The 72,089-nt window shown below is 40.1% G+C and overlaps 3 protein-coding genes and 1 pseudogene across 3 annotated transcripts; 1 reads left to right on the top strand and 3 right to left on the bottom strand.

Annotated features, from left to right (window-relative positions):
• Positions 1 to 17,221: 17,221 nt before the first annotated feature.
• LOC121810551 lies at positions 17,222 to 23,192 on the top strand. The gene is made up of 4 exons (XM_042211312.1): positions 17,222 to 17,669; positions 19,666 to 19,699; positions 22,226 to 22,552; positions 22,793 to 23,192. Exons 1-4 carry the CDS (start codon positions 17,222 to 17,224, stop codon positions 23,190 to 23,192), a joined length of 1,209 nt encoding a protein of 402 aa, XP_042067246.1.
• A 10,695-nt stretch (positions 23,193 to 33,887) lies between these two features.
• Positions 33,888 to 35,408, bottom strand: LOC121810550. Its single transcript, XM_042211311.1, has 2 exons — positions 34,684 to 35,408; positions 33,888 to 34,617 (listed from the first exon to the last, which is right to left on the bottom strand). The coding sequence occupies exons 1-2, from the start codon at positions 35,406 to 35,408 to the stop codon at positions 33,888 to 33,890; spliced, it is 1,455 nt and encodes a 484-aa protein (XP_042067245.1).
• A 2,667-nt stretch (positions 35,409 to 38,075) lies between these two features.
• LOC121811549 lies at positions 38,076 to 39,004 on the bottom strand. The gene is made up of 2 exons (XM_042212430.1): positions 38,664 to 39,004; positions 38,076 to 38,341 (listed from the first exon to the last, which is right to left on the bottom strand). The coding sequence occupies exons 1-2, from the start codon at positions 38,974 to 38,976 to the stop codon at positions 38,307 to 38,309; spliced, it is 348 nt and encodes a 115-aa protein (XP_042068364.1). The 5' UTR covers positions 38,977 to 39,004; the 3' UTR covers positions 38,076 to 38,306.
• Positions 39,005 to 39,436: 432 nt separating this feature from the next.
• On the bottom strand, positions 39,437 to 41,249 carry LOC121810548 (annotated as a pseudogene).
• Between the last annotated feature and the right edge of the window lie 30,840 nt (positions 41,250 to 72,089).

Here is a 72,089-nt window from a genome sequence, read left to right as displayed (position 1 = left end):
AAGTAGTGATGTGGGTGTAGTGGATGAGATTCCACTGCAACCACATGTTAAGGTTGCATACTGACCGGTAGGATAGGAATTTGGACCTCCACTGGCTAGCTTCTTTTAGTGTAATTTACATACGCTTGCTAAGTAGAATTCCAAATTTCCTAAGGGAAAATGTAAATATTGTAAATACGTGGTAGTTAATTTAATTTCTTTTCATGCAAGTTAAATTTTAAAATCCAAAATTATTTTTCGGTCCTTAAATTTAATTTGGAATACGTACTGACCACCAGAATGCCATTTTGGTGAAACTCTCAATTTTATTGAAGTGTCCTTTTTACTTTGTTACTAATCTGGGAAAATATAGGGGGAAATCATTGAGGGACGAAATTTGAATTGGGGTTGTTGCAGCTTTGCAAGCGGACAGCGACTGCGAGGGCGCGTGTGCAGAAGAGGACATGCGACGTTCAATCAGGAGGCAGCGCTCTCAACCGTCTCCCACACGAATCGCCGCCAACCTAGAAACCGCTCATAGCCGGTTACAAACCCTCAACTACCCATTCTACTCTCATATCCAAACCATTTTCCCCCTTAATCTCACAAACCCTCACCTGCAATTTCTCTCTTCCAAAAATTTTCGCCGTCATACACAGAAACCAACACCCATATTACCACCCAAAATCGTCGATTTAAGCCATGTGAAAAAAGAAATGGGCAAAGAAACAAACCGGTGAAAAAACCCCTTCAACCCGCAAGGAAGAAACCCTAGAATCGCATCCGCCACTAGGAGAGCGGCCGCCGAACCTGCAACCATAGGAGCCGATTCCTCAGGCTCCGGCGATGGTTTCTTTGGACGTAATGACGGAGTTCCTCAGACAGCAGGACCCGAATCGAGATTGGGCGGCCGAGTTGGCCGGTTTTAGCTGAATCGGAGGCAAACGGAGCATGACAGGAGAAGCCCCGGCAGTACCTGCAGCAAAATCAAATCTGCAACCCACAGTACAACCACCCACCTCCATTCCGACCTCCTCAACAACTCCTCCAGAACAAGAATCTCCCTCGGCGACCGCACCATCAGAACCCTCGGAACCCTCCCCGACTCAACAACAAAGCGACTCAATGGATGTTGACCCCATCTCCGCCTACTACGACTCTGACCCAGGGGAACGTGATGAGAGGAGAAGGAAAGAGCAGAAGAACCAGGAGGGAAGAGATGAAGCAGAAAGAACGCCGGTGGCGGAAATCGTTCCCCAAGAAATGGCGAGGGAATAAATAGATCTAAATGAAACGGCCAGAAAGCATGGCCTTATGACGGATGAGGAGTTCGAGGCGCTGTTGAAGGAGGTAACCCGTGAGGAAGACGAAGATGAATCGGAGGCAGCAAGAGAGGGTGGAGAAGCTAGTACAAGGAACAACCCAGAAGGCCGAGCCCATCAGCCAGAAGAAGAGGTGGAAGAGAGGCAAACCGGAGGACGAGTACCACAGTCGGTGACTCCCCAGCCAGACGCAGGGGAGAGTGATGCGCATATTGATCAGGAGGAGACAGTAGCAAGAACAGAGGTACCAGGATCAGTGGCACCTCCACTGTTGAAACTGAAAGCGGTGAAAAGGAAATTGGTGTTGAGGGACGATCCAAAGGCAGTACGACCAAAACCGAAGAGAGTATCGCAGAGATGCCTAGGAAAATGGGCATCCAGCAAGACGAAGGCTAACACAGCAGCAGATCCAGTTGAAGTTTTAAGTGAAGAAGACAGGACTACTCCTACAAAACTGGGGGATGAGTCCTTACCGGCTTCTAACCTGGAGGATGCTCAGAGGGAAACTGAAGTGGTCTCACCAACGCCGAGTGACCAGAGAGATGAGACTGAGCAGATGGCTGAGGGTCTGGATCTCGCATCTGAGTCAGTAGGTCACGTCGAGCCAAGAGATGATAGTACACATACCCGCGTGGAGACCCGCCCTACTGCCCAAGACAAGCCTTCAACACAAGCAGAGAAGAAACCGGAAGAAGATGAAGATAGAGATGAGGACAGGTACCAAGAGGAGAGAAAAAGGAAGGGGAAAGCCCCTGTTACAAGGAAACCAAGCCACAAGAAGCAACGCACAGTGAACATAGGCATCGTCATCACAGACCCAGCTCAGAGAACCCCACCGCACCGTCAGGAGACAAACGACAGCGACTATGCTGCTAGTGAAGAGTCGGACTCCGACAGTGATATCTCCCTGGAGGATGAGGAGTACAGAGAACAACAGCTTCCGCACAATCATCGGGAGCTAATACATCCTCCGGTAGTGAGACTGAAGTACCGACGCTGGACAGTGGAACTCACTAATGAGCTGGTGGAGGAGATGAAGTTGTTCGACTCCAAAAAGCTACAAGATGCTTTCGATAATATGGATGACGGGAGCAAGCAAGTTAAGTTTGGAAAGGTACTCCATTTCCCTTCCCTCGATGAGTTGGATGCCCGTGAACCTTTTCTATCTTATGTGCGTGCGTTAGGATTTGATTGGTTATTGGAGAATAGGGATCCGAATATCCCTATTAGGCTAGCGAAGGAGTTTTTCACTACGTTCAGATTTAGGGTCACCTCAGACTTGGACGAGGAGCCAATAAGTTTTAGGTTGTTTGGAGGAGAAATAAGCATGAGTTTGATTGAGTGGACAGTCCGGTTGGGGATGTGTAGCTTGGAGGAGGCCATAGGGCCAGAGTGGAGAAGCAGGGAACGGGGAATTCCCCGCAGGCACGTCGATTTTGAGCCACATGAGGCATGGGAAGAATTAACTCACCCGGCCGCTGGGCAGTTTTCATCCACTATCTCCCTCTCCATCCACTTCAACAACCCGATCTTACGCCTGGTACAGCTCTACTTGGATTTCAACCTACTGGGACAGTCGAATTCAGCCGTCCGAACATCGATGACAGAACTATACCTCCTTTGGTGCGCCGAGCGCGGGAGGAAAATACATCTGGGTTTCTAGACAGCTTATCAGTGTCATCTCATTGCCACCCATCCCGCGAGAAACCTCTCCTTCTGCCATATCTTGGGAGCATTCGTAAGGAACAACATCATTATCTCGGAAGATGAAGGCTTATCCCAGATCATGGTCGACCCTCCTGGTCTGTTTGATACACCATTCTTCGTCCGAACGAATACTGTTTACATGAGGCACGGAGTACCGCGTTTCTACGCTATGGGAGAAGAAGCTATCCCGGTTGGAAGAGTTGCAGCGAGCCAGGGAACACAAGCTCAGGCGCAGAGGCAAGAGAGATTAGAGAGAGCAGTGGCAGAGCTAGCGGAGGAAAATAGGCAGGCCAGAGCGGAGTTGACCCGCTTGACCAATGTAATGGAAAAAATTCTGAGGGAGTTAGCGCAAGGGAAGACAATCCGAGGAGCTGGACCGAGTGGCCACGGAGGCCAGACTGATGACCCAGAAGTAACCGAGACAGAAGCGGAAGCGACAGAGGAAAAAGGTACCGCGGAATCGGCAGAATCTGAGGGAAGTGAATCCGAATCTGAGAGAGAGGAGTCCGAAGAACCACCTGCACCAACCCCTGCCCCACGGAGGAGCAGGAGAAATATATGACCACCCCACTGACTAGTATGTTTTTCTTTTCTTTTAATTTCAGTTTATTTTATTATTTGTTATTTTTGTTGTTTTTAGGTAGAGTAAATTTGTGTAGCATGTGAGTGTAAACCCTATTCATAACACTTAGACTATTCAATAGTCTAAGTGTGAGAAGTACGGGGTTTACTTCTTTGACGCATGTGTTTGTGTTTATGTTGTTTTCTTTTCTTGTGCATGTTACCTCACACTTAGCCTACTGTGTAGCCTAAGTGTGAGGAGTTTATGTATATATGTGTTTGTTGTTATTGAGCTCTGTTTAGGTTTAAAACTCTCCCACTTAGTCTATTGCATAGTCTAAGTATGAGAAGTTTTTAGTATCAGCATGTGTCGTTTTTGTTTTGGCATGTCTGTGTGTCAGCCATACTAGCCATTACCTTTTCCACTTCACAGCCTTATCTGAGGGCAGACACTTGTGAAGTGGGAGGGGGATGCAATGGCCAGTATGACATATGTGTATATGTGTAGTTTGTGTTTAGTGTTTGTGTAGTGTTTTCTAGATCTAGTTTTTTTTACGTGTTGATTAGGCTTAAAACTCAACTATCTCGAGCTGACGGTGAGGGGAATTGAGGGAGATAGGACATGCTGGACAATGGAAACCACCCCCTTAGTAGCTCCTAGTCAGTACAGATGATGCAAGTATAAGGGAAAAGCCCATCCTTAGAGCCAAACACAAAAGCCCTCTTAAAATGTGAGTTAAAAGCCTAAAGTGGAACCACTTTCCACCAATTCAGAAAAGAAAAGAGTGGCTGCCACAAGATGCCTAGGGTAAAGTCACCGCGTGTAGCAAACACTGAAGGCAGTAGAACCCCCCCCCCCCCCCCCTAAAAAAACCCTTAGAACCCCCTTTCTAGCCGTATATACCCAGAGATAACCCACTAGCCACTGGGACTGTGTGTGTGCAAGGCATAAAGCAAGGAGGCGACTGGCCAGAAGGACATACAAGTAAGAAACCAACTGGAGAAAGAAAGTGACAGACAAGGAGAAAATCGACCAGGGAGCCATTCCAGATCCAAAAAAATAAGAAGGAATAATGGTGGCGAAGCCACAAAAAGAAAGGAGAAATAATGTGAAGAAAATGGTCGAAAACACTTGACCACAAAAAAATAAGAAGGAATAAGGGTGGCAAAGCCATAAGAAGCTACTAACCAGTTGGAAGTCAAAGTCAGAAATGTCGGCCGAAGGGAGCAACAACCAAGAGCCCCAAGTGCACACAGTTCCCCCGCATCGAAATAAAGTAGTAGTTTTTGAACCTTAGAGCCTTAGGGACAACCACCCCAGACACTACAAACCAATAGCCCCGTTACAAGCCTAAAAGACCTTCAGCAGCCGCACGTGAAATCTAAGTCCGAAGCATCTGTGGTTCTGCATTATGAGAGAATACAGTCCTAACATCCCTGGTGAAGAATAAGTGACTGAGCTAATCTAGTGTTTGGCCGAGAGTTTGGGTGATCTTGACGCGCGGATATACTGACTAGGAAGGAAAAGGGGGCGGTGGGGAGGGATGGTTGAAAATATAGGCCGATTAATGTGTTTAAGTGTTTCTTATGTCCGTTTGTATGTGTTTGTGTTGTTTTTGTGTTTTTCTTTGCGTCATGATTTAGAGTCTAGTTTAGGGTAGGGTCGGTCAGGGGAGTAACCAGGCTAGAATTCGACTTATTTCTTTTTATTTGTTCTTCACGCTTGAGGACAAGCATGTGGTAAGTGTGAGCAGTTTGATAAGTCGTATTCTAGGCCTTGGTTACTAGTTAGTATAACGTGCATAATTTGAATATATCTGCAAAACAGTTGCTAAAGTGTGCAGGGAAAGGGTTCCAGTCAGAAGGAAAGGTATCGGATAACTCAGAATGTTGCTATACTGACCAATATGCATGCCAAAAAGGCTCGAGATGGAGAAGAAGAATTGTTGGGAAGATCAGCCAAAAGTAAGGGCAAAAGGGTCATTTCGCAAAGAGAGTCTACCCTAAAAATCAAGGGCAGGCCTCCCTATAAAAGGAAGCCACTTGGAGAGAGAGAAGAGAGGGGATCATAGGGAATCATCATTAGGAATATACACTCTTAGTTAGAGTAGTTCTCTCTTGGCAGTTAGTTCCTTCAGTTTTGTCCTTCATATTCTCGTTCATCGCCACAGCCATGGTCACCTGCAGTTCACCAGTTCGCCTGAGTTCCGCATTATTTCGTTCCAGCCAACGTGTTTCGTAGTGTTAGCAGTTTCATCGCCCGGAGTGGCAAACAATCTTTATTTGCTTTCTTAGTTAATCTTTACGTGTTTCCTTACGTTGGACCTGTTGCACTTTCAATTTCCGTTTGCTTTTGAAGTATTTCGTTTAGATCCAAACACCTTTTATGCAATGATGTTGTCTTTGTGCATTGTTTTCTGTTTGACTCAGTTTCTTTCTACCTAGATAGTGTAGATCTAGTTGTTACTATAATTTCCAAGTGTTGCGAGCATGTTTTCATTTCCGCATTGATAAATCTGAGTTCATGAATTTAGATAGATGCTAGATTTTAGATCTGAAATGGTTAAGTTTGAAAGCCCAGTCTACGTGATTTCTGCCACCTTGCATGTTACCCAGTAAGTGTAATTTCAGTTTCGTTAGTTTCATCTTTTGATTTGGAGTTTAGATTGTAGATCTGTTTTGTGAAGTTTGAAATTCTCGTTCATGGAATCTAAGTTGTTTGATTTGTGTTCATAACTACCACTTATTCTCTGATATTCTGTTTTGTCTTTTACTTTTCTCTACTTTTTCTGCTGGTACCCTACAGATCTGTTAGCCTAGTCACCTAACTACCACTTATTCTCTGATATTCCGTTTAGCCTTTTATAGTAACCCGTACCCTCCAGATATTTTCTGAACATAATGTTCCCTCAATCTCACGTACACAGCTGCTTATCAATCATCTTTCACCCCTCCTAGTCAGTAAAGTACCACCTTAATTTCCAGTCTAGTTAGAATCTCAACCCCAAGCGTGGTAGCTACCCAACCTTTCTAGAATATCACCACAATTACCAAAGCGCATTCATCTCTGTGGGATTCGACCCTTACCTCCACTATACTAATCAGTAGAAGTGGGTTGAGGTAGGTTGTCGTGCCAACGACTCAGCTAGGTTGGGATATTATCCTGATCAGTTGGATGCACACCTGCATATAACACAATACCGAAAACATGCTCTTTCGGACTCGCATTAAAGATTCAAAATTCAGAATTCAAACATCTAAATTCAAAATCAAAATTCAATTTCTTCTTCGGAAACGACAACTGGGATTGACAGTGATGACTTCGTCTCGTCGATGGGCCGCCGTTGTCGCCGGAATTCCTGTAGAACCGCGACCTTTCCATATCCGACGAGTCCGGCGGGTTTTGGACCAAGTTGCGGAAGAAAATTAGGTTCTTGGTGGTGTGGGGGAGAAGAAATGAAACAGAGAGAATAAAAAATTTGATTTTGATTCATGTTTTTATTTAAGGGTTTTCTATTTTTCAAATATTTTCGAAATTTTAAAAAAAATAAAAAATTAGCTACATTAATAAAAAAATGGCTAATCTGGTCAACAAAACACTAATTAACTGTTGACCGTCGAAAATTGACGAAACCGTAAAAAAAGTACCGGATCGACACGAATTTCATTTGTTATGAACTTGTTTTTCTAAAAGTGAATGTTTTGGACCAAATTCGTATATAGGCCATATGCTTAGGACCAAAATTGACCTTTACTCAAGAAAATATTTCTTGTGTTTGAATACACTAGTGTGAAAAAATAAAGTAAATAAAATTCCACCCATACCCTCGAGTTATTCCCTTATTTCGACCTATGTCCTATGTAAATTGTAACCTTGTCATCTCCCATTTTTTTCATTATGTAATCCCTAAAAATTCAAATTTTAAAACAATATTCATTTCAAAAAATAGAATTTAGTATAATAACAAAAAATTAAAAGTTTTTGAAACTAAGCTAGTCTTAAAAGTTTTAGGGAGATAATATCATTTGTGATGATATGATTTGAATTATTAATGGTGAAATTAAATTACTAAAGATTGTATTTGACTTTTTAGATTAATAAGAAATATTCCCTCCGTTCCAGAGAAATAGTCCATTTGAGATCGGCCCGAGTTTTAATGTATAATTAGTAAATGAAGAAAGAATGAGAAAAAGTAATTGAAATTGTATAGTAGATTGTGGGGCCCGTAAATAATAAAGGGAAAAGAAGGAGAACAAGGTTTCCATAATTGGATATTGACTATTTCTATGAGACGGACGAAAAATGATATATGACATGTTTTTATGGGACGAAGTGAGTAGGAAATTAAATCTTAACCTATTTAATTTTGTTGGTAATGATAGGGTATGGATCGAAAATTATCCTAATATTGAATTCTTTAGAGCTGTAAGGAGAATAATGGTGGAATGGTGAAATTAATCTAAAGAGTTAATTAGTTCACTTAAATCAAAATAGAAGTTAATGTGAAAATTTGAACCCATTTCTCTCTGCCCTTGCTCATCCATCAATTTTTCTAACTCCTAAACCTTCTCCAATTTTTACAACCACACTCCGCCGCTGGGGAGCTTCGAGGCAACACAAATGGAAGAGGAAAAGGAAGAGAGAAGTTTGTATTTTTTGTAAATTGTCGTGAAAAAGTTTTCTGATGCAAAAAACAAGATATTTAAGTAAATTCATTGGTGTCTGACCTACGCAGATACATATCTTTGAAATTTGGAGAGACACGCTAACTACCAATTGCAGCGTTAAAGCAGCGGCCTAAGAGTGTACATAATAGGGAGCAGCTGCTGCGGAAAGGCGCCGAGTATTCGGCATGGACACGGCGGTGTGGGGAGGGACGCGGCGGAGGAAACTTTTTTTTTTCTTCGAATTTTATATATATATATATACTACATTTTAAAAATTTTCACTTCACACACATTTTATACTCTAATTTTCACTCTATATTTTTGTTGTGTCAATATGCAAGGTGGAGATGATGATACCCCACCGAGTAAGTGGTGGCGATATTTTTTTTAGTGTTTTTATAAAATTTTCGTTTTCTCCAATATATAATACAACGAAGATTTGGTTTTAATTTTTTTAAATTAAATTATGCGTTTTTTTTCTAATTATTATAGTCCGATAATTTTTATTCTAATTGAATTAAAATATACCAATAATTGATAAAATAATGTGATTTATGGTTGTGGACAAGTTTTTTTGTGGTTTTATACAAATTTTAGTGGCTTGGAAAAAAAATGTGGCTTGGCCTTGAAGTGGCCAAACTATTGTGGTGGCCAAAACTCGGGCTATGTTGAAAAGGTAAACTGCAAACCAAACACCTGAAATAATCATATAAGGAGGAGTATTTGGTCGTAACCCACAAACCAAACACATCCTTAGTATAGTGTTATCTAGGGATGTATATTTTGAAGTGGTTGTCCGCGATGAAAGTTGCCGAGATTTACCAATAATCCTTCGGGTGGAGGTTCTTTGGTTCAATTCAAGGGTTTTCCATATTCTACTTCTTCTCATTTATTGTTTTCCATATCTTGTTTTCACTTATTGGTTGGGTTGAAACCCATATGTTTTATATTAATTTTTGTTATTGCTTACAAGAACAAGTGTCGGGCTATCTACGCCATACAAAGATCCGTATCAGTCTCTCTCGGCTTCTTATGGCTTGGTGTAACGCCCCACTTTTTGAACCCTAACTTTCGAACCCTAAAGTACATGTATTTAATGCTTTTGATATTGCGAGGTCCGCGAATTAATTATCGAGTAAAATTGTTGAATACCTTTCGTGACCTAATTTTGAGTTGGAATTTTTACTGGGTCAACTGTGTTGAATATGTGACGTGGCTGCTCGAATAATTGAATACTGGGTTAAATTAAAGGTTTTTTGATAATCGATTAATTGTTATGAGAGCTAGAAATTATGAAATAAATTACATCGCGAATTTGAATAATTTCCTTTCCGTGAGGAATATTTATTGGACTCAATTCCATGTTGGATTCGATAAATTAAATAAATAGTATGAAAGTCCAGTCTGTGATAAATAAATTGTGTACTGCACAAATTAAAATAAAATACAATGGGCTATGAATTAAACTAAATTATTTAAAATAAAATATCTATGATTCCAATTTTAATTAAAGATTCTGCGCAGATTTTCTTCCTCCGTGAAAAGATATTCCTCTTCCGTAATCTGCAAATAGAATACCAAAAATAAATCTAATTCTAACTAAATCACGTTAAAAAAAAAGAGATGTAGAATTCGAAAATCTACTCCCTAATCCCACGTTGAAACCGCTCCCATCTATCCCACAAATCTCTCCAACTTCTCAACCAAATCTTCCTCCTCTAAATTCCTACTCCTCAATAATATTGCTGCCTTATTTTCGTTCCTCTCATCCCTGCAGCAAACAGAGGAATTCTTCAAAACTTCTACTCAAAGTAAACTAAGTCCTATCGATTTGTATCTAAACTTTCTCCTGCCCCAGAATCTAACATCAAGTTGTTGCTATTGGCAGTAATCAAAATTCTCCAGCTTCAAGAACCAATCTTTTCAGATCCTTGTTGTTGTGATTTCTCAATTCACGGAGGTAATTTCATACACAGATTTGAAACAAGAATTTTCGCATTCTGCATTCATATCGTATACGCCGCATCAATCTCCCAAACAAAGGACTAATCAATAACAATCGTTCAATAAAAACCAATCGAACCTTTCTGAGAATCAAAATCAAACTAAGAACGAAAAGAAACATACCTTGAATAAGAACCGACCTCTTCAGTTGAAATCGGGGCAGCGTGGTATCTGTTCGGTGTTGGTTCGGTGATGAATTGGACGACAGCGCTGTGGCGGCAGCGACACATCTTCACGGTGGCGACACCCTTCGCGCCAGAGGCAGCACCTCCCGGCAGCGACGGCAGCGTCGGGTGCAGCGGCTGGAGACGACTCACGGCGACGGCGCAGCGGCTGGAGATGACTCACGGCGACGGCGCAGCGGCTGGAGATGACTCACGGCGACGGCGCAGCGGCGCGGACGGCAGCAGCAGCTCCTCCCGGCGACAGCAGCCTCTCCCCGACGAGCAGTAGCAGCAGCGGCGTCCGGGGTCGTGAGGCAAACGGAAGGAGCCGACGGGAGATTTGGGAGAAATTCCAGCCGGCGAGAGGGAAGAGAAGAGAAGAGAAGAGAAGAGAGAGAGAGAGAGAGAGAGAGAGAGAGAGAGAGAGTCAGAAGTGGGTGGGGGGGAGTACACTTGATTTTGGGCTTTTGATATTGATTGGGATTGGACCTCATTAATTAGAATTGGATGTTTGGGCTCTATTTAAATGTTTGGACCTCTTTAATTTAAATGGTAGGATTTGGTTAGTTGGGCTCCAATTTAATTTGTTGTGGCTTCTTAATTTAATTGGAGACATAAAGTGGGGGAAATAATTAAGTTTTGGGGCTTTTAAATAAATCTTTGGGCCGATAATTAATAGTGATGAATTATTTAATTAATTCCAGAATATTTCAACGAATGAATAATTATATCCTAAGTCCGAATTAAATATAGTTCGAGGGGAAAATGCTTGCGATAATGTAATTACTTTTTTTTAAAATTTTGGGAATTTTATTTCGATATCGTTGAGAAAAATATGAGGAGCTAACGGAGGAATTCGGGGTGTAAGCGGCCGCCGAATAATCGAAATGCGAGATAAATAACTTCGATTAGGATGCATGCATTTTTACTTATTTAATTTGAAAAGTGTGTTGATTTATGTGCTATTTTAATTCTAAAGGTGATATCTCGCAAGGGAATCGTGAACGCAAAGGAAAGAAAATAGTTTCGGATTAAGCAATCGAGGTGGGCTTCCTTTTTAAATAAGGACAAAAGTCCTAAATGTTTATTTATGAGAATGAAAATGTGTTTATCATGCCGTGTTTTGCTTTAACGTGCCTATCTGATGTGGCTCTGGCCAGTATTGTTTAAATCGAATTCGAGTCCTCGTAGGGCCGCAAACCCTACTTGGATTAGTGTACACCTATGGTAGACTGTGTGCTAGCGTACGGGCTGGCCGGTCTAGTGGCTTGGTTTGTGGCCACATTCCAAGTCATGTATGAGCAGATATGGCTAACGTCTATGGGAAAATGACTGATCAGTCGATGTTTAAAAAGGAAATGATTTTGAGTGCCTCGGGCATTTCTAAAGCTAAACCCCGATGGGTACTTGTGAATGGCATGATAAATTACTGTTTATTGAAAATGTTTTCGGCATGAGCCACTGAGTATTTTTTTTATAATACTCAGCCCTGCATGTGTTTTCCCTATGTGCAGGTTGAGCGGCGACGAGGATGTGGTGGTGTTGAGCAAGTGAATTTAAGATATTAATCGTTGTCTTTGAACCTTGAGTGTCGTTGTGTCTTCACACATGACGTCACTCTTTCTCTTGGTCGTTTCCGCTGTGACGTTTCGTTTAATTATGTTTTATTTGGGCCGACAACTTTAATTGTTAGGATAATGGATGCTTTGAATTTCTTGTTGGGTAATATCAAACTCATGGTTATTTATTGGGATATTTATTGTTGGTCCAACTTGTGTTGAAACCCTAATTCTTTTCGTCTATTTATTAAATTCATTTAATCACTATCCCCCGTATTTATTAACCCTAAAGGGAGGTCGTGACAGTTTGGTATCAGAGCATCAGTTTCTTTCCGCTCTGGACCCAAGAGTCTTTTTGAGTCAAAAATCTATTCTTGTATTAATTGACTAAGGTATAAACATTGAAGGCTCAACACCACGACTCGTCATGCCCAACCGCGAAGAAATAGGTAAAAGTATTTTGGTGACTATGGGATTGGATTATTGAATATTGAAAGTTTCAATGGAAAATATTGATTTTGGTGATGGAAGTCAATACGTTAGTTTTGAAAAAAAAATTATGCATATATAAAAAAAATGTAGGATGATATATATAAGGATGTTATTATTTGATTGTCAAGCATGATTTTGCTAAGTACCATGAATACCGTCAAGCATGAGAAATTGTATATATTTAAATGAGGAAAATATGTGATTAAATGGTGAACTTTCACGAGTGTTGGAAGAATTTAACTCGTATCTTACCTAAGTGTGGTGGAATTCTATGTGGTTTTGAGAGTCATTAAACGCCGAGTACGAAATATTGATTTTGATAGATACTAAGATAGAGATACGAAATACAATGCCTATGACGATTAACTTCTTGCGTGTAACCATACGTACACATAGAATACGTAATATATAATTTCGCGACGAAAATAAATGTGGAAGTACGAAATACGAGGCAAGTAGCCTGTGGAAAATAAAAGTCGACATGTTGTGACATAATTAAATGTGAAATCAAACAGAATGAGTGAACCATCCACCTTGAGCACCCAAGTTTATTTTTGGCATGATGCAATCATCATACCCTTATCTTGTATACACATCTATATGTACCCATTCCATACTCTCAACATCATTCAGAGCCATATATCTTCTTTGTTCTTTCCTATCTTGAGCTGATGTTGAGATTTTCCTTCTATGTAGATGACTGGATCATATTTTGCCCAGATGCGTAATAGATACGCCAAAAATAGAAATTTCCCCGTGGAGAGATATAGGGATTATGAATGGGATGGAAGGACTGACCTCATGAGTTACGTCACTGAATTTTGGAATCTTTGGATGGACGCCTATGCGTTCGGGGGAGCCACCCACCATGCTGGAATCACAAAGCTTATTCACACTCTACCGCTCCTCTGGAGTCAGTGGGTAGCTCAAGCGGCAGAATCGTTTACGTGGTATAGCCTGCCCGAATACACACCGCGTGGGGACTTGCCCGGTCTTCTGGAAGTACTACTTCCGGCCTTAATAAGGGCAGCTGACGGACCACCACGTTCTCCACCACCACAGATTTATCCGCTGGAGCAAGCACATGCAAGGAAGTTTCGATCTGATAGTGAGCCACATGTTTCACGTGTGCCCCGAAGAACAAGGCTAGGAATGTGCACTTCGGCCCCTTTAAGAATAGAGAGAGAGGTCGAGAAAATAATCAAGATAGTTCCTTTCCCAGTTCGCATTGGAGTAGAAGGCGAGGAGAAAGAGGAGGAACCCCTCGAGGAAGAAGAGGAACCCCTCGAGGAGGAAGAGAACTCGCATATGGAGACTGATGGTAAGGCCGAGGAGGAGGAGGAGTGGGAGGAAGGAGAAATTCGGGATTGATAGTCATGGTTTAGTTTGTTTAATTTTAGTTTCCCTTTTGTTTTAATACCGTTTTTTTGCTAAGACTATTTATTGTTTTATCTCCACATTCTATTTTCCTACTTCGTTTGCTGTGATTGATGCTAAGACCTCTTGGAGGCAACATTTTGACGGCTATGGAAATTATATTTTTGCTACCTTGTTGGGCCATTGTCTTTTGACATCCTATTGTGCAATTGATCTTGCTATTCGATTTTGAAATCGTCCTTTATTATTTTGTTGTGCAAACACCTATTACTAACCATGGAACAATCGTCTTTCTCTATCCCATTATGCGACTACCTTGTGCCAACTTATTATGCAAATGTCTTTTGTTAATCCAGGGTACAATGGTCTTACTCTATCCATGTTTGTCTTGTTGTACAATTGTCCCTTGATCCCCACTTGTGACATATTACATGACCTTTTCAACTTTACAACATGACTATTGATCGATTTGAATAAGTGCGATAATAACCCGTTTGATTGGTAATAAAGCAGAATGCCGCCAAGACGTCGTGTAAGGAATGCGAACCGGGAGCCTACACCTCAGGCGACGGAAGTCGAGAGTGTGGCACAACCAACCCCACAACCTCCACCACCACCACCTCCACCTCAAGTGGACCGAGAAATTGTGAAGTTTTTTTTGAAACAGAAACCACCTGTCTTCGATAGAATGGGAGAGCCGGAAAAGGCTGAGAGTTGGATACGCGCATTTTTACAATTCTGATGTGCAACGATGCCGAGCGAATGGCTTGTGTGACCTATCAGTTGACTGGGTCAGCTGACTTCTGGTGGGATACCAAGATGAAGATCACGCCACGAGATCAAGTGAATGGAATGACCTGGGAGAATTTCAAGGAGGCGATATATAACAAGTACGTGCCAAAGAGCTATCAAAAGGCGAAGGCGGCTGAGTTTTACAACTTAACTCAAGGGCGCATGTCAGTGACTGAATATGATCGCGCACTCTGTGATATGACTCAGTATGCACCCCGAATAAGTTGACACGGATGAGAAACTGGCAGAAAAATTCCGTGAGGGTTTAAGGCATGAGATAAAGATGTCTTTGGCTAGTCGTGGAAGACTTACATATGCGGAGGCCTTTGCCCTCGCGCTAGATGTTGAGGCAGCTATGCCTAAGGAGAGGGTGACGGAGAACACTACACTGGCTTTAACTCCATCACATCATTCCCGGGAGAAGAGGAAGTGGGATGGGAACAGGACCCACTATGACAACAAGAGGTACCAACCTACTCAAAACCGACCACAGTATGGAGGTAGACAGAATTTCTCTAGCCAGAGGGGTGACTTCCGACCCGGACCACCCCAATGCAATGTGTGCTCCAAGTACCATTTCGGAGAGTGTAGGATGCAGAACACCACCAAGTGCTTCAACTGTGGTGGAAATGGTCACTTCTCTAGAGAGTGTCCGAGCAAGAACGCGGGGATGGGTTCAAGGCCGAACAACCAAGGATTTTGTCCGCAAACGAGGGCACCACCAGCACCACCAAGGACGAATCATGATCAACCTCCGCGACAACAACAACAACCTCACCGTCCGAGACTACCCTCCCAGGCTAGAGCATATGCGCTGAGTTATAGACAACCCAAGACTGAACAAGGGAATCACGAGAGTGGAAATTTGGCAGGTATGGGCGAACTCCTCGATACACCTATTATTGTGTTGTTTGATGCGGATGCATCGCATTCTTTCATATCAGAACTATGTGTGGACACTTTAAGTTTGCCTGCTTATAAATCTGAATATAAGATGATGGTGACCTCACCAGTGGGAGGGGTAATAGAGATTTCACGGACATGCTCGAACGTAGAAATTTCCATGGGAGAACTTAGGCTAGTCGCGCACAACTTACGAGTTATGGCCATGAAGGATGTCGATGTAATCTTAGGAATGGATTGGTTGGCTGCGAATTTTGCGACGATACGATGTAAGGAGAGGCAAATAACATTACAAGCCCCTGGAAAGGAACCAATCGTGTACCATGGGATCACGATGAACAGAAAAACATCTATCATCTCCGCACTTCAAGCCGTTACGATGTTGAGGAAAGGGCGTCCAGCCTATCTGGTCTATCTACAATGAGATGAGAAGGAAGAAAGGAAAGTGGAGGATGTCGCGGTGGTACGAGAATTTCCAGACGTCTTTCCTGAAGCTTTGCATGGCCCAACGCCAGATCGACAATTGGAGTTCACGATCGACCTAGAGCCAGGGTCGGCACCAGTGTCTAAGGCTCCATATCAAATGGCACCTAAAGATTTAGAGGAACTCAAGATACAACTTCAAGAGCTAATGGATTTAGGTTTCATTAGACTCAGTGTGTCACCGTGGGGCGCGCCTGTGCTTTTTGTGAAGAAGAAAGATGGATCGATGAGAATGTGCATCGATTATAGAGAATTGAACAAGATGACTCTCAAGAACAAATATCCACTGCCGAGAATAGATGACTTATTCGATCAACTTCGGGGAGCTGGCATGTTCTCAAAGATGGACTTAAGGTCCGGATACCATCAATTGAGGGTTCGAAGAGAGGACATACCGAAGACTGCTTTTCGCACAAGATATGGTCACTATGAGTTCGTGGTAATGCCATTTGGATTGACGAATGCACCTGCCGTATTCATGGATTTGATGAACCAAGTATTCCACCCATACTTGGATAAATTCGTTTTGGTATTCATAGATGATGTACTCGTTTACTCGAGGAATGAGAAGGAACACGAAGAGCACCTGCGAATTACCTTGTAGACATTGAGGAGTGAGAAATTGTACGCTAAATTCAGCAAGTGCGAATTTTAGCTTAAGGAAGTAAATTTCCTTGTTCACATCGTGACGGCAGATGGAATTCGAGTGGATCCTGCTAAGGTTGAGGCGGTACAACGGTGGAAAGCACCTACAACACCAAACGAGATGCGGAGTTTCCTAGGCTTGGCAGGATACTACCGAAGGTTTATTGAGGGGTTTTCCAAGATAGCGAGACCCATGACTCAACAACTCAAGAAAGGGGTGAAAGTCAATCGGACCCCCGAGTGTGAGGCAAGTTTTCAACTATTGAAGGAGAAGCTAACTAGTGCACCGATTCTAGCTGTGCCAGAGCCTGGAGTGAACTACGTAGTGCACACGGATGCTTCAAAGGTGGGACTTGGATGTGTATTGATGCAAAACAACAAGGTGATTGCTTATGCATCCCGACAATTGAAGCCACACGAGTTTAACTATCCAACCCACGACTTGGAGTTAGCAGCGGTAGTTCACGCCTTAAAGATTTAGAGACATCATCTCTACGGAGTTCGATGTGAGATCTTTACAGACCACAAAAGCCTGAAGTATTTCTTCGAGCAGAAAGATTTGAATATGCGGCAAAGAAGATGGCTCGAGTTGGTGAAAGACTATGATTTTGGCATCAATTATCACCCCGGCAAAGCAAATATAGTAGCGGATGCTTTGAGCCGGAAGGATCATTCCCAGCTGGCTACTTTTATCACCAAGGAAGAAAACCTGATTCGCGAGTTCAGTAAGATGTGTTTGGAAGTGGTAAGAGCACCTGAAACAGTGGAAGCACGAATCGCCACTTTAGCTGTTGAACCGGATCTGAGGTCGAGAATTATTGCAGCACAACGGATGGATGCAAAGTTGGAGGAGATTCGTGTAGAAGTGCGAACCGGTGAATCTGGGAATTTTAGTGAAGAAGGCGACAATGCCCTTACTTTTGAAGGAAGATTATGCATGCCGAATAGCGAGGAGCTCAAAAACGAGGTTATGAGTGAAGCGCATGAAACTCCATACACCGCCCACCCAGGAAGTACGAAAATGTATCAAGATTTGAAGAAATCCTTTTGGTGGAATGGTATGAAGAGGGACATAGCATCATTTGTCGAAAGATGCCTAGTCTGCCAGCAAGTGAAGATTTTACATCAACGACCGTATGGAAAGTTGCAACCACTAGAGACTCCTGAATGGAAATGGGAGCACATCGCCATGGATTTTGTGACGGGATTGCCAAGGACTCTGAGAGGGAACACCGCCATTTGGGTAATTATAGACCGACTCACTAAGAGCGCGCATTTCATTCCGATTCTTGTAAGCTATGGGTCCAACAAACTGGCTCAAATCTACATAAGGGAGATAGTTCGATTGCATGGAGTCCCAGTGACTATCACATCCGACCGTGACCCAAAATTCACCTCAAGATTTTGGATGAGTCTACAGAAAGAGCTTGGAACCAAATTGAATTTCAGTACAGCATTTCACCCGCAAACCGATGGACAATCCGAAAGAACGATCCAAACTCTCGAGGATATGTTGAGAGCCGTGGTACTCGACCGAGGAGGAAGTTGGGAGGCAGCACTACCACTGATCGAGTTCGCCTACAACAACAGTTTTCAGGCAACGATAAACATGGCATCGTACGAGTCATTATATGGAAGAAAGTGTAGATCGCCGCTCTACTGGGATGAAGTTGGCGAGAGAAGAATTCTCGGACCTGATGCAGTCAAAGAGATGGTGGGAATCGTTCGACAAATTCGTGAAAGGATAAAAGAAGCTCAAGACAGACAGAAATCATACGCGGATGTCCGACGAACCGATTTACAATTCCAAGCTGGCGATAAAGTTTTCTTGAAGGTATCTCCGTCAAAAGGGATAACACGATTTGGCGTCAAGGGCAAATTGAAGCCGCGATTTATTGGACCTTACGAAATTCTTGAAGGAGTGGGCCCCGTTGCATACCGATTGGCGCTACCACCAAACCTTGGAAATGTGCACAACGTTTTCCATGTGTCGCAATTACGGAAATACATGTTTGACCCAAAGCACGTGATCCGTTTTGAGGAAGTCGCGTTGAATCCAGACTTGAGCTATGAGGAGAGACCCAAATCCATTTTAGACCGAAAGATCCAGAATGAGAGGAATAAACCTGTTGCTTGTGTGAAAGTGCTACGGGAAAATCATGGGCATGAAGAAGCCACGTGAGAGAATGAGGATAAAATGATGGAATTGTACCCAGAACTCTTTACTTGAGGGTAGCAAATTTCGGGACGAAATTTCTGTTAAGGGTGGTAGGATGTAACGCCCCACTTTTTGAACCCTAACTTTCGAACCCTAAAGTACATGTATTTAATGCTTTTGATATTGCGAGGTCCGCGAATTGATTATCGAGTAAAATTGTTAAATGCCTTTCGTGACCTAATTTTGAGTTGGAATTTTTACTGGGTCAACAGTGTTGAATATGTGACGTGACTGCTCGAATAATTGAATACGGGGTTAAATTAAAGGTTTTTTGATAATCGATTAATTGTTATGAGAGCTAGAAATTATGAAATAAATTACATCGCGAATTTGAATAATTTCCTTTCCGTGAGGAATATTTATTGGACTCAATTCCAAGTTGGATTCGATAAATTAAATAAATAGTATGAAAGTCCAGTCCGTGATAAATAAATTGTGTACTGCACACATTAAAATAAAATACAATGGGCTATGAATTAAACTAAATTAATTAAAATAAAATATCTATGATTCCAATTTTAATTAAAGATTCTGCGCAGATTTTCTTCCTCCGTGAAAAGATATTCCTCTTCCGTATCTGCAAATAGAATACCAAAAATAAATCTAATTCTAACTAAATCACGTTAAAAAAAAAGAGATGTAGAATTCGAAAATCTACTCCCTAATCCCACGTTGAAACCGCCCCCATCTATCCCACAAATCTCTCCAACTTCTCAACCAAATCTTCCTCCTCTAAATTCCTACTCCTCTATAATATTGCTGCCTTATTTTCGTTCCTCTCATCCCTGCAGCAAACAGAGGAATTCTTCAAAACTTCTACTCAAGGTAAACTAAGTCCTATCGATTTGTATCTAAACTTTCTCCTGCCCCAGAATCTAACATCAAGTTGTTGCTATTGGCAGTTATAAAAATTCTCCAGCTTTAAGAACCAATCTTTTCAGATCCTTGCTGTTGTGATTTCTCAATTCACGGAGGTAATTTCATACACAGATTTGAAACAAGAATTTTTGCATTCTGCATTCATATCGTATACGCCGCATCAATCTCCCAAACAAAGGACTAATCAATAACAATCGTTCAATCAAAACCAACCGAACCTTTCTGAGAATCAAAATCAAACTAAGAACGAAAAGAAACATACCTTGAATAAGAACCGACCTCTTCAGTTGAAATCAGGGTTAATCAGGGCTGCGTGGTATCTGTTCGGGGTTGGTTCGGTGATGAACGGTGGATGAATTGGACGACAGCGCTGCGGCGGCAGCGACACATCTTCACGGTGCCGGCACCCTTCGCGCCAGAGGCAGCACCTCCCGGCAGCGACGGCAGCGTCGGGTGCAGCGGCTGGAGACGACTCACGGCGACGGCGCAGCGGCTGGAGACGACTCACGGCGACGGCGCAGCGGCGCGGACGGCAGCAGCAGCCTCTCCCCGACGAGCAGTAGCAGCAGCGGCGTCCGGCGTCGTGAGGCGAACGAAAGAAGCCGACGGGAGATTTGGGAGAAATTCCAGCCGGCGAGAGGGAAGAGAAGAGAAGAGAGAGAGAGAGATAGAGAGAGAGAGAGAGAAAGAGAGAGAGAGTCAGGCGTGGGTGGGGGGAGTACACTTGATTTTGGGCTTTTGATATTAATTGGGATTGGGCCTCATTAATTAGAATTGGATGTTTGGGCTCCATTTAATTGTTTGGGCCTCTTTAATTTAAATGGTAGGATTTGGTTAGTTGGGCTCCAATTTAATTTGTTGGGGCTTCTTAATTTAATTGGAGACATAAAGTGGGGGAAATAATTAAGTTTTGGGGCTTTTAAATAAATCTTTGGGCCGATAATTAATAGTGACGAATTATTTAATTAATTCCGGAATATTTCAACAAATGAATAATTATATCCTAAGTCCGAAATAAATATAGTTCGAGGGGAACTGCCCTGCATGTGTTTTCCCTATGTGCAGGTTGAGCGGCGACGAGGATGTGGTGGTGTTGAGCAAGTGAATTTAAGATATTAATCGTTGTCTTTGAACCTTGAGTGTCGTTGTGTCTTCACACATGACGTCACTCTTTCTCTTGGTCGTTTCCGCTGTGACGTTTCGTTTAATTATGTTTTATTTGGGCCGACAACTTTAATTGTTAGGATAATGCATGCTTTGAATTTTTTTTTGGGTTATATCAAACTCTTGGTTATTTATTGGGATATTTATTGTTGGTCCAACTTGTGTTGAAACCCTAATTCTTTTCGTCTATTTATTAAATTCATTTAATCACGATCGCCCGTATTTATTAACCCTAAAGGGCGGTCGTGACACTTGGTCTAGTGGTGTGTTAATTGTGGGACACTTGTTAGCAGTGTAGGGTTTATGGACTGTTTATATCGACCCCTCGACCGAGTTGTTTGTGAATGACTTTCCATTCAGTTTTAGTGGAACTCTCTGGATCATTTCTCGTTAAAAACATTTTGGTTGAGTATGTTGTTATGACTCTCATGTCTTGCTACACTACACGGTCGAGTACAATGTTCTAGCTCAATATTTTTATTTTTTTTCAATCTTTCATTTAATGTACTCCCTCCGTGCCTCTATAGTAGGAGGAGCATTTCTTTTCAGCACGGGATTTAAGAAAAATTATAATAAGTGAAATAAATAAATGAATAATAAAGTAGGAAAGGTAAAATGTTGAGAGATAAAAAGAAAGGTGGTTGTTTTTGTGTAAAAAAGAAAATGACTCAGCTATAATGGTACGACTCAACTATAGAGGGACGGATAGTATGTTTTAGACTTTGTAGCCATAAAATTTATCAAACACGTTGAGACAATCTATTGAAATAATGTTATGATTATTATTTTTTTTCAACTTTTCTTTTTTTGTATATTTAAGCATTTTTAGCTATAAAATTTATCAATTCAAATATTTTTAATTGAAAGCAATTAAAACTAGTTCTAAAAGCATGTAAATTTTGACGTGTCTAACCCCTAAAATTATAAAAACACAAGTTTATCGATGTTGCATAATTCAATTGTGAAGACATTTCCCTCCGAACTTACCATATGGTGTTTCTTAGTTATGTTGCGAAGCAGAAAAGTTAAAAAAAAAAATCCAATGTAGTAAAGCTCACATTTTGAATCACCTAGTGATCCTATACTTTTCATGTGCTAGCCATCAACCGAATACATCTTGTTTACTTTTGTCACATTTTGTAACATGTCCTCACAACTTCTAATTGGCAATTGCCATTAATTAATTCCTATAAAGACACATGCAATCCAAGCATTAAAGTAATCAGAAAGAATGCTACGGCTAAGATTAATCCACTACACACTCACCATATCTGCGATCATAGTCTTCATGTTTTTCATCGTTTCCAGCATCAAATACACCTCCAACCCCACCACCAAAATCCAAGCTTCTCCGCCACCCTTCACCCTCCTCATCGGCATCCTCACCCGCCCCGATAGCTACGACCGCCGCCACTTCCTCCGCCTCATCTACGCCACACAAACGCAGAGCACCGCCACATTCACAATCACAGTCAAGTTCGTCCTCTGCAACCTCACCAAGCCCGAACAGCGCGTCTTCGTCGCCCTCGAGATCATGCGCTTCGACGACATCATCATCCTCAACTGCCCCGAGAACATGAACGCCAGAAAAACCTACACCTACTTCTCCTCCCTCCCCAGGATCCTCCCGGCCAGGTACTGTTGAAAAGTAAAATGCGGAAAAAAAAAAAAAAAGCACTGAACAATTCTGAAGACGTACATTGTGATTGACTTGAATGAATTTCTTTTAATCGGCTTCAATTCTAACTATACATGAAAAATATATTCTAATTCTACTATTATCTTATTGATTTGATTTTCTATAATCATTAATTGATTTTCTCGATTACTCTTGCCATAACTTCATCTCTTGATTTCTTGTTCTCCAATTAATAGATTTTTCCATTCCCACAGGTACGACTATGTGATGAAGGCCGACGACGACGTCTACCTGCGCCTGGAGCAGCTGGCCACGTCGCTAAGCCCTCTCCCGAGGCAGGACTTGTACTACGGCTTCGTGATCCCTTGCCAGAGCATGAATCCGTTTGTTCACTACATGTCCGGGATGGGGTTTGTGCTGTCGTGGGACCTTGTTGAGTGGATAGGCGCCTCGTTGATCCCGTTGAACAAGCCGGCAATGCATGACTATCCACGTACTAATAGTAGATGCTCGCATGACCTTGTTCCGGACACCATCGCGGTTCATCGGCTTAAGAGATGGGAGCAGTGGCTGGATGTACTTACTTTCTTCAATGTCACTAACCAGGTTAAGCCATCTACGTTGTATACTTTGTGATTAGACTAAACCATTATTTTTGTTCATCGATGAACTCATTTGTTTGTTTTAAGAAAAAAAGGAGATGATCACTGTTTCATTTTCTATTGTTGGATTTACAGTTATCATTTGCATCAAAATCTAATGCAAATTCATCACAGAGCTGGTGTTGTTCGTCTTGATCTGATACAAATTTATAGGAGGAATGGTTCATTAGACTTGCACGGTAGTTTTAGTTGTCTTTTTACACCGCCGTGAGATATTGTTATAACAACTAGATATACTGGCTCAATCTTGGAGGGGTTTGAACTCTTTAAATTTGATTGCGCTGGTATCGAACTGACTCGAATTTAAAAACTAGATATACTGTTGGGTCAATCATTTTCACTTGTAGCTTAGATATATAGCTGGATTAGTTAGATTTAGCTCACGGTCGATGATCCACTCTGATACCATGATAGAAACACATATGGTTTCATCCTTAAATCAATTGGCGATAAGAGTGATCCATTAAACATATATAGTGGTTTCAGTATACTAATCCTAACCATTAAACTTATATAGTGGTTTCAGTATACTAATCCTAACCATTAAACTTATATAGTGGTTTCTAGATTAGTAGTTGGATGCCTAACTCGGTTGTGTTGCTTCGAGGTGGAGCTCTACACGACCGGGTAGAATTCTCTGGAGCATTCTCCTTTTAAATCCGTTTTCAAGTGTTAATCTAAACACATTTCAAACTCATCAAATTCTCAATTGTCATATACTCCCTCCGTCCCTGAAAATTTGTTACTTATTTTCTTTTTCGTCCTTCCCTAAAAACTTGTCACCTTGCACTTTTACCATTTTTGGTAGGGTACCTCATACTCCACTAACCTATTCACACTCACATTTTATTATAAAACTAATATATAAAAGTAGGACTCATATACCACTTATTTTTTCAACCCACTTTCTATTACATTTCTTAAAACCCGTGGCAGGTCAAATGGTGACAAATTATAAGGGACGGAGGGAGTAATTGCTTCAAAAAAAAAACAATTTTCATATAATTGGTTGGAAACTAAGGATGTGTAGGAAATGAGACCTTATGTCTCTATTTATCTTTGGGAAGAAATCAGACATCAAAAGGCCAGAAATCTTGTTAAATTTGTATTTTCGAGACATCGTCGACGGACCACCAAGTTGGTATGGAACCAACCCAGCGAACCACCGCCCTTGTTCTGGCGTCTCTGCCTCTCTCCAGCTGACCGTCGCAAAGGTCGAATGCAAAGTCGGCAGGCCACCGGTCTTGCTTGGGATATCATACATTACTTCGGCAGATTGATCGTCGGGTTGGTGTACAACGGACCACTGGCTTTGTTCAGCTCGCGACTCCAGCTTCCAATTCCGAACTTTATGTTCTTGACATCTTATTTTACCAATTATATATTGTCATCTCCAAAAATGGACTATTTCTATGAAGCGGATAGATTATTTGATATACTCCCCACCTATAAATAACATAAAAAAAATTGCCGATTTTTAATTTTTGTTTTAATCGCCGATTCTATTTGAGTACATGAATATTCCAGTAGAAGAATTGCAATGTAGTTAGATCCTATTTAGAATATGACACGTTATAATAGTACTAACAGTTTGTCTGATGCACGGTTCATTTTATTTTATTAATACTAATATAAATTACTATTAATTAAATAAAATCAAATAAGTTTACTATTAATTAAATAAAATCAAATAAGTTTTAAAATAAAGTAATAGAAATACTCATTGATTATGACTTAGTTTAATCTCTATTACAAATAGTGGCAGATCCAGAACTTTTAAATTGAAGGTGCAAATTTCATACCAAATAAATACACAATACATTGAAAATGAAATACTGTAATATTTAATACCCAATATATAAAAGATAAACAACTGATTGAATAAATAATGTCGACAATGGGACTCGAACTCATGTCAGTTGCTGAGTAAAGGAGCTTGTCTACCGCTAGACCATCCACGCATTTTGAAAAATTAGTCACAATAGAAACAACACTAGAAAACTTTCATCAACCCTAATCGCCCGTTGACTCCATTACTCAATGGATACACTCACTTTGATGCATACATATACTTGAATCTATCTATGGAAGAAACAAGCAACCTTCAATGAAGGAATTGGATAAAATCCTCAAAGAGGAAAACTCACTAGGGAGATAGCTTAATTCATCATCAATCAACTAAGTAGGAAAAATGAGAAGAATTGTTGTTTATCGATTAGGCCCAAATTCCAAGAAAGGCCCACAAAATCTTGCCTCTGCTTGAGCCACCCAGCCGGGTGGACTCGGCGGCCTCGAGTCACCCGTCCCAATGGAATCTCCCTGGATCGTCGACGCATTAGTTTTGTCACCCGTCGGGGTGGCTTTTGGTGGCCGAAAGTCACCTGTCCGGGTGGAACTCGCTGACTCCGCCATGCTTTCATTCTGTCACCCTTCCGGGTGGAACATTCTGCATTGCACGTCCTCCGATCGGGGCCTGTAAGATACTCACGTGATGCTCTCTCTAAGACGAAGACATTGGTAGCCATCCCAAAGAGTTTGAACATCATCTCGATAGGCTGATCACTGAATGAATCCAGATGTATGTGAAATCCTTGATGCACAGCTTTCATGATCGTACCATCCTCCCCTTCTTGGAAGAGATTTGTCCTCATATCCGAGCCTTCTCTCTTCCTCGTTTCCTTGGTCAGCCCTCGAGCTTTATTAGGTCTTTGGTTGTCTTCTTCCTCATCTTTGGACCGCAATAAATCCATGGCTCACGTCGAAGTGAAGACTCTTGACTTCTAGCACCCGTGCTCATATCATTCTCCCCTTCTTGGAAAGGATTTTCCCTCAAATCCGGATTCCGCACGCCTATAAAATAGAACGAGAGAAAATCAAATATCAAAGTAGGATGATAAAGATTAAGACAGTAACGACTTTAATAGAAGTTACGACACCAAGACGGTGGGCATGCTCTAACAAGCTCAAAACTAATACATAAGCTATGGGGAAACAAAAACCTAGGCATTCTTTAACATTTAAGTCCCAAATAAAACCATGTGATGCAAAGTCTTTGACAAAATGATAATAAAACATGCTAGCCCCATTGAGATTGTCATGCAATGAAAGCAAAGATCATGCCAAGATGCATATGCATCAAACCCTTGTCTTTGCTCCCAACCTTGCCCACATTACTTCTTCACAAAAGAATTGATATTCTCAATAGTTCTAGGGGGGAATAAGGGAGGAAACTCATAATAAAACACTTCAAGCTCATCAATGTATCATTCACGCCAACGCTCAAACAAATCCAAAGCATACAAACTAAATTGAGGAGAACACTCCCTCACAAAGTAATCCCAAACAAAATCATTTAATGCATCACTCTTGCCAAAAATATGAACTACAACCCACATCAAGCTTGCAAGAAGAATTATCATTCAACAAGCCAAGTTCATCACAATGGATTTCACTCACTTGCTTCAACAATTTCAAGAAGTGGTCAAAAGCATATGCACAATGTAACCATAAATCTTTATGATCAACATGTATAATAAGCACAAAACATCATGCTTATGTAACTTGTGTAAAGCCATTATAAGCATCATAAGATTTTTATCAAAATAGGCCTAACACAATTCCTCCAACAATTTAAAACAAGACTACAACTATGGGAACAATGCAATTTTATGCTAATAATCACAACACCATCCACAAGAGACATATGAATGGAAAAATCCTTCACAAAAAGGCCACATAACACTCCAATCCCATTAAAGGGTTTAACCACTATGCAATGAAAACATAGAACACACAAAATTCTAAAGCAATCAACAATTTTATTTCTCTTGGTCCTACTATTCCCATCGACATATTTATGAAACTCAAAATTACTAACAAATGAAAGCTTAGGCATATTAGCATGAAAGAAAGTCATTCCATCTTTCAAGTTAGAATCCACAAGAGAAATAATATGCTCATCAATGCTTGTATTTATCAAGAACGGATCAACTATGATGCGAAGATGGGCTTAGGCTTCACCCATTTAAGCTCTTAATGCCACATATCACACAAGTCACTAATGACAAATTTATCAAAATAAATGGCTTCTCTAATCCAATCATATCCAAGGGACCATCACAAGGAGACAAGGATAGTTGACTCAACTTTATTTTACCCATTTAATACCCGCATGTGTACGGGGTTATTGTAGCATTTAGCAAGCAAGAGTATATCGTATCCCACAGAGACAATTAAGTGTAAACCTAAGTACCACGAACAAATTTCAACTACTATCCAGACAATCAGGAAATTTTGGGTTTTGAAACTACCAACTACTAAAAGCATATAAATTCAGAGATTAAATTAAAACACTTAAACAAGAAAGCAATTAAGCAAGTTGTATAAGATGATGAAGAAATATGCAGAATTCCGGGATCCAATGCCCAACTCATAGTCTAACCCAATTGAAATAGATTTACTATTTAAAGTCTCCAGAATTGTTGAATCAATCACGATTGTAGATTAAACCCCCTCCCGAGGTGAGAAATCCGTAGATTAGGTGTAATAATTGAAGTCCCCTTCGAATTCTTAGACCTAACTCCTAGCAGTTTGATTAGATTAATGATCCCACTCTTTACTCTCCCGAGTTCTATTGAATTAAGGTGTGAATTATTCCTCTTTCAAGATTAAATATTTCATCTCCCGATTACTCTAAGAAACCCTAACACTCCCAATTGGTGATCAAGCAATTGATAGGAAAAAGTACAATAATAATTCAAACAATTGCAAGAGCAAGATAAACCGAAGTCAATTGGATTAAAACTATGAATCAATGCATCTTCACCAAGAATTCTACATGAATGGTGCTTAGCTACTCATGTTCATGGTAGAAAACAAACCAAAACTAAGAAAAACAATGGAATTCATGATACGAATTACAATTGGCGGAGGAATTGAAGCTTGAATCTTCAATAGTCTTCTAAGCGTTCTTCGGAGAGAGAGAGAGAATGTGTGTTTGGCGGTCAGTGTAGAATAGATTGAACCCTAGGTTTTTTCTCCTTTTAATCCCCATAAAAATTGCATTTTTGGCATAACAATACGCCAAAACAACGTACCCGGCCGGGTGGAATTATAAAGGGTAAAAATCACCCGGCTAGGTGATGATTTTCAACCAGTTTCTGACCTTCCAGCGCTCAATTTGCGACACACGGCCGGGTGGAATTATAGTGTAACATCCCAAACTTTTGTGACCCTTTTTTTATGTTATTGGAATTTTGGTTTTTTTAAAAAAACGTTTGATTTTATGTGATTAAGTGCTTTGCGTGAAATAAATTGTCGTGGTAATTGTGGAATGATGAGCTTGAGATTTTATCGTTTTTCCAATGTGGGGAAAAGATTAATAGGATCATGCATTTATCCTTTCTCGAGTCGATTCATTGAAATATTCGGCCCTTCCTAATTATTGAAATAGTACTTCTTTTTGTGGATTTAATTAATTATTTTGGGATACTTCTCCAAATTAAATCCAAACCAAATGACCCCTAAGTAGTACTACATGAAATTCGAACTCCATTTTATTTTCCTTGGGAGTGTTCGAAAATCTCCTATAGGAGAAAGAATTATTTTCATTTGATTTAATTGGTGCTTTATTGACTCCCTTCCTTTGATTTTAATCCAATTAAATCATGTTAAAATTTATTCCTTCACCCAAAATAGATAGAGAGTTGGGATATTTCCTTGGCTATTTAGCCTAGCAATTTTCGGCCCTCTCCAATAAAATTTGGAGAATATTTTATTTGTTTCCTAATTTGTGGAATCCCTATTTATTCAAATAAATTCCTTTGTCAATTTAATTGGGGATGTGAATATTTTTCTACTACTTCCCTTCCATGTCACACGCCCCATACTATTATTTTCCTTGTGGGAATTTAAATAATTGTTACCTATTTTATGGGAGCCTCTTTCCATAAAGAATTTACCAAAATTTAAATCCTATTCTATTTAATTGGGGATTTAAATAATTTCCTTGTGCAAAGTCCTTGAAATTTTCGGCCCCCACCACAATTGTTCCTACTTGGAGATTTAATTTATTTGTTTCCTTGTATTCATTATTTTTTATTTCCCAAATTGTGGATTTATTTCTCTCCAAGTAAATATCAAATAATCTCTTATTAAATTTCAGCCATAATTTTCGAAAATTAGGCTCTTTATAATTGTGGGATTTTTATTCATTATCCTATATTTTAATTCTCCACAATTTATTTATTTAATTCATTCATGGACTTAAACCTAGCAAATAAATACCAACTTATCAAACCCTAGCCCCCATTCCTTCAAAATTTCGCCCACCCCTCTCTCTCCCTCTCCCACACGGTTCTTCATCTCTCCCACTCTCCCATCTCCAAAAATCCTCCATCCAACCCTTGTTCTTGCAATCCGTTGAAGTTATCTTCGAGAACCTCCGACGAATCGCTCCATTCTACGTTTCTACCGATTCGTTTTGTCAAAGGAAGGTATATTCGCACACTTTTCCTCCTCCTTCTCTTTTGAACCATGTTTTGAGTCCTATATGCATGTAGAGAGTGTAGGTTTGATAGATCGCAAGTTTTAACGGGAGGGAAATTGTGTGTTCATAAGAACTTGTTTGATTTTTACGTTGTTGATTGGAATCATGTGTGTTGGATTGAATTAATTGGTGAATAATATGATTTTGTATGCAAATATGTGTATGAAGAACGAGTAAGCATGATTATGTGTTTTCGAGCATGAAAAATCGGTGGTTGTGTTGTGGAAGTTTTAAAACCCTAATCCCGAATTTGAACCAGAAATCTGTGATGCACGACCAGTGACTTATGATCTGTATTCGACCCATCAAACGAACGAATTTTGCTACGAAATTTTTACTGAGTAAACTTCAAGGTGTTTTCTGTGTCTCGTGTAAATTTCAGCCTGTTTTATAGAAAAATGAATTTTTAATAAATTTTTGAAGTTGACTGCACAAATCTGCCAGAAACGTGAGTTCTCGCCATGAATGTTTCGTTTTCTGTTTGACTGACCAAATGACCTCCGATTGATGTGATTCTTGAACTATATAAATATTTGAAGTGTCTTCTGAGTCGTGTTAAATTGTCAGCCTTTTTGGGCATTGGATGAATTTATGGTGAATTTTTCAAATGAACTGCGCAATACTATCGGAAATTGTATGCTACGACCAGAGAGTTCAATATGTGATATGTCTGACTAAATAACGTGATTTCGGTGTGAAAATTTTCATGTATGAACTTGAATGTGTATTCTGTATTTTGACCAAAATGTAGCTTCTTTTGAGGTCGGGTGAATTTATAGTGATTTTTACAAAACGGTCGCGCAGTTCTGCCAGTTTTCTGCCTTGTTAAAATATCTCTTATTTTCAAGTCTAAAAGTATTGTATGATGCATGTATGTCCAAGGAACGTGTCTAAATGATGTGATCACGTGTGATAAATCGAAATGTGTTACGATGTGTTCTCCCATCTTTGTGACGTATGTTGGGTCGGGGATTTGAGAAAAGCGACGAGAGAATCGATAGGACATGCATAGTAATATGTTGTTGGGGGAAACTAATTGTGTTGTCTTTGACGAGGGTGTTGTGTAGTCGTGAACTCGAGGATCGAGAGTTGCTAAGTGGGTTGTGAATTGCTAAGAGAACGAGGTGGGCTTTCTTTTCAAACCTCTTTATTTTTCCGAAAAATATTATGTGGAGATACAAGGGTGGTTTAACTGTTATGTCATGCCATGGACTGTTTTTGTTATAAGATTGTGTGCCTGACGCCTAGTTCGTATGAGTTTACTCCGTTAGGCTACATGGCTGTTTTGTGAAACGAATTCGGGTCCGAGTAGGGCCGTAAACCCTATCGGGCAGTGTACACTGGTGGGATCGTGAGCCGTCCTTGCAAGTCGGCCGGTCTCGTGGGCGAATAGTGTGGCCGCACTTTCGTCGCACTGTGGTTGTGATTGTTGGATTGATGTGAAAAGTGGGGAGATTATTTGACTGGCCAGCCTATGAAACTTTTTTTGTGTTCTCGTGATATTTTCTTTACTACGTATAAAACTCGAGATCACTGGTATGGATGACATAACTATATAAATGTTTTCGGCATGAGCCCATTGAGTACAACAAGTACTCAGTCCTGCATTTTCTTTTAAAAATTTTGCAGGTTGAGCGGGATGTTGCGGTGGATGTTGAGCTGGCTAAAGACCCTAGGATACGTTGTGTCGTCATACATAGGCGTGATCCTTGACTCTCTTGAACCTTATTTATCCGCTGCTATGTTTTAAATTGTGTCTTAAGACCTTAATCTTTATGTTTTTGTGTTTGAACATGTATGGTGGTGTTAGGATTTAAACATGTGTTTACGTCGTCTTTTGAAAATGGTATTCTTCGGGATTTGAGTTAATGTTTGCTTTACTTTAGTTATTTTATTGTTGTGTTTTCTTAAGTCTAATTTTTCCGTTATCCTTTTTTTTTTAGTATTTTATCTTAGGTCTTTTCGAAAAAAAAAAAATTTACCTTAAAATCTTTTAAGTAAGGTGTTCTTTTAAATTGTTGTCCATGCATGTCGGTCACGATTGCCGCGTTGTGGTACCCCTTGTTTGGGCGGTCGTGACATATAGGGTAACAATTCACCCGGCCGCGTGAGATTTTCTGGACAGCGCAGTTCTTGTAAAACGACCATAACTTCTTCTATAGAGCTCTGATTGAGGTGTTTAAGATACCAACATCGGGGGTTGATTGGAATTCAGAATCTCTAGTAAAATTTTCTCAAACCAAGGCTGCTGCACATCCACCTATTTTGCACCTTTTTCTACACATTCTTAACAAAATGGTCAACATACCAACATGATAGAGAAGTAGATATAAACACGCCTAATAATAGACGATATATGATCAAATTCATACTAAACCACCCTCTAAAACCATGTAAAATCCAAGTATGTCAACTCCCCCGAACTTACATAATTGCTAGTCCTCGAGCAATGAAGAAAAAAAACTAAAAGAAGACTTGGATTTAAAGGGGTTTTAGACATCATCATCGTCTCAAAGAATACGGAATAAAAAAAACATATCACAATACAAATTCCATCAAGTTAAGCTGTCAAATGCACTTTTACTACTAACTCGTATATCACCTTGGATTCATGCTTCACTCGGGATGTATATATGTGTGTATATTCACCTCACTAAAAAGTGTATAAGATATCAAGTAGTCACTCAAATCAAGCAAAAATGCATGGTTTACCATAAGCTTGCTCAATGTCTAACCTCTCCTCTACCTCGTGTGACAATAAATCAAGAGTCTGAAAGGTCTTTTATTTAGGTTATAATGTAGGCTCTTTGGTAAGGTGAGGAAATATTTGGCTAAAGTGACTAAAATTCCCAAAACGTAAAATCCCAAGAAATCACAACAATCAACTTTTAACCTCAACCATTCTCAAAACAATTCTCGATAATAACTAGACTTTGTCTAATTTCTTCCCAACTTCCAAAGACCTCAAATTATTCTCTATATACAATTTTTTTTTCTTTCTTCTTTTTTTTCTTTTTCTTTTTCTTTTTTTTTCGTTCACGCCTCTTTTTTTTAAGTACAAACTCAACCAACTTTTTTTTTCAATTATACTCTCCCAACTCTTCTTTTCATATCTCAATAAATTTAGAGTCTATGATTCCCAACCCACTTGATTAGCTTGACAAAACAAAAGGCTTAAGGCTCAAACTTGGCTATCAAGGATGTTATATATTAAGGTTAGTGTTTAGGTAAAAATGAGGCTAACAACGATGGCCTAACATCTTCCCCTATCTTTAAGGTCACTATGTAGACTCAAGAAGACCAGGAGCAAGTTCTAGAAACATATGCACAATTGATGATAAAACGCACATGAAAGAATTGAAGGCTCAAAAATCTCACTTGGGTAAATAGCATGAATCAAGGCAAATAAGCAATTCGTTGCTTATGCACCCTATTACTCAAACTCTCAAGTCAATGGTCAAGTGATAGCTCAAAATGGATGGTTCTTTTATCATAGATGACTAGTCTTCACCCCAATTACTACCAAAAAAAAATTTCAATTCAAGACAAAGCAATTCTATCCTAAAACAAAATAAAAAAGCAACAAAAGACAACTAAACAATCTAAAGCAAAAATAAAGCAATAAGATAAGTACCTCATTAGTGTCCCTATCCACCATATCATCCCCCCAATCTTATTCATAGTTATGCAAAGAATAAGTTTGAAAAGTTGGCGGAGAAGAGAGACTTACATGGTATGCAAGCAACACAAAACACACCAAAAATAACTGAAACGATAAAATTAAAAGGTACCTACTAGGGGTTACCTCCCTTACAGTGCCTTTGGTTATCGTCGTTGGCTCGACGTCCTCCATGAGCTGCTGCATCATGTCACGCAATAACTGGTGGTGTTAGACTTTCTGTCAATCTTGGAAGTATATGATCTAGCCAAACTCTTCTTCCACCAAGTATTTTTCAGAGCTCCATCAGAAATTTTGGTTTCCACTTTGGGTGAATTTTCAGCTTTTGTTTTCATCTCCTTCACTTTAGGATTTAATGCAGTCTCTTCTTTAGAACTTGATCCACCACATGAACCAAACATCCATTGCGGCAAAGAAAAATCCCCAAATGTGGACTCAATTTCTTATGCCTTTTGGACTTCTACAACATGCACAGCTTTGCACTCCTTCTTCATAACAAGTTCCTCTTCCTCACGACTCTTCATAGCATTGTAGATAGATAAGATGTGGCGTTTGTTGCCCATATGAAGAGTGAGCTCTCCCTTTGCTATATCTATCAATGCTTTTCCCGTTGCAAGGAATGGACACCCCAGGATAAGCGGTACATTCACGTCTTCTTCCATATCCAACACTACAAAATCGACGGAAAATATGAAGTCGTGTACCATCACAAGAACGTCCTCAACAATTCCTTTAGGATAGGTGACGGTTCTATCTGCCATCTGCAGTGTGATTGTTGTCGGCTTGAGAGTGCTGATCTTCATCTTTCTGAAAAACGATAATGGCATCAAATTTATGCTCGCCCCCAGATCACAAAGTGCCTTTGTCTGTTTGTCATTTCCAATGACGCATGAGATATTGAAACTGTCAGGATCTTTAAGCTTGGCCTGTAGCTTTTTCTGAATTATGGCACTACAGTTTTCAGATATGTTCACCGTCTCATAGTCAGACCACCTCTTCTTCTTGGAGAGCACATCTTTTAGGAACTTTGCATATGTAGGCATTTCTTGAAGTGCCTCCACCAATGGAATATTCAAGTTAACCTTCCTAAAGATGTCTAAGAACCTTGAAAACTGAGCATCTGTCTTCTTCTTCTGAACACGTTGAGGATAAGGGATCCTCACTTCAGCTGGACTATGAGTTGTAGGTGGTGTAGCTGAATGTATAGTCGTGTTCTCCTTAGGTGTAGTAGAAATCTACACAGTATCATTTTCTTCGACCAATTCCTTCTCTTCAGCTCTCTTTTCTGCTACTCTATCCTCATTTTCGGATGGCATTGGAGGTCCCTCATAGCTTGTTCCACTCCTCAGATGTATAGCTTTGCAGTCCTTGGGATTGATGATAGTATTTGATGGAAACTTTCCCGATTGAGTATTAGCACTCACAGTTTGGGAAATCTGGCTGATTTGTATGTCAATATTCTTCAGATGAGTGGCCATTCCTTGCACGTCTGATTCAACTTTCTCCATCCTTTGGTTGTTCTGTTCCATGACCTTGTTAGTCTGAATCATGAAGGACTTGAGTATGTCCTCTGTGGTCATCTTATTTTGATCATTAACCATTCCATCAGTAACTGTGAACCCCTGAGGTCGTTGCAGAGTATTATTGGGGTTCCCATAAGAGAGGTTGGGATGCCCCATGTTCCCGTACTGATTATAACCTCCACCCTGATAGTTGGGGCGGGAGTTATTATAGTACCTGTTGTTGCCCCCTTGTTGCACGTAGTTCATATCTTCTACACCTCTTTGGGGTCCTTGAGAGGGCTGCCCCATCGCCATGCAGTCAAATCTCATTGTAATAGCATCCAACTTGTCGGATAAGGTGCTTATTGGATCATGATCTGTAGTGGAAGCCACCCTATGCACCTTACTCCTCTCATTACTCCATCCTCCATCATTATAGGCGAGCTCCTCAATCACTTCCATAGCTTCATTCACTCCTTTCTTGAGAAGATTTCCACCTGAGCTCAAATTCAACTCTCGTTGTGCCTGAGTAGGTGGCCTTCCCAAAGAGTTTGGACATCATCTTGATAGGCTGATCACTGGTTTAATTCAACTTTATGTGAAATCTGTTACGCACGGCTTCTATGATCTTATCATACCTCTTCTAGGTGTCCTACTTGGTGTGTCTATTGTGGAGGCGATGTAGCGGAGGAGCGGCGAACCTAGAGTTTGGCAGCATGTAACTAAGCATTTTACATTTAAAAGCTTTTAGGCGATTAAACAACTTTCCTTCTATCGAGCAAAAACACCTCAAGCTCGTAGGTACCGACGAATTTGATGTCAGGTCGAGAACCGAGCAACATTGGTTCCTAAAATGCAAGCTAATTATGTTAAAATACTATTATATTCCTCTATGCCTTTTATACGCACAATTTGATGATACGAAGAATCATGAAATTAAATCAATATTAAACAACTACTCCCTCCGTCCCTCTTTAGGAGTCTCATTTAAGTTCGACGCGGGTTTTAAGAATGTAAAGGAAAGTTAGTGAAAAAAATAGTGGAATGTGGGTCATATTTTAATATATTAGTTTTATAATAAAATGCTAGGAGAAAAATGTCAATGGAATGTGAGGCCTATTACCATTCATAAATATTCTAATCGGGCCTCCTAAAGTGGGACATCAAAAAATAATTAATCGGAACTCCTAAAGTGGGACGGATAGAGTATTAAATTAATGGGGGTTATAAGATAATGAAAAGTGAAAAGTTCAATTCATATCAACCAAATTCAATGTAACAAAATTACTACTCCCTCCGTCTCTTTGTAGCTGAGTCGTATTCCTTTCTGGATTGTCCACTGTAGTGAGTCATTTCTTTTTTTGGCAAAAAGTACTTCACTCTCTCTTACATTACTCTCTCTTCATCTCTCTACCTTTTTTCTTTCTACTTTATTCTCCTTTTACATAACTCATTTAAAACAATTTTTCTTCAATCTCGTGCCGAAAAGAAATGCATCTACTACAAAGCGACGGAGGGAGTACTGATTAATGGAGGTTATTTAACATTTCGTTTAAGAGAATAATTGAAACACATCCTTTAAAATGCACCATTTAATTTCATACTAAATAATACTGGTAATATTTATTACTAATAATTTATTTAAAATTATTTTAATCGTATCAAAATCATTTAATTGTAATATAGAGTTTAATGATTCAAACTGAAACACAAAAAATATTTAATCTCCTAATAATTTGCCAAGGATTTTTAATTTGAGTTATTAACTAATTTTCTTATTAACTTTATATAGGTTATAACGGCATTCATGTTATTTCATAGAAAATTCCATTTTATATATGTAAAATGTTTTCATTGGCTTAATTTTATTAAAAAATATATAATGACACTGTTATTATCTTTAAAAATATTTTCATTTCCACTTCCCCTAATTATTACACTCCATAATTTTTTTATTTCACCATTTTTCAAAATTCCCAAATTTTATTTAAAAATACATTACGATATTCTTGTTATTTTCTTCAAAACTCTCTGTATAGATTTTGCTTAGCGCACACAATTAAAATAACTAAAAACAATATGAAAGCACAATATCTATAACTTTATGACTTACAAATAGGTGACTACGAGCAGCCTGAGTATGAGTATGACTTAGGCTCAAAGACAACAGTCATGAGCACAATATACTTCAGATAGTTTTGAGTAAGGTGGGATAATGAGAAGTATGACGAGATAGGGTAAGGAGTGGTGAAGGAAACTGAGTTTCAAATATAGTCAGTGAGATGAGCAAGAGGTTTAGTGATTCTCCCAGCTCGAGTATGGTGGTTATTTTCTGAGGATTATTAGTGAGGATGGATGTAGGACAAGTTTTAGTGATGGGAGTAGATGAAGGGAGAAGAATATTATTTTCAGTGATAGGTTGAGAAAGAGAGTTATTATTAGTAGATGAGAAAGAGAGTTATTGGGGTGGAATGATTGATGGTTGTAGGTGAGCAATGAGAAAAATATTCTCATGAAACAACTCATTTATGGTGATTAGTTCCTGATTAGAGTCAATACCAAGGACTCAGATGGATAGCCCAAAAAGACACACTTAGAAGCTCAGGGAGAGAATTTGTCTCTATATGGCTAAGTGTGGAAGCAAAGCAGAGGCACCCAAAAACCCTCAAATGAGAATAAGGAGACTTTTTGAAGAGGACTTGAAAGGAGATAAATTGTCTCGTAATATGGAGGAATGAGTTCTGTTTATGAGGTAAGATGCAGCTAGAATGCAGTCTTCCCGAAAATAACATAACAGGTAAATGTGACTGAAACAACAAACTTCTTGCCATATTAAGAAGATGTTGATGTTTCCTCTCCACCCTCGCATTCTGTTGTGGTACACAGAAATGTTGTACCACTGTACCAAAACAGAAAACAAATCATGAAGATTGAACTATGGTCCATTATCACACCTCAAGACCTTGATCTTTTTGGAGAATTAGGTATAGATGGTGTTAAAAAACTGAGTTAGTATAGTTCTTGTATCAGATATATGCTTCATCAAGAAGGTCCTGACAAACCTAGAGTTATCATCCACAATGGTGAGGAAGAAACTGTTTAAAAACCTCAGCAGCAATTGAATCAGAATGAAAGAAAGATAATATTTCTATTTGGCTAATGGACAAATGTCACAAATAGAATGAGATATATTTCAGAAAGACTAAACATCATACATGCATTTTTGTGTATGAAAAGACAAATGTCCAAGTCTCATATGCCAAAGATCAATAGCAACAATAGAGTTTATACAAGGTGAATCCGAGGAACCTGAATTGTAGTTAGCAGAGAGATTTGAGTGTGTATAAGTTGCCAATTCTGCTACCCCTTCCAATCACAGTTCCCAGAGAAGCTGCCTGAATTTGAATGGAATCATGTGTGAAAGTTACAGTACAAAACATAGAGTAAGTGAGAGAGCTAACAGAAATAAGATTGAATGAGAAACTAGGAAGACAAAGCATAGAATGTAAGGTGATATTTGAGGTCGATTCAATGTTTCCTATATGTGTGACAGGAGAAGTAGCACCATTAGATAAGTAACAGTTGCATTATTAACAGAAGAGAAAGATGTAAAGAGACTCAGATCACAGCACACATGATGTGTGGCCCATGTGTCAAGGAGCCAGAGTGGAGTAGGAGAAGATATAGACGCAATGAAAGGAAAGAAGAGAGTTGTACCAGTAAATGGAGTCTGAGTAGGAGAGAGGGGGCTTGTTTGTGCGACTGAGACTGGAGGAGATGGTGTTGATGAAGATGGTAAGAGAGCTAGCTGAGATTGCGGTATTGAGATTAGCTGCTGGGGAAACTCAGGTTTTGGACCTGCATCAGAGAGAGAATAATCCACAAAATTGATTAGTTTAGGATTGGAGAAATCCTTAGAACCACAGTGAGAACACAGAAGCTTTCCTTGGCCAAAACTTGAGGAGGCAGCATTTGCAGCATATGGGTTGTTGACTGGAGGGAAAAAGAATAGCATAATTGAGACTTCCATCAATATTTTGTTGTCTTTCCTCTTGAACTACCAGACAAAACACCTTTGAAAGTGGAGTCAGAGGAGTCATAAAGAGAATATATGATTTGATCTAAGAAAAAGAAGAGTTCAAACCAATGAGGAATTGCATTATGCATTCCTCATCCTTATGTGTATTTCAAATTCCCAAGCCGTGTACAGACGGTACTCTAACTAATACAATCGAAAGAAAACTTGCAACAAAAAGATGAATGAAAATTAAAATAGAATAAAGCAAACCAAATTTATAAGTCGAGTCGAGGAAAACCCTCTTTCTGCAAGACAAATTACGCCCCGGCTAGTGCTCACGGAATGGCGTATTGCCCCCAAAGATAAAACGACTTCCTCCTAGCGTGTAGAAGCACCTCAAACCCGCTAGGCAACGGCGAACTTGATGGAGTTCCGAGAATCGAGCTAGACAATGCTCCTATTATTTTTCACTTTAAAACATAAGTAGATTACTTTGAGGACATAAACCACCGGCAGTATCCCAGGATATATGCATAGTGCGCGAAGATATCTTCAAAAAGGACCATGAGCAAATTATTGTATTTAATGTTGACAATTTTTGCAAACAAATTATTCATTTATCTTGCCATTTTTCTACTACTTTTTTGTTTTGAGATATGGAACAATGAAAGTAAAATAATTTCAAAATCATAAGTTAGAACTTAGAAGTATACTCAACTAGAAAACAAAGCTATCGATTAAAGAAGTTATATTTTTTAAAATGACTTCATTGGGTTTGTTGGGGGTTAAGGCATAGGAAGAACGCACCAAAATCTTATAAAAGATTGAAAGATAGGTGCTTACGGTTGAAGAAGCCCATAGCCAAGCATTGAAAGTAGTGAGCTGAGGCTTGATGTTAAGTTCCGATAGTACCGGAGTAGCTTCTTTCCACTCCATTTTAGCTTTATGAACAGCCTTTTCTGCAGTCCAAATGGCATCATCAATCTACAAGTGGTTTTACACTACTCTTAAAACCCACAGCTCTAACAAATGGTGTTTACATAATTTATCTTCAAAAGAGATAACACTAGATACTCTAAAAAAATGTATCAACCGAAACTAACCTGTAAAGCTTCGATCTCAAACTGAGTAAAACTTGCGAGCAAGTCATAACTCCGAGGCAACTGCTTTAGGTAAGGATACCACCATGAACTTCTGCCCTTGTTCATTTCGTTTAGTAACGCAACGCACAATACCTGCAATAAGTTCAAATCTAACCAACATCACATATACGTTGTGGATAAGTGCCACATTTATCCCTATTTTTCACTTAATCCCCATTCATCACCAAAGCCTTGATGCAAGTTCAGCATAGGGTTTAGGGTAGCTATCCTCTAAGTGGTCAATTCAGTCCATTACATCATTATTCTCTTCTTTTTCTGCACCAGACCACAACACCATGATAATATCGCCCTCTAGCCATACCTCTCGAATTAATTTGCACTATTGGCTGGTTTCACTTATAATTTGTTGTAAATTTAAAATATGTATGACAGTATACAGAAAAATTACTTGAATTAAAAAGATGAGGTATTATACATCATAAAAATTAAAAACTACAAATCATATAAATAGTTAAAAACTCAAACATCCGGGCTGTCGTTGGATCACGTCACGTTTCCAGAGCCACTATCTCTCATGTAATTTGGCTCTCTCTTTAGCCATGTTTCTCTTATCCCTAGGAGGTCTTCCTCCACTAGGTTTTTTCGGAAAACTTTATTTATTATGGTGTGGATGGCGGGCATGCCTATATTCAAGTTACATAATAGGACGCCTTACATGCACTGTTTCTATCTACTACTATTATCTAAAAATAATCAAGTTACACAAAGCTACTAGCTGTCGACAAGTAAGAATTCGCTTCAAAGTGATTCTATTATGTACACGAAACTAATTTCGCTATGGCTAAAAGCATTAGATTTGTCAAATGTATAAGCACAATCATTCTATGAATCAGAAATGAAACTAGCACCGCTGCGTGAGACGAAACAGCTAAGCTACCTGAGTAGGAGAGAGAATATTGAATTTCCCCAAAGCAGTAGCCAATTTCCGATCACTGCTAATTAGGAATCGCTCGTCATCAAAGCAGCTGATACGACCCTACGTCGTATCCCGTTTCTCCGGCGTCCTAGCGAAGGATCGGCGGTAGCAAAGAACCGGCTGTGCGCGGGAATTCCTCTCCGTCGGGCAGCGCGAGATCTTAGTGAAAGAGAATTTCTCAACACGTTGTTGGACACGTAACGATTTTATTGATTTACTGAATGAATGCAAATAATAACCATCTATCCCTATTTATAATACTCAAATACTATACCCTAACTTATTGACCAAGATAACAAATATATGGAAGCATTTGGTGAATCAAAAGATTACTAAATAATTGTTCCTAAGATATGGGATCGTATCAACTCCCCCACGGTTGAAATCCGCCTTGTCCTCAAGGTGGAAATTACGAAGCAACGACAATAGTCGGAAGTAAAAGCTTTGTTGAGGCGTCTCCTCCTGGATCGAACACACGCCAAATAGGCAAATGTCTCCTGACATAGTAATCCCCATCAAATTCCTGAACATTCGTGAAGACAACAGGATTTGCCGGCATGTTTAGCCCGATGTTAAATGTCTTTGTGGCTAGCAAGCACTTCATAAATCCTCCATGTGGCAGCTCCTTATTATCATCCGATTTCCCCTCCTCCAGAGATTTCACAATCTGCTTCCTCAGCTCCGTCTGCTCGTGCGAATAACTCTTCAACTTATTGTTCTCTCCACCATCCCCACTTCCATCCTCTTCATCACTTAGCTCTGGACCCGCCTTAATCAATTGCTTCGAAACGACGTCTTTCAAATACATTGGCTTCCCCTTCTTCATACTTGCAGTATCCTCCTCTTCATCACTATCCTCGTCATCGGATTCGAACAATTTCGCATCTTGCTCCCTCAAAATCGGGTCTTGATTTTTCACCTTAATCAACACCTCAAAAAAATTGGCGTCAGTCTTCTTACTCGGTTTCTTCAACTCCTCCTCTCCAGACGACGATTCCTCTGAATCCGAGGCCGACGAGTCGACTCTGCCCTGCTTCTTGAGCGCTTCGTAACTATGCAGTTCCTCTCGCTTCTTGTTTTTGGCAAATTCCTGGTTGATTTCAATTTTGGACAGGTCGTCGTCTGAAGAAATGCCGTCGCTGTCGAAAAGCTTCAAACGATCCATTTCTGGGAGATTTCGTGGTGGTACGTCCGACGAATAGGTGGGTTGCCTAATAGTCGAGGTCTTGTATTGCCTCGGCGGTACATATGAGGAATCCCTGTTGGTGAAGTGCGGCTGCCCATATATTGATGAGGATTCCACGTTGGTGAAGCGCGGCTGCCACGACGGTACATTTGAGGAGTCCGAATATTCTCGCGATGCACGGCGAGGCAGTGATTCCCAAGGGGGCCTCCGTGACTGTGGTGGGTCGTACAACTGGCAACTCGACCGTGGTCGATCCACGGGAGGATACCAACAGGTGGTGCGACGGGTTTGGATCGATCCCATGTGGTGATTACTATTCCAATTACGTTTGCGACGATAATCCTCATACTCCCATTCATCGTCGTCATCGCAGGCAAGCGGCTGGCTGAACACGCGCGGGATTGCAAGTTCCAAATTCTCAAACCGCCGGTCCGTCTCCTCTCTCCAAGCATCTAATTTATCCATCCTATCCATCAATCGATCCAGTTTGTTGCCAACCGAATCATCGGGACGCAACTCGTCCATGGGTCTACTCTCGAATTCACTTTCGTCAAACTGCTGGCGTTGGTAATTGGTGGGATCGCGGCAGCCAACAGGGTGTTGGCAACGGGAAGATCCGTTCGGGAAGGTATCCGGGCGAGAAGCACCCCAGCGCTCCCTTCCGTTGTTGTTAAATCGTTTCATGAGTTACACAGGATGAAAACACCAGATGTTAAGAGTCTCCCCTCTTAACTTGCCGAGAACCTGCGATTAATGCGAAACAAAGAAGACTCTGGCGTCCTTACACGGATCGGCGGAACAAGAAAGCGTCTGTGCGCGGGATTCGTTCCCGTCGGGCAGGCGTCTTCTAGGGTTTTTTTGGGAGTTCAATGATAGTCCCGGCGTCCCGTGATAGGATCGGCGGGGGTTCTAGAGGCGGCTGTGTGCGGAGGCTCCTCCGTCGGGCAGCGGCGAACTAGTGTTGAAAGTAAACGTGTGATTAGTGGGCAAAAATATCGTAATTCTCATTGATTGATTTTCTTGAAAATAATAACAATCTATCCTATATATAATACTAAGCCCTAACTAACAAGAAAGATTTGGTTAATCAAAGATTACTAAATAATAAGATATAGGAACGTATCAGCAGCCTTCGGGACACTCAATACCAATCAATTCCCCTTTCGTTAAAGCACGCTAATCCTCTCCTGTATCAATCATCGGTGTGAGTTCAAAGCTCCAGCAGAAGATTCACAGAGAGAATTATGCATAGGTGTTTGATCTCTACCCGCCGGCTTCAGGAAAATGAGAAACGCGCATAGAAAGGCCGAGACAAGCGGATGAAGTGCCCGTGGAATTGGGAGAATCCGAGATTCCTAGCGTGGTTGCCCATTGGAGAAATCTCGCTAGGTCTGCACCTTCTTCTCCTTCCATTTCCTCTGTATCGAAATAGGGAATACATCTAAATATCTCAATTTGTAGATTTATTTTTTGGATTAATTATAATTTAGGAGAAATAGTAACAAAAACCATGAACATTGCTCGAAATTTAAAAGTATTTAATTTTAAAAGTTTTCGTAAATATCATGGCTCGTCTAGCGTCCTGTGTGTAACCCAATGCACTGTTTTTAAATAAGAAAATACTATCATTTTGAATCTTAATTACATTTACAATTGTATCCCCAATATCTCCAAGTTTGGTTCAACTAGTATTAACACCCGAGCTATGCACGGGACATAAGAGTTTCAAATAATGAATATAAAATATAATAAATACATAGAAAATAAGAATTGAAAGCGAGATTTAAAAAAACAGAAATGTACTTATCTTGTCTCACTCAAAATGAAGAATTTACTACTCCCCAGTGAATGAAACATTTATGCAATTTTAATTTATAATCTAAGTGAAGTAAAAACAATAAAATTAATGACAAAAATAAGATGTGTGGCTAATGATCAAAGAGTATGAATTAATCAGAATAAGATATACAAATAAAGAAAATATGAGTGAGTAAAGATGTTTATTGAAAGTGCTATGCAAATCATTAATCTAAATAAAAGGTAAATTAATATATAAATTTAATAGCTTAATTTATAAAAAATTAATTTGAAAAAAATATATGGAATATTAAGCATATCCACATTAAATATATGAATAATTTAAATCATATAAATTTAAAACTTCTTTGAGAAGTCAAGTTAGAAAATTTGTATTATCCAATAATCACATTTTAGTTGACTGTTTATTTCTTTCTTTTAATTTCAGACCATAGCATAACTTGATATACATTTCCAAAGACTAAATGAATTTTTTATATTGGAAACAATAAATTTCTTACTTCCCGCCACATATACGTATAAAAAGTAAATTACTACTATCACTTAAAATAACGATAATATTTTATGCATCTTGTTTGTTTTGAATAATGTGAGAATTTACAATACTCGTTATATTAAGAAGTTATACTAAGTTAGATTTAATTTTAAATATATATAACTTCATCTTATTCCTTAGTTTAATCTATAAACTTAGTAGCATTGTTTAATTAGAGGCGAATTAAAATATAAGAACTAAAAACTTTAATTGAGTAAATATAGAATGGAAATTGTAAGCATTACATATATGTGTTGTCTTTTAGCTTGTGAATTAATTAGGAGAAAAAGTATTGCAATAAATGATTAAATCTAAATTTTAACCTAAATAAATGGAAGCCGTCACCAAACCTACCCTATGCGTTGGCCGGGTACAGAACCCAACGAATATCGGCCATTCAACGCCAACGCAAAGTACGATCCCGAATTCAGCACGTAATCGTACGGTTTGTCTGACATGGAGCCGTCACCAAACCGACCCGTCGCACCCTCCCGACACGCCGCCGCCGCCGACGCCACCCCATCCGCTTCCGCCCCCGCGAAAAAGAAGCAGAACCGGCAGCGCGCGCAGAAGTTGCCACCTACGGGAGTATGTGAAGAGTACGCCCTCGGTCGTACAAACTACCAGCCGGATGACCCTCGTATTTGCGAGGTGTTGGGTGGATACATCGAAGGACCCGATATTCGCGAACAACCAGAGGCAGCAGGCGTACTGGGAGTGCATCGCCGAGCGCGTACAATCGCCAACGGGAGCAGCTCCGCAAGCACTAGGACCAGGTGAAGAGACAAATCAACCTGTTCTCGTCGGAGTACGAGAAGTGTGCTAGGGAGCAGGTGAGCGGCGAGAGCTTGAGCGACGTGCGCGCTAAAGCGCTGTTGTCGTACCAGTCCCTGTACGGCGACTTCAAGCACGAGGCCATCTGGGCGCTCTTGAGGGACAAACAGAAGTTCCAAGGCGGGATTCTGCAAACCGGGGCGACAAAGAAGATGAAGACCACCGAAGCTGGTGGTTACACGAGCAGCGAAAGCGAAACTTGTCCGGTGAACCTCAAGCGGACGTACATGGAGGACAATAGTACCGGCACATCGATGTCCTCCCTGCATCCCATAGGCGTCAAGGCTGCGAAGGCCAAGGGGAAGGCGGCAGCGACATCATCCTCGACCGCCGCCGCGCCATCGCCGATCCCGGCCCCGAGCGCGATGGCCACCGCGTATGAGTCGTTGGCAGCAGCCTCGATGGCGAAGACGTTATTGCAGACGCATAAGGCCCTCAAAAAGTGTACGGACCCTGCCGAAGTTGAAATTCTCCGGGGGCTGATCGATGAGTTGCACCGGAAGTTGGGAATTACGTAGATTAACCAACTTGAATCGTTTAACTTTTGTATATTTATTAATGCAATATTCACCGGTTTTTGGTTTCTCATTGTGCTTTTAAATTAGTTTACATTATATATTTGAAAACATATAAATTAATTAAAAAAATAATATTAAAACATATAGGGCGCACCTTAGGGGACCCCATTGCAAGTGGGAGGGTAGGAGGATAAAACTGATGACGTGGCACGCTATAGGGCGCGCCTTAGGGCGCCCCATTGTGGATGCCCTAATCGCTTTAAAGTGAAATTGATGTACTCTATGAGCTGTTATTTGAAAACCCAATTAATTGCATGTTGGACTAGTCACAAGAGATAGGAGATTAAAAGTTCAAAAATGCATAAGAGCATCCACAATGGGGTGCCCTATAGTCCGCTCTATAAGGCGCCCTATGCTCCGCCACATTAACATTTTATCCTCCTACCCATTCACCTGCAGTGGGATTCCCTATAGGCCGCCCTATAGTCCACCCTAAGCATTTTATTTATTTAAATATTTAAAACACTACAAAAATTGGAAAAAAAAAACTTCATTTCATTGAAAGTTCAAAGGTTACAGTACTAAATAAAAAAACTACAAATTCTCAATGACGGTTACGATTCCAAACTTCTTCAATCATGTCGTTCATGAGCTGACCATGGTCTTGTTGGTTGCTCATTGAGGTCTGTCTAGATAGAACCTCATTGAAGCCCATCGGTAATCCTCGATCGTGGGGCGGGTTCGCCGTGCTGTAGCTAGATCCACCTTCATCATCGCCCCAATCGGTGACTCTTCCACCATCGTGTTCGACTATCGTGTTATGCAAGATGAGGCAAGCATACATGATATCAGCGAAGACTTCCTTGAACCAGAAACGCGCTGGACCATTCAATATTGCCCACCGCGCTTGGAGCACACCAAATGCCCGCTCCACATCCTTCCGCGCAGCCTCCTACTTTTGCTCAAATAAAACTCTCTTGTCACCCATTGGGCAGCTGATCGTCTTTACAAAAACAGGCCACATTTGGTATATGCCATCAGCCAAGTAGTACCCCATATGATATTGGCATCCATTAGCAGTGAACTCGATGGTCGGGCCGTTGCAATTGCATTGCTCGGTGAAGAGGTTGGATTAGTTGAGGATGTTGATGTCGTTGTTCGACCCTGCTACACTGAAGTAAGCATGCCAGATCCAGAGCCGATGGTCAGCGACGGCTTCGAGGATCATCGTCGGGTGGCTGCCCTTGTATCCACTAGTAAATTGGCCTCTCCACGCCGTCGGGAAATTCTTCCCAGTGCATACAATCGATGCTCCCTAGCATTCCAGGAAAGTCGTGCGTCGTCTCGTGCATCTTCATAAGGGTCTGACAATCCTCAGCAGTCGGCTTTCGCAAATATGTGTTGCTATACGCCTCCACAACTCCCCTACAAAAATTCTTCAGGCACTCGCGGCTAGTTGTCTCCCCGACGTGAAGGTAATCATCGAACATGTCCGCCGTGATGCCGTGGGCCAACTGCCGGAGCGCAACCGTGCACTTTTGCAAAGGCGTAAGTCTGGGTCTGTGTTGTGGTTTTGGAGCCCCTTGAACAACGGAAGACTTGTACAAAATAAATAAATCAGACGTAGGATCTATTTGACAGATTGTGGGATTAATCAATTCACATGTTAACATAGAATTGCATGCTAGAACGCAAATAATTCATGCTCATATAATGTAAATCCTAAACATGAATACTACGTTTTAGAGTTACCGATTTGATTCTCCAAAGAATCATCGATTGCTCGCGCCTTCTCCACGATGATCTTCAATACTAGACCACGGATCTTCTGACTGGTGTCCCGAACTGTATTCCGAAATCAGGGTGGGATGATCTTGTCGAAACACTAGGACTCGAATAAAGAAGACAGAACTTTCTCACGGAGGAGAGCTGAAAAATTCGATCTCCTCTACTAGTTACAGAGGGACGAAAATTTCATTACGAAATCAATCAATTTTCTGTCTCCTTTATTCTCCTATTTATAACAGTTACATATTGGGCCAAGTCAGGGATCTATGGAAGGTTTTGGATATGGGCTCCCCCAATTAGCTTTTTACTAATTATATTGAACCCGCAATTTAATGCAAGCTTATATTGGAATATTACGAGCAACCACTACAGAAGTAATATTGAACTCCCCATCCAAATTTGAAATTACAAGTAATCCGGGTTTCTATTTTGTTTATTATTTATTTCCCACGCTTAAGATATAAATGTCCATTAATAATTAAAGTCTGCTATGAACTTAATTAATTAACATCTTATTAATTCCAATAGTGGACTTAGCAAGAAACACTTATTTATTATTCATAGAGTAATAAAACTCTAACTGACCACTTTCCGAATAATAAAACCTTGTTCAAGATCCTCTTGAGGACATTATCAAACGAGACTCACCTCGTGCACGATTCAACATAATAACAATCCTAGCACCGCTATATAATGATCACCACTACCCAATATACCTGGATCATTGGGTAACGAAAAACACGCACCTTTGGTAAGTCAAAGTAGTAGATACTCAATATCGTATGCTAACGTACATTGATTAAGAAATTAATTATCAAGACCTCCTCTTTAAGTAGATAGCATAAATACTCGTCTTGCCGTTTAGATCCAATTCAGTGTTATACCACACCAACGTCATCTTATTTCAATAAGGCTTAGAAATAATCGGACTTACATTGCAACCTTTCACGATAGGTAGTCTAGGCCTATCTAGGTTGTGAAATTCTTATTTTTCTTTGTTCAGAACTGACCGTGTTACCTTAAATTGGACGCGGCCCACAACCGGTCTACTAAAACAAAGACTTAGACTTTGTTTACTTCTTATGCATTTAAATGTTTATATAACATCTTATAAACACACAAGTAAACACAATGTAATAATATAATGATTCTATTTGTGTAAACTGCTCAAATAATACTGAAACGGGTTAAAAGTGGATTGTAGAGTTTTTCCGTATACAAGCAAGATTCTATTTGCGCGAACTCGCTCGAAACATGCTTTTCAGTATACTAAACCTAACGATCTCCCACTTATACTCAAAACATGCTTTCGAGTATTGTTCACCCTTTCGCCAGTTTCCTAGGACCATGCAAGCGTCCTCTTCTTTTCCTGGATCTGGCGAAAAACTTCACATACCTGACTTAATTCAATGCGTTAGACCCAGCAATTTCATGAAATGAACCCCTAGACCGATGCATGAAATTAGCCTTATCAAACTGCTCACACTTAAACCATGCTTGTCCTCAAGTATGAAAGACAAGAAAATAGGAATAAGGCGAATTTCAATGCATGGTTACCAAGTAAAACCCTAAAAAATGAAAACAAAACAAACTCCTAGACCTAAGAAACTACGGACTAAGAAAAGAAAAGAACACAAAGAACAGAAACACAACAAAACAAACAAGCATGAACTAGTTTCGAATTTTTAAGCTACTATCCCCACAAGCTCAAGTTCAATCTGATCGATTACAGTCTTCAAATCTTCCCCCTTCCTTCGTCTGCCTAAACGGTCTGTCAGTTAGTCAAGATAGCCTATTGATTTCCCATCTGTTAGGTTCGCTTGATCACTCATTCCTCACCAGGGATGTTAGGATCAAAACGCTCCAAAGTTAGAGTTATACCACTGATGCGTCGGGTTATGAGAGTTTTCTCCCTATTCTTCCTCCTTTCCTATGAATTTCCCTGGGCCAGGCTACGATTTTTTCTGCCCTTGAGGATTATATTTTTCTTTTTTTTTCTCTTCCTCATTTTCCTGTATTATAACCCCTTTCCCCTGGACTTCGTCCAGCTTATTCCTCCTAGAAATATATATATATATATATATATATATATATATATATATATATATATATATATATATATATTTTTTACCTCCCCTGGACTTCGTCCAGCTTATACCTCCGGTTTCTGGACTTCGTCAAGCTTATTCCTCCTTAACCCATTTTTTCTCCTTCATACTCTACTCCCTAAGCATCAAGTGATAGCCCATTTTTTCATGTTAGCTCTAAAAGTGTTTAGGCTTATAACTCACTTTATAGTAGGGCTGTACAGCTAGGTTATCTAAGGCATTTTCCATCGTCCTAACTTCATTCAGATCGCATTCGGCTTATTAAGGAAGAAAGTGTCAAAGTTGATCTGCTTTCTCTCTTCAATCACTCTTACTAAGGGGATCTCGCCTTATTATCTAGCTAGCTCATGCGAAGCACACATCCTAAGACACAAAAACGATACTTACTCCCCCCCCCCCTCCCGCTTCACTCAAGCTTGTCCCCAAGCCATCGTAGTGAAGGGGGGAAAAGGGAAGTACTAACAGCAGACTGATAAAGCAAACAACAACAAACACAAATACAGAGCAAAACTTCTCACACTTAGACCGAGCATCGGGCTAAGTGGGAGAAGGCGCAACAAACAAACCAAGGCATGCAAAAAAAAAACACCCCCTTCTCACACTTAGACCAAAAGTTGGGCTAAGTGTAAGAAAGACAACACATATGTACAATTACAGAGCATGCTGGCATATAAGAACACAAACAAAACGGAAAATAAAAAAAGAAAAAGAAAATAAGGGTTACTTGGCTCCGTGGGGGGTTCAATTCGGGGTCTGGCCCCCGCGAGGGCCAGACTTTGGTGGCGCTGTCTGGTGGGTCACCTTAGCTTTCTTTCTGGCTGGCAACTCCGGCTTCTCATGTCGTTCTTCTGTCGGGCGGGGTACGGTTGTCTTCAATATCACGGGCCGAGAGGGAGATGGAGTAGTCTGGGGCCTTGGGGCATGCGGTGGCTTCTGCGCAGTCAGACTTCCTTGACCTGGCGTTGTAGAATCGCCGCTAGGCTTCGGAAGTTCCTTCGGTGTCTCTGGGAACCTTGCTCTAAGCCACTTTGTCATCGCCATCATCAACTCAACTCCTTCCGTCATCTTCCCAGTACATCTGGTCGATGTCGCCACAAGATCAGACATGCGCCCCTTGAGGGTCACCATTTCCTCCCTAACCTTCCGAACTTCCGTCCTTATTTCTTCCAGTTCCGTTCGTACTCCAGCGACATCTTTCCTGACACTCTCAGTACTATTCTTACTTTTTCCCCGCAGGGACACAATTTCCTCCCGAACCATCTTCATTTCTGACCTCATCCAACCAACCTCCTTTCGCACTTCCTCTACTTCTATCCTGGCTCCTGCTTCTACGTCAGCAGTATCCTTCACTTCCACCACATCGGGGTCCTGTTTCACCTGAGCCTCTGACTGCCCAACCTCGTAAAAGCATACTTCCCTTCCGCGTGCGATCAGCAACCCTTTATTGAAAAAATAATCCATGTTAAAAACCTCAGGGGGCGAACATGTCTTTACCTCTCGGCATGCCTTATGGATCTTCATGATTACATTCCTCTGCAGATAAGCTCCGAGCAGGTGGCACGTGTATAGGTGCCGGGAAGGATTTGCAGTCACTTGATGGCAGGCTTGGGCTATCCAATAGCCCAAGTGAACTCTTACCCCCGTAGCCATGCACCATGTGAAGTATAGATCGGCGGTAGTCAGAGCGTTGTTGGCTGTTCCCATTAAATTGTAACTAATAAAAGTCTGGGCAAATCGCAGGACCCTATTTTCGATGTGGTGTGCCTTCGAAAAGCTCGTTTTAAACTGACCCACCCTCGGGTGAGTCAAGAACTCCCAGGCGCTTTGCGCTTTGAATCCCGGCGTCATTTTCGGTGAACCAATCATCCTCTCGCTCCACAGGCCTTCATCGTCCTCCGTTTGCGTCTGCAAACCCATCCGCAAGGTCCATTCCCGGATGCTCATCGTATGTTCCTCACTGAAAAGTCTGAAATTAATGGATTCGGCATCCAAATCGGTAGTGGACTTAAATCGGAAGGTGGAAAAGAATTCTCGAGCCAGGTCAATCGGAACCTCGGTAGTACTGTGCTTGAGCAACCAATCGAAGCCTATTGCGTCGATATAAGTCCGGAATTCATCGTTGCAAGCAATCGTTTTGAGCTCCGACGAGCTATACATCTTTCCTGATTTAGCGACCTTCCCCTCAGTACTCTTCTCCTTATAAATGGTCGTGCGCTTTGGGTCGTCAAACGTCCTCATTTCATCTAGCAAGCTGTTTGTTATCCACACTTCGGTTGGCTCAAAGTTGAATTCCTCTTCCTGTTCTTCTTCCGAGTCGCTGGACTCAGAAGGGCTCTCGGTTTCTGCGGCATATGGTACCTTAGCTGCCGGCGGAAGTGTGGATTCAGTAGAGTTCCCTCTCGCCTTCTTGGTCGAGGAAGGAGCAATTTGTTTCCCCTTCCTTTTCTTCTCAGCCGCTTGGTGACGCTTCTCCTCATCACTCTCCCCCCTGCCAGGTCTGGGAGAGTTCACCTATTCAGATGCTGCGGTCTCTGGACCCAGCGATTCTTCCTCCGTCGGCTCCACTGTTTCATCAATCTCATCAATGAGGCTCCGGCGAGCCCGCCTCCTAGCATCTCTGGGGTTGACCGGCGAGTCGGTATCCTCTGGGATCTCGGTCAGATCCACAATCAACTTCACCCCGGCGTCAGCGGGTTCCTGGCTAATTTCAGAATCGAGGGCTTCTCCCTCCTTGGACAACAATGGGGTTGCCCCCGAGATGTAAACAGGGGTCTCTACCCCCTCAAATCTTTCCCCGACGTGGGCCTCAGTACCCACCGGTTTCTCAGGGGTATCCCCCTCCACATTTTGTTCAGAAATTAGGGCCTCGTCGCCCCCATCTTCACCAACTATAGGGGCCTCCCCCCCCACAGATTTTTCCAAAACAGGGGTTTCCCCCTCAGAAATACTAACATCAGCAACAAAATCTTTGACTTCCCCAGATGGTTCCAGAACATCTCTCTCAACATATTCCTCACTAGCAAGTACGGGCTTCACCCCCTCAGAAACACTAATCGAAACAGGGGTTTCCCCCTCAGTCGCAGAGTCTACCCTTGGTTCGCACATAGCCAACAATTCCAACCCTGTGACCAAATCTGAGTCGTCTTCACGATTCCCTGCGGTGGTTGGTTCCGGGCTAGTGGTCGTGGATTCTTGAATGTCCTCTGGTTGTGTGGTGGTCTCCGGAACAACTGTCTCCTCTGGTACGGCAGTGGGTTCCGGAATGGCGATGGCTTCTTGAACGGTTTCAGGTTCGGCGACGGGTTCTGAGACGGCCTCCGGTTGTGGTACACTAGAAAACGGAGCAGCCTGTACGGATTTACCCATTGCGGTTGCAAACATGGCGAATGCCTCCATCGCCTTCTCCGCACCCCCAAATTTCTGGAATAGCTCGGCCATAAACGCCGCCGCCCCAGAGTCGGCGGACCCTGAGGTGCTTCCGGTTCCTTGTTTGTTTTCCATGGATGTTCTGTGGAATTTTTGTAAAGAATTTGGGGCGGAATTTGCAGATTAGGGTTAGAGAGAGAGAAAAAGGGGAGAGGAAATTGGGGATTTTTTGTGTTTGTGAATATTGGAGAGAGAATAGGTAATGAAAATAAGAAGGCAAAACCGATTATAGTGTAGGCATGAGAGAGGACGTTTTTGGCAGGCGGTTGCAGGTGATGACGCTTGCGACCGTACGCCTCCCCATAAAGTTCCTTTTGAAATCCGAACCGGTGCCAACTCCCTCCAAAATTTTTACTCCACAACTCCTTGCCCTTGTGAATTCCTTCTGCAAAATCACACTTAAAGAAAAACATTAAACTAAAAATTGAAACGCCAGACTCCCCGGGTCTAGGGTATGACAGTATCAAAAAAAATTCCTTAAGGAGTCTGGTATTTCGAAAATATTTTTGGAAGATTATTTTTTTTCTGATTTGTTTGGGTTTTTCTTGATTTAAAGAAAGCGATTGAATATTTACAATTTATGTTCAAGTGTTCTCAAGATTCCCTAGGTCAGGTCATGCTAAAACTTCTTGGATGCTGGACCTAGGAAATCTCTAAGAACACTCACTTCCCAGATCTATTAGGCGATATCGTGGAGTGCGCGTAGTGGCATTTCGTCCACTACACACATCTCCGAGCTATCCCTAAATACCTTTACCCTATGACCGTTAACAAGAAAAGGAGTAGAGTTTGAAGAACTTCCCTGGATTTCTACAGCTCCATTTGCACGCAAACTCACAACAGTGTATGGCCCAATCCATTTGGACTTTAATTTACCAGGCATTAGCTTGAGCCGGGATTGGAATAGGAGAACCTTCTGCCCGACTTGCAATTCCTTGACCCGGAGGTTCTTGTCATGCCAGAGTCTTGTTTTCTCTTTGTACCACATCACCGATTCATATGACTCCAGCCTTAGCTCCTCCAACTCCTGCAGCTGCAATTTCCTCTCTTCCTCGCAGGATTCGGGTCTCATGTTTATTTCCTTGACCGCCCAATATGCTCGGTGTTCTACTCCCACGGGCAAGTGACACATTTTGCCGAACACAAGCCTATATGGTGACATCCCAATAGGCGTCTTGTATGCCGTCCGGTAAGCCCATAGTGCGTCTCCAAGTCTCTTACTCCAGTCTTTCCTGGACGGATTAACCGTCTTTTCCAGTATCGCCTTTATTTCTCTGTTGGATATTTCCGCCTGGCCGTTGGATTGAGGATGATAAGGTGTAGACAGTCTGTGATGGACGCCATATTTTCTCATCAGAGCTTCAATAGTCCGGTTGCGGAAGTGTGTCCCATTGTCAGATATTATAGCTCTGGGCACTCCGTACCTGTTGAAAATGTTAGCTCTAAGAAACTTTGCTACCTCTTTAGCTTCACACGAGGTGGTTGCTTTTGCCTCTATCCATTTTGACACATAATCCACTGCCACAAGTATGTAGGTGTTCCCGTATGAAGACGGAAATGGACCCATGAAGTCCATCCCCCAAACATCGAAGATCTCACAGACAATCACTGGGACTTGCGGCATCTCATCCCTCCTGGATATTCCCCCGGTCTGTTGACACCTCTCACAATTCTGACAAAACTCGAACGCATCCTTATGCAACGTAGGCCAGTAAAAACCACTATCTAACACCTTCCTTGCTGTCTTCCTAGGTCCAAAGTGACCTCCACAAGCTAGGGCATGGCAATGATTCAGCACATCCCTCTGTTCCCACTCCGGGATACACCTCCGGATTACTTGGTCGGCTCACATTCGCCACAAATACGGGTCATCCCAGAAATAGTACTTGGCCTCGCTCTTCAATTTCATCTTCTGGGCCCGGGAGATTACTTGCGAACTGGGCACTTCTCCAGTGACTAAGTAATTTGCCAGATCTGCGAACCATGGCTCAGCGTTTTGATGGCATTTCCCTTTTTCGTCATCCTCTGGACCTGTTAACTCCATAACCTCCTCCCAGCTGGTAGGTCGAGGAAATTTTTTCACGTAGTACAAATGTTCCTCAGGGAATGCGTCCGGTATTGCTTCCTCGGTCTCCCTTTGAAATATCCTGCTCAGATGATCGGCTACTTTATTTTCAGTTCCCTTTTTATCTCTAACTTCCCAATCGAATTCTTGCAAAAGCAACACCCAACGGATTAATCTCGGCTTGGATTCTTTCTTCGCCAGCAAGTACTTTATCGCAGCGTGATCAGTGAAGACTATCACCCTCGACCCAAGCAAATATGGTCGGAATTTTTCAAAAGAGTACACGACTGCCAACATTTCCTTCTCCGTGGTGTCATAGTTTTTCTGGGCCTGGTTGAGCGTTTTTGACGCATAGAAAATTACGTAACTTTTTCCGTCAACTCTTTGACCTAGCACCGCCCCTACTGCATAGTCACTCGCGTCGCACATTATTTCAAATGGCAAACTCCAATCGGGCGCTCGGATAATGGGAGCCGATACTAGTCTATCTTTCAGTAGTTGAAAAGCCTTTATGCACTCCTCATTGAAAACAAACTCAACATCATTGTGCAGCAAATGAGTGAGTGGCTGAGCAATCTTCGCAAAATCCTTAATGAATCTTCTATAAAATCATGCGTGCCCTAGGAATCCTCTTACCTCCTTCTGGTTCGTCGGGTAAGGCAGTTTTGATATCACCTCAATCTTTGCCTGGTCTACATGTATACCTTTTTCCGAGACTACGTGCCCTAGGACAATTCCCTTAGGGACCATAAAGTGGCATTTCTCGAAGTTCAAAACCAAATGTTTTTCCTGGCATCTTCTCAATACTTTATCCTGACTAGCCAAACATGAGTCAAATGAATTCCCGTACACAGTGAAGTCGTCCATAAAAATCTCGATGCAGTCCTCCAAAAGATCCGAGAAGATACTCATCATACACCGCTGAAAAGTGCCTGGCGCATTGCACAGGCCAAACGGCATCCTCCTGTAAGCATACGTGCCGAAAGGACACGTGAAAGTTGTCTTCTCCTGGTCCTCGGGATCCACATAGATTTGAAAATACCCACTATACCCGTCTAGGAAACAGAAGTATTGCTTGCCCGCTAGCCTCTCCAGCATCTGGTCAATGAAAGGTAGAGGGAAATGATCTTTCTTGGTCGCTTCATTTAACTTCCTATAATCGATGCACATCCTCCACCCAGTGACTAGTCTAGTGGGCACCAATTCATTCTTGTCGTTCTTGACCACCTGTATTCCTGACTTCTTGGGTACCATATGGACTGGACTCACCCATTCACTGTCTGGTATGGAATAAATGATTCCTAGGGAGAGTAGTTTCAATACTTCCTTCAGCACTTCCTCCCTCATGTTAGGATTCAATTTGCGTTGAGGGTCTCTGCAGGCTTTTGCTCCTTCCTCCAAGCGGATGTGATGCATGCACAAATCTGGACTAATTCCTACCAGGTCAGAGAGTGTCCACCCAATAGCCTTCTTGTTTCTTCGGATTACCTTCAGCAGTTCCTCTTCTTGTCCCTCGGTCAAGCTGCTGTTGATAATAACAGGGAAAGTTTCGTTCTCCTCTAGATAAGCATACTTTAGGCCTGGTGGAAGTGTTTTCAGCTCTTTCTTGGGAACATCTTTTTCCTGGGGCAAGGGATTTTTCTCTGTTACTTCCGTAGTCATTCCCTTCCTTGACCCAGCAGAACCTTCCACACTCGCCACATAAGGTGTATTCCTTGACCTGGCTAGCTCCGGATTTGCACAGAATTCCAGAATTGCTTCAGCTAACTCCTCATCAGATAACTCACTTGTGTTCATTGCTTGACACCAACTGGCTACCTCTCTATCAATGTCAAGACTCATCTCGGAGTTCTCAATCTGTTCCTGCATTAATTCCGTCTCAAGATATTCCTGGACCAAAGGGTTAATAACATCTATAGCATGCAAATTTTCAACGTCAAGAGGTTTCTTCATTGCCTCATCAATGCTGAATGTATATTTCTCCCCATTGTAATCAAGGCAAATTGTTCCATCAAAAACATCAATGATAGTCTTAGCGGTTCGTAGGAAGGGTCTCCCTAAAAGTACTCCGCCCGACTCAGCAGACTCATTATCACTCATCTTAATCACATGGAAATCAGCAGGGTACAAGAAGTCATGTACCCTGACTATCACATTCTCAAGCACCCCTTCAGGACAGATGCATGACCTATCCGCCAATTGAATCACAACTTTCGTATCTACCATGCCTACCCCAACTAACTTCTTGTATATGGAAAGTGGTAACACGTTTATCGACGCACCTAAATCACACATAGCATGCTCGATTTTCACATTACCAATAGAGATGGGTAAGGTGAACATACCTGGGTCATTGCATTTTGAAGACATCTTCCTTTTCTGAATTACTGCGGAGACATTCTCGCCTATCAGAATTTTCCCACTGGGCCTAGCCTTCCCAGCTATAAATTCCTTGATGAACTTGCTAAAGACTGGCATCTTCAGGGCCTGTAAAAATGGCAGATTGATTTCCAACTTCCCAAAAATGTCCATGAAGTCTACCGGTTCTTCCTTCTGTTTCTTGGCTTCCCCCCGACTCGGAAAGGGTTTCAGTCGCTTCCCTGCTCCGGTAGAACTTTCAGCTGATAACTCTCCAGTTTCTTTTCCCACTGCCTCATCTTCCAACTCCGGCTCTGGATCGAGGAAGAATGGTTCGGTCGGTCTAGGCAATTGTTTCTCCAAATCTTTCTCCTCAAGGTCATCCTTGACCAAGGGACTTCCTCCTTCCAAGTGTCTGGGTCTGGGAGTTGTATCCTCTTTCTTCTTGCCTTCCTTAGGATCTGTCCCCTCCTTTGTTCTCACCACCGGTCCCTCATATCATTTCCCGGACCTCAAGGTAATCTGACTTATATTAGCTCTATTAGGTGGCCTTACTGAGGCCGGAATTTTTCCTTCGTTTCCCCGCATGTCACTCAAAGAAGTGGCTATTTGGGACAATTGCTTAGCCAACATATCCATGGCTGCTTTCTGCTCCTGTAGAGCATCTTGCAGCTTGCGCACTACGTCATTGTTCGATTGCAGGTTGTTTTGCATATGTTGCTGAGAACTGACGAGGTCTTGCACCATATCATCGATATTCTTTGTTAACTTTGGTGGTTGACTGGGTCCCGGCCCTATACTCAGAGTCGGTCCACTTGCTTGATTCTGACGAGCGTTTCCTTGACCGCCTGAAGAGTTATTGTATTGATTTCCTTGGCCCTGGTAATTGTTTTGGAAATTCCTTTGGTGCGGTGGTACATAAGGGTTCCCTTGATTATTCTGATTCCTTTTCCCCAGCTTGAGTGGTCTCCTTGGTTCCGATTAATCCAGTTGCCCTGCCCCTCTTGATTCCTTCCTGACCAGTTACCTTGTCTTTCGGGCTGAGGTGCAAACTGCTGACTTTGTTGTGGTGCCGGCTGATTCTGTTCGTTGTCAGTCCATCTGAAATTCGGATGGTTTCTCCAAGGCGCATCTCTCTGTCTCCCTGGATTCCAGCTCCCATCGGGATTCCAACTTCCCATTGCATTGACCTGGGCCTGATAATCTCCTTCCTGGGTCCCGTAATATTGTTGCATTTGATTATCTCCTGGACCAGGAGATTTCTCCTTCCCTTGTGAAGCCAGTGGAATCGTCTTTTCAATCGCGTTCAAAAGAGCCTTCTCGAGCCTATCAATCCTCGCTTCGACTTTGTTATCTTCTTGTTCTCTCCCAGCATGCACCGATCCTCTTTTCACTGCATTCCTAGGGTTATCGTACGCCTTCTTAGCGTCAATCAACTTCCCTAGGATCTCTCTTGCCTCACTTCCCCTTTTTCTTGTGAAATTTCCCCCACTCGAGGAGTTCATTAAGTCCTTTGACTCGGGAGTGGCTCCTTCGTAAAACAGAGAGTAGGTCTCTGCCTCTATCATCCGGTGATTCGGGCATGCATCCAACAACCCCTTAAATCTCGACCAGTACTGACTCAACGATTCATCGTAATCTTGCTTACACTCTAGTATTTCTTTCTTAAGTGCATTCGTCTTGTTGGATGGGAAGAAATAATCTAAGAATTCCAACTTGAAGTCCCTCCACGTGCGGATAGAATCCGGAGGCAACCTCAATAGCCACGTATTAGCTTCCCCCTTCAAGGTAAACGGAATCGCTCGTAAGCGATAATCCTCCTCTGTTGCATCATTCGGCCTCTTCTGAATACCACATAACTTACTGAATTCATTTAAGAACTCATACGGACACTCATTTCTACGCCCAGAGAACGTCGGCAAGATGCCGAATACGTTTGTCTTGATCTCGATAGTCCTCTGGCGTGGATTCATTACTATAGCTTGAGCTGGTTCTCCATCTAAATGGGCAGTGAGAGAGCCGATTTCTGGATCTGGGTCTACCACCTGCGCCATGACTAATTCCTCTGCTTCCCCTGTTTCTGACTCTGTTTCTGATTCGGGTGGTGATTCTGGATCTTCGCGTCCTGATGACGTCCAAGATTCGTCGCTAGTAAATTCACTCGGAAATGGGCCTCCCGTGGTGAACCCTGATCTGGTGGTCACAGTAGAGACTGTATCCTTAACCCGCCAACCAAACTGGCCGTGTGTCCACCCAGATGAGTTGCTCCAGTAGGTAGACCTTGAGCCTCTGCTCATAAACTGCAAACAAAAAGAGAAAGAAAACAAATCAAAACTATTTACACCACAGACTCTGAACACTAGCACTAAGCACGCCATCCATCCCCGGCAACGACGCCATTTGAAAGGGGTGTGAGTCTTATGAGTTATGCGCTTGCAAAATTCGATCTAAGCAATTGCTAGGTCGAGACACCACGCTTCATCGAATTAACTGAATCACAGGGTCCAGTAACTCGAGGGATCGAATGGCGCTCCGGTCGTTGGGCACTCACGACTCTCTTTCAACAATTAAATTTCCTCAACCCGAATACTATGGATTAGTATAGGGAAGTGGAGTCGATCCCACAGAGATGGATTCGTAGGCTAGTATTGAGAGAATTCGGACAAAATGGCTGCTGCCACGCAAAAGGGGTTGAGATTTTAACTACTACTAGACCTAGGCACAAAACGTAAATACTAGACCGAAGAACAAAGGACTCTTAAACCAAGTAACAGGCAGAAAAGTTTAAACAATTCCTAGACCGAGTACATAACTACCGATAACCACTAGACAAAGGAAATAAAAAGTGGGGACCATGAAATCCAAGCCTGACAACGTACGGTAAAGCTGCAGCTAACAATCTTCATGCACTTTTCTAACTAATTCAGATTCGCAAATGGAGAAAACAGAGGAAATGCCCAGATTCAAACATAATAAACAGATTTGGTCGACGGAAACTTACAATAACTCGAAGATACGACAGATCTACGTAAACTAGGCGAAATGAAATGTAAATACGTAAACTAGGCATGGAAATCAAGTACTCCTTCTCAGATTACGTCGGACGCTTAATCCACTCCGGATCCAAGCCATCCGAACCCAACAAACAGCAAAACCAACGCCATAACTCCGATTTTCACAGATCTACTCCAAACTCAATCAATCATGAACAATCTGCAAACAAATCACAAACTCCAGCAAAACCCAACCTTCGATTCATCCAAAAAGCAGAACCATTCTTCAGATCCAAACAACAAGTATCGGCAATAAATCAGAACCAACTGCAAAAATAACTAACTCCGACAATCCTAACTCGAAATCAATCGAACTCAACCAGCAAACCAGAAATGAACACAATAGACATAAGTGAAAGTAAAATCTGGAATAAAACCGGAAATATTGGTTGTCAAAAGAAAACCGAGCTTCGAACAGCGAAGCTCGGCGGAATCAGTGTAAATAGCAACGGAAATGTAAATTGTTTCTTCGCCCTTGAACTAGGACGGTGTTACAACCCTCGAACCATTGTCGGAAAGCTAAACGTGAACCACCAGCCAAGTGCTAACTGGAATCTCTCGCGAATTCAGAGTCAAGTGTGTGGAAAGGTGAATCGAGCAAGGAGCTGTTAGTGAGGCCTCCAGCCGAGAAGGTCCCTCCAGCCTGCATGCTTCTCCCTTTTATAGATGCGGACATAGCCTTCTAGAGTTTTCGTAGAAATCCCTATTCTACCCTTCAACTCCGAGGCTTCCTCCGTCTAGCAATTTTCTTCCAATTGTTCACCCTTTCGCCAGTTTCCTAGGACCATGCAAGCGTCCTCTTCTTTTCCTGGATCTGGCGAAAAACTTCACATACCTGACTTAATTCAATGCGTTAGACCCAGCAATTTCATGAAATGAACCCCTAGACCGATGCATGAAATTAGCCTTATCAAGTATACCCACTGCCAAAAAACTCTCCCACTTATACACAAAGCAGGTATATCGAACTACAATTCATTTCACATCACATTTGAAACATGTTGCCACAAAGGCATTTTCTGTGAAAAATCTGCTTGGTTGTTCTCTGATCATAACCTTTCTATCATTATGTCTTTGCTGCGTACTTGATATTTAATTAATTTCATCTCTCTATGTGATTGCTTAGCTTATGATCTTGTGCGTCCCTTGAGTTAGCCTTTGCTAGAGTAAAAATACTCATAGTCATACTCAAACTTACGATCAAAGCTACTAGGAGTATACTCCTAAGGTAAACACATATAATGAGGATGACTTACTCGATCACTGATTAGTCATAAGACTTAGTCAGTGTAACCCCAAGGACATTACATGAATGACTGGTAAACTAGAATATATCGATTAGTCTTTTTCAAGTACTATGGTATATCCATTACCTCAATAAAAGTTAGGGCTGGCAAATTGTGCGGATTGGGTCGTTATCGGGTCAACCTGATAATGACCCAACCCAATAAGGCCTAACCTGAACCCGACCTGTTAAGGAAACTGTAAATCCGAACACGAACCCGACCTGCTACCTTCAAATCCATTTCGGCCTCGGGATCTGCGCCGCCGCCTGGACCTACTCCGCCGCTTCGCGCTCCATTTCGGCCAAGCATTCCACCACAGCCTCATGAACGCAATCGAATAAGGCCCGATTAATTCCCTCCGATGTACTCCAGTCGTTGCCGAGTCTCATTTTTTTTAGTGAGAAAGTAGGGAGTGAAATATTGGTGTGTGGGGAAAGTGAGAGATGGGAGAGAATTATTGGTGTGGGAAATGGTAGAGAAATGGGGGTTTAAATAGATAAAAAATTTGAAAAAAAAAGAAAAAGAAGGAAAACCCATTTCATCGTCTGCGTCGCCCGCAGTGGGGCGGATGATATTGCGGACCATGCCTGGTCGAAGGCCTATCATCCGCGGACGAAGCATAGGGCACAGACGATGGATGTGCCATCGTCCGCTCCACCGTGAATGCTCTAACATGTTTTATTCAAGTAATTGGGCTCAAGAATTATTCACTAAATTGGCTTTTACAATTAAATTAAATACACTAAATTGTTTGTTATGGTAACTTCCATGATTTTCTCATTTGAAGATCTTGGCGGTTATCTTCTAAAATCACAACCACCAAACGTGTTTCTCTCCCTACTCCGTCGCTGAACTCTTTTTCTCTCCCTATTCCACGCTGCAATGAAACCGTATTATTGTCTTAAATTATTTAGTGCACCATAGAGGAACCCGATACACATAATGCACCAAATTGTACTACGTAATGCATGTTATGGGTTATATAATGCACGATGTGTGAACTGTAATGTATAAGTGTTCTGAGCCGTTTTGTTTGTTTATTTTATACAATTTCACGAATAGTTTAAGATTGGCACTGTTTGCTTGTTTGGGGCACGTTTCACTCATTCCCCAAGGGTTTAGCAATCCTTGGGGCTAGGGTGTAGTATGGTTCAAGCAACGCAACCGTAACTAAGTACTCGAGTATCAGTCCTTCTTCTATGGTTTAGTATCAGCGTCGCTAGGGTAGTTGTTTAAGCCGATACACATAATGCACCAAATTGTACTAGGTAATGCATGTTATTGACTATATAATGGACGATTTGTAAACTACAATGTATATGTTTTCTGAACCGTTTTGTTTGTTTATGTTATACAATTATATGAATAGTTTAAGATTGACACCGGTTGCTTGTTTGGGGCACGTTTCAATTATTCCTCAAGGGTTTAGCAATCCTTGGGGCTAGGGTGTAGTATGGTTTAAGCAACGCAACCGTAACTAAAGTCCACGAGTATCAGTCCTTCCTCTGGGGGGGTAGTATTAATCGATAAATGTAATGTACAAATAATACTGTAAAATGTAATATATCTAATCAGTGATGTACAATGTATGTACTGTAATGTATATTTTTTCCTGATATGTTTTTGTTATGATTGTATACAGCAATTTAGTTTGCTCAGCACTTCCCCACCAGTGGCCATATCTGAGGCTGTATAGATGGTCGACCTTCCTTCCCCTTGGTTTCCTATGCTCAGGCTCTTCCTGAGCTGTACTTGTCCCGGCCTCTGCTAATCTCTCCCAGAATTTCAGGGCAATTCCAACTGGAATTACATCATCGACCGCTTCGTCGATGTCCAATCTAAGTTGCTTTACTGCTGTCCAACATACAACATCAGAACATGATTGAATGTATAATACTTGATGGTCGATGTATAATACTTGCTAAATAATGTACAAAAGCAATCAGATAATGCACAACGGAATATTACATTGCACCAACTAGATTCATATACACCAGCAGTCAAATAATGCATATACTTGAGAAGTAATGTATAAAAATAGACAAATAATGTACAAAGGAATTCAAATAATGCACAAAGGAATATAACATTCACCTATTCACCCATGTACACAAGCAGTCACATAATACCCAATACATGATAAATAATGTAAATTATTAGCTAAATAATGTACAGATTCAATAAAATAATGCACACAAGAATATTGCATTCAGCCATTCTCCCAAATACACAAGCAGTCAAATAATGTCTAAATTTGATAAATAATGTAAACTTCTAGCTACATAATTTACAGATTCAATAAAAAAATGCACACATGAATAATGCATTCACCAATTTACTCATGTACACAAGCAATCACATAATGCTCAATACTTGACAGATAATGTAAATTACTAGCTAAATAATGTACAGATTCAATAAAATAATGCACACAGAAATATTGAATGTATAATACTTGCTAAATAATGCACAGAAACAATCAGATAATGCACAACGGAATATTGCATTGCACCAACTAGATTCATATACACAAGCAGTCAAATAATGCATAATACTTAAGAAATAATGTGTACAAAAAGATAAATAATGTACAAAGGCAATCAAATAATGCACAAAGGAATATGACATTCACCTATTCACCCATGTAAACAAGCAGTCACATAATACCCAATACTTGATAAATAATGTAAACTATTAGCTAAATAATGTACAGATTCAATAAAATAATGCACACAAGAATATTGCATTCAGCCATTCACCCAAGTACACAAGCAGTCAAATAATGTTTAATACTTGATAAATAATGTAAACTTCTAGCTACATAATGTACATATTCAATCAAAAAATGCACACAGGAATAATGCATTCACCTATTCACTCATGTACACAAGCAATCACATAATACTCAATACTTGACAAATAATGTAAATTACTAGCTTAATGTGCAGATTCAATAAAATAATGCACACAGAAATATTGCATTCACCCATTCACCCATGTACACAAGTAGTCAAATAATACCTATTAATTGATAAATAATGAATACTAATAGTTAAATAATGTATAGATTCAATCAAATAATGCGCATAGGAATATTGCATTAACCCAATCACCCGTATACACAATCAGTCAAATAATGGATAATACTTGACGAATAATGTGTAAAAAGTGACTAATAATGTACCAAATCAATCAAGTAATGCACAACAGAAAATTACATTCATCAACCCCCCATTTACAAAAAAACCGCCGACGAATGCACCAAGGAATACTAAATGATGTACATCAACACCAGGAATTCTACATGCAAATGAAATAGATCCCTCACCTTCGGCCGGCGTTGGTTGAGATCTTGAAGGTCGGCCTCTCTTCATCATAATGTATCTGCGAGAAGAAACAAATATCAAAACCCGCTAAGATTTCGTCGACAAAATCTACAACTAAAGCATGGTAAACCAGAAAATAATTTCACACCCAATAATTTCACACCCATTTCCTCTGTATCGAAATGGGGAATACATCTCAATATCTCAATTTGTAGATTTATTTTTTGGATTAATTATAATTTAGGAGAAATAGTAACAAAAACCATGAACATTGCCCGAAATTTAAAAGTATTTATTTTTAAAAGTTTTCGTAAATATCATGGCTCGTCGAGCGTCCTATGTGTAACCCAATGCACTATTTTTAAAATAAGAAAATACTGCCATTTTGAATCTTAATTACACTTACAATTATATCCCCAATATCTCCAAGTTTGGTTCAACTAGTATTAACACCCGAGCTATGCACGAGACATAAGAGTTTCAAATAATGAAGAATTTACTACTCCCTAGTGAATGAAACATTTATGCAATTTTAATTTATAATCTAAGTGAAGTAAAAACAATAAAATTAATGATAAAAATAAGATGTGTGGCTAATGATCAAAGAGTATGAATTAATTAGAATAAGATATACAAATAAAGAAAATATGAGTGGGTAAAGATGTTTATTGAAAGTGCTATGCAAGTCATTAATCCAAATAAAAGGTAAATTAATATATAAATTTAATAGCTTAATTTATAAAAAATTAATTTGAAAAAAATATATGGAATATTAAGCATATCCACATTAAATATATGAATAATTTAAATCATATAAATTTAAAACTTCTTTGAGAAGTCAAGTTAGAAAATTTGTATTATCCAATAATCACATTTTAGTTGACTGTTTATTTCTTTCTTTTAATTTCAGACCATAGCATAACTTGATATACATTTCAAAAGACTAAATGAATTTTTTATATTGGAAAGAATAAATTTCTTACTTCCTGCCACATATACGTATAAAAAGTAAATTACTACTATCACTTAAAATAACGATAATATTTTATGCATCTTGTTTGTTTTGAATAATGTGAGAATTTACAATACTCTTTATATTAAGAAGTTATACTAAGTTAGATTTAATTTAAAATATATATAACGTCATCTTATTCCTTAGTTTAATCTATAAACTTAGTAGCATTGTTTAATTAGAGGCGAATTAAAATATAAGAACTAAAAACTTTAATTGAGTAAATATAGAATGGAAATTGTAAGCATTACATATATGTGTTGTCTTTTAGCTTGTGAATTAATTAGGAGAAAAAGTATTGCAATAAATGATTAAATCTAAATTTTAACCTAAATAAATGGAAGACAAACTAAACTCTCTAGCACAATTCCAATTTAACTCAAATATAAGGCTAATTAATATATAAATTTAATAACTTAATTATAAAAAATATTTAATGGTAGTGCACTATTTAAATGTGTTTTAACACTTATTGGGCTATTATTTGTCCAATTGTTTTTGTCTTAAAAAATTATTTTTGAGTAGAAGACACATCATCTTTCCATTTTCCCTCCAAAAAGGACATTAAAGACTTTTCATCAAACTTGCACTTTAGATTAGTATAGATTTCAATTGTAAAATTCGTAGAGGTATTTTGCGAATCAAAACATGCTTTCGAGTATACCCACTGCCAAAAAACTCTCCCACTTATACACAAAGCAGGTATATCGAATTACAATTCATTTCATATCACATTTGAAACCTGTTGCCACAAAGGCATTTTCTGTGAAAAATCTGCTTGGTTGTTCTCTGATCATATCTTTTCTATCATTATGTCTTTGCTGCGTACTTGATTTTTAATTAATTTCATCTCTCTATGTGATTGCTTAGCTTATGATCTCGTGTGTCCCTTGTGTTAGCCTTTGCTAGAGTAAAAATACTAATAGTCATACTCAAACTTACGATCAAAGCTACTGGGAGTATACTCCTAAGGTAAACACATATAATGAGGATGACTTACTCGATCACTGATTAGTCATATGACTTAGTCAGTGTAACCCCAAGGACATTACATGAATGACTGGTAAACTAGAATATAGCGATTAGTTTTTTTCAAGTACTATGGTATATTCATTACCTCAATAAAAGTCCTTTGCCATGGTTAATATGATGTATACTTGCTATGCAAAAGCACAACTAATATCAAACTTAGTACATATCATAGCATATATGAGACATCTATCTCCAAAACTAGTCTCATAATTCTTGTTCTCACTAAGCGTCAAACGACACTTGACTAGAGACAAGAAAATTCCATCTTGAAAGGTAAAAACCTTTGCATGGAAATTGTAATGCTAAAATGTTCCAAGCAATGTATAGATATAGGATTCCTAAGAGAATCTCAACATTCTTTCTAGCAATCTGAAAGACTTAGATGCTTAGAATGTAATTAGTTTCTCTTAAATCCTTTATCTTAAACTGGGTAGACAACCAGTTTCCTACGCTAGATGCCAATCTTAGTTGTTTGCAACTTTTATAGATTTCATCATCGTAGAGTACCACTAATACCATATTTAATGCACTTTCAGCTTCCTTGTGCTTACAACTGACTTAAGGGCACATGTCAAATTCCAAACATTTGACAATCTTGACAAAACACATATATTCTGATTTAGATGCATGCCTAAGACCACAAAGGTCTTCACAATCTTCTAATCATGTGTTACATACCCATTAGGATGTTCCATGTAGATGATTTCGTCAAGACTTCTATTAATAGAAAGCTATCTTGACAATCATGATACATACATTCTAATTATGGGAGTATGATCGAATTAAACCTGGCACAACGACAGCGAGAAGATTGTTCTCTTTGGGTATAACCCATTGTCATTGTCTAGCCATTTGAGATCCATGATGCACTATTTATTAGCACTAAAAATACCTGCAAGTTTACAGGGTAGATCTAGTATAGCTAAAGGTCACTACCGGGATATCGAACACATGGAATAAGATTGCAACTGGCTATCATGTACTAAGCGTCATATACGATTTAAAGACACATATGTTTTTTTTTTGGTTTGATTTTATTAAACTAGACTGAAAAATAAATAAACAAATAAAAAGAAAGCCTATAAACAATGATGCAAAGCAGACATAGGAATGTAGAATATTAGGATCCAAAACACAATCGACTTTCTTGAATTACGGTCCCTAGAGTTATTAAGTCGGTCACTTAACTGGATTAAACTCTCTCCCGAGGTGAGAAATCTGTAGATTAGGTGTTGAAATCAAAGTCCCCTTTAAATCTCTAACATCTAACTCCTAAAAGATCGTTAAAACCAATGACCTCACGTGAAACCTCAACTCTCCCGAGTTTTATTGAATTAAAGTGTGAATTATCCATTTTCCAAGTCAACTATTTCGTCTCCTGAGTACTCTAATCAACTCTAACATGTATTCAAGAGGTAGCTAATCAATTGAATATAGAAGGCGCAAGGATAAATCAAATAACTACAAGAGCTAATAAGGAAAATCAATCGAATATCTTCACCAAAAATTCCACAATTGATGTTTAACTCATAGACAAGTAAAAACTACAAATAAAGTACGAGACTTGAAAGACATTGATAAAACCCAAGGTTGAATCTTCAATCTTCAGTCTTCTCGACATGGTTTTTACAATCTTAGGTGTTGAAGTTGATTTGATTAGTGCAAAAGTTTCTAATGGTATGACTCCTTGGTAATGTGGAAATCCGATATCTGTCTTGAGAGTTATCACATTGTTAGGCTTATAGTTCATCTCCTGATCTTCATACAAGAATTCTATCTTTGAAGATTACAGAACTTATAATCTTACATTATTTGGGATAACCTTAAAACATACCTTAGTACTCAACTCCAATTACTTGGATACCTTTCCAACATGCATTGGAACAACATAACACCTTGAGATGTGCTAGACTAGAGTCGGTTTAGTCCACAACTCGTGTTTTGTAGAAGGTACTGATGTTGGTAGTTTCTTTAAGGTGTATCTCGTTATATCTAACGCTTATCCCACCAATGATAAGATTTTCATGAGTACAACTCATCATTTAATCAAATTTGTCTTAGAAAGACTTCGATTCCTTCTAACATAACTATCCCATTCTTTAGAAGAATGCTTGGATTCGTCAATGGAGATTTGACTCCCACTACTGATCATAACCCATTGCTCGTCTCTTTACGGTGTAAACCATTGAGACTTGCTAGTCTTTCTATGTTGCACTTCTGTAAGCGTTCTGAATCAAATGATTCTAATTTACAGTGCATCAAACAGACATACTTGACTTTCAAGCTATTTAACAAACAAGTTGTTAAAATCTTGATAGTCTAGATCAGTTTGAACAATAACTAAGTGTTTTCTTGGCCTTAAGACTAAGAGCCATAAATACTTTATCATTCATTGTTTAAGAAGTTGATGTGTTGTTTCATACTCAAACTTGTTGCATTTTTATTGTTTCAATACTATGATGCCTTAAACATCAACCATAAAACAATAATTGAGCAAAAATAGCTCCCACTGCAACAAAAGCCTAACTGGATCAAGATCCCTTACTTAGAAGTTGCATTGTCATGTAAGTCATTGTCCTTCTTTAAAAGAGGTCAATCCAACTTACAAAGCATCTTCACTCGCTTTTAAACAAACTTTGATGACAATTCAGACTCTTTCATTTCCTTATCTAGTCTTTTGTCCAAATGAACTAGGACTTAGGAAAACTGCAGCCTTGATGAATTCGTCATCAATCATGTTACTTTCCTCTAACAGTAATATAACGACTAATGTTCTGAAGGTTTTCTACTTGTCAGTTAAACCTTCTTCTAGTCATTTCTTATTACTTTAGGCGATGACTTGAGCCAGAAAACCATTCGAGTGATCAAAAAATTGCTCAAAACATTCTGTCCCTCTAGGATATTCGAATCGAATCATCTTGACAGATTCTATTGATATCCATCTTTCATCGTCACTAACCAAGTCTTGTCGTGCTACTTAAAAGAAAATGGCTTGACCTTATTCCTCAAAGAACTTGTCAAATACATGCAAAATGCATTCTCGAACAATCTTCGTGGAATTATGTTGAGAAATGGAGGACATGAATCAGTGAGTATAAACTCCAAGTTTTAGCGATGAGAATCTTATCCATTTACGTTTCTAGTCTACATAATTTTGGCATTCGAGTTTATTTCTTTAAGGACCGAGACAAAATATTAAATGACATAATGAAGATTTGGCAATTAAACTTATTATCACATACTTATGCTCAATACATAATCGCAAATAACCACAAAACAATTATGTATCTTGCAACTGTAAAATTAAAATTTTGTACCCTCCAGGGGAAGTCAATACGCATTAAAATCTTACAATTTTACTGGTCACAACACCGACGAATAGTCCAAAGACCACAAAATGACATGGCCACCTAATGTTGCCTAAGCAGGAACACCGAATTTAGCATTATAGAGTCTCATTTCTACAACACACTCCCATAACAATGCTCATGTGTTGCTAACAAGATCAAGCTATCTTATAAATCCTGTGTGAACTTCTGAATCTCGCAGTTTCTTAGGATTATTGTCCCCACAGAGCAGGTGGCGATAATATTGGAAACCACATTCTAGTTCATACTATTTATTTGTTGAGATGTCCGCCCTCATGAACTCGCTATTTCTTAGGATTATTGTCCCCACAGAGCGGGTGGCGATAATATTAGAAAAAAATTTCATAAATTGCAGACCAATTGATGAAGACCATATACAACGCACTTGTTGTAATTATCGCTTAGATATTTAATATGGTTTTTTCATAATTATCACATAAGCAGATAAGGCAGATAATCCACTTATAAAGATAAATATCAAATAAACAGATAAATCCATTTAATGCATGGCATTTAAACACACTGGATAATTAACGACAATTATTTAAAATTAAATAATTAAGTTTTATCTTGGATAATGATTATCCAAATTCATTTAGGATTTATCAAGATAGTGTTAACTATCTAAATCCATTTAGGATTATTCTAGATTTTATTTCGTTAAAACCAAATCCTTCAATTCAAGATAACGTTGATATATGATTATCATTATTTAAATCGTTCTAGGATATTACTAGATAGAAACGATTCCATCATAATCCATACGATAAATAAAATCCAATCAACCAAGATTTATACAAATCTTAATTCTATTTAGAATAGACATCTAGAATATATCAAACATTACTTAGGATTTCTTCGATAAATAAATTTATCTAAATCCAATTAAATAAGGATTTTCTTATATATTATCTTTATTCTAATCTATTTAGGATATAAATCCAAAAGATAAGGATAACTTGGATTAATGCTTATTTTAATCCATCTAAGATTAGACTTAATAGAATTAAATCTATTCAAATCCATAGGATAAAATAAGTTAATATAAATCTGTATCATAATTCATCTAGAATTTATCTTGGAGTAAATCCATATAAATCCATAGAATAAGATAACATTATATTATAATTATTCAGCTCTATCCAAGATTTATCTAGGAACAAATCCATATTAATATATAAGATAAGGATAAAATATTATATTATCACTATCCAAATCCATCTATAATTTATCTATGAATAAATTCATATAAACTCATAGGATAAGAATAAAATAATATTATCATTATCTAAATCCAACTAGGATTTGTGTAGGAATAAATCCATATAAATCC

Source organism: Salvia splendens, chromosome 7, assembly GCF_004379255.2.
Source record: "Salvia splendens isolate huo1 chromosome 7, SspV2, whole genome shotgun sequence".
Lineage (NCBI taxonomy): Eukaryota > Viridiplantae > Streptophyta > Magnoliopsida > Lamiales > Lamiaceae > Salvia > Salvia splendens.
Note: the sequence above shows the minus strand (reverse complement) of the source record. Positions and strands in the feature narration are given on the sequence as shown.

What these genes read in the sequence shown, in the direction of transcription:
- LOC121810551 (XM_042211312.1), top strand. Translation starts at nt 17,222, where the DNA reads ATGCGGCAAAGAAGATGGCTCGAGTTGGTGAAAGACTATGATTTTGGC. An exon ending in ATACACCGCCCACCCAGGAA is followed by an intron (nt 17,670 to 19,665) that starts GTACGAAAATGT and finishes TCATCCCTGCAG; the next exon opens with CAAACAGAGGAATTCTTCAA. An exon ending in CTTCAAAACTTCTACTCAAG is followed by an intron (nt 19,700 to 22,225) that starts GTAAACTAAGTC and finishes CATCGTTTCCAG; the next exon opens with CATCAAATACACCTCCAACC.
- LOC121810550 (XM_042211311.1), bottom strand. Translation starts at nt 35,408, where the DNA reads ATGGAAGTGATTGAGGAGCTCGCCTATAATGATGGAGGATGGAGTAAT. An exon ending in GTCGAAGAAAATGATACTGT is followed by an intron (nt 34,618 to 34,683) that starts GTAGATTTCTAC and finishes TACAACTCATAG; the next exon opens with TCCAGCTGAAGTGAGGATCC.
- LOC121811549 (XM_042212430.1), bottom strand. Translation starts at nt 38,976, where the DNA reads ATGGAAGTCTCAATTATGCTATTCTTTTTCCCTCCAGTCAACAACCCA. An exon ending in TACTCAGACTCCATTTACTG is followed by an intron (nt 38,342 to 38,663) that starts GTACAACTCTCT and finishes ATTCAAATTCAG; the next exon opens with GCAGCTTCTCTGGGAACTGT.